The sequence below is a fragment of the Orbicella faveolata genome, unplaced genomic scaffold, assembly GCF_042242905.1.
Source record: "Orbicella faveolata isolate gen_17 unplaced genomic scaffold, um_ofav_v1 contig_24, whole genome shotgun sequence".
In the NCBI taxonomy this organism is placed as follows: Eukaryota; Metazoa; Cnidaria; class Anthozoa; order Scleractinia; family Merulinidae; genus Orbicella; species Orbicella faveolata.
Genome location: NW_028301552.1, coordinates 6,386,696 through 6,456,375, shown reverse-complemented (window position 1 = coordinate 6,456,375; position 69,680 = coordinate 6,386,696). Strand labels below are relative to the sequence as shown.

At 39.8% G+C, this 69,680-nt stretch overlaps 5 protein-coding genes and 3 pseudogenes across 8 annotated transcripts in view; 1 reads left to right on the top strand and 7 right to left on the bottom strand.

The window, feature by feature from the left end:
• The window catches only part of LOC110050569 (TNF receptor-associated factor 6-like), a 13,920-nt pseudogene extending 6,605 nt beyond the window's left edge, over window positions 1–7,315 (bottom strand). The window contains exons 1-4 of the transcript XR_016207706.1: window positions 7,076–7,315; window positions 2,725–2,776; window positions 1,068–1,166; window positions 1–8 (exon numbers count right to left, since the gene is read on the bottom strand). The exon at window positions 1–8 is cut by the window's left edge and continues 143 nt beyond it. The product of XR_016207706.1 is annotated as a TNF receptor-associated factor 6-like (transcript). The remainder of the gene's footprint in view (window positions 9–1,067; window positions 1,167–2,724; window positions 2,777–7,075) is intronic.
• A 3,274-nt stretch (window positions 7,316–10,589) lies between these two features.
• LOC110050571 (TNF receptor-associated factor 4-like) lies at window positions 10,590–20,538 on the bottom strand. The gene is made up of 9 exons (XM_089290973.1): window positions 20,209–20,538; window positions 19,348–19,399; window positions 18,724–18,822; window positions 17,673–17,837; window positions 16,857–16,934; window positions 16,424–16,501; window positions 15,296–15,874; window positions 12,300–12,377; window positions 10,590–11,375 (listed from the first exon to the last, which is right to left on the bottom strand). The coding sequence occupies exons 1-9, from the start codon at window positions 20,376–20,378 to the stop codon at window positions 10,635–10,637; spliced, it is 2,040 nt and encodes a 679-aa protein (XP_089147099.1). The 5' UTR covers window positions 20,379–20,538; the 3' UTR covers window positions 10,590–10,634.
• A 572-nt stretch (window positions 20,539–21,110) lies between these two features.
• Window positions 21,111–32,449, top strand: LOC110050551 (TNF receptor-associated factor 6-like). 2 transcript variants are annotated; one of them, XM_089290968.1, is made up of 8 exons: window positions 21,501–21,633; window positions 22,374–23,204; window positions 23,457–23,508; window positions 27,219–27,326; window positions 28,202–28,366; window positions 28,938–29,012; window positions 30,697–30,774; window positions 31,828–32,449. In XM_089290968.1, exons 2-8 carry the CDS (start codon window positions 23,137–23,139, stop codon window positions 32,011–32,013), a joined length of 732 nt encoding a protein of 243 aa, XP_089147094.1. In that variant the 5' UTR covers window positions 21,501–21,633; window positions 22,374–23,136; the 3' UTR covers window positions 32,014–32,449. The 2 variants fall into 2 exon arrangements, with proteins under 2 accessions (XP_089147093.1, XP_089147094.1); XM_089290967.1 differs by lacking the exon at window positions 22,374–23,204 and having other exon boundaries at window positions 21,111–21,633.
• Window positions 24,701–26,180, bottom strand: LOC149110120 (ATP-dependent helicase wrn-1-like; annotated as a pseudogene).
• On the bottom strand, window positions 32,385–38,196 carry LOC110050572 (TNF receptor-associated factor 4-like). Its single transcript, XM_089290964.1, has 7 exons — window positions 37,996–38,196; window positions 37,319–37,370; window positions 36,337–36,435; window positions 35,735–35,899; window positions 35,091–35,168; window positions 33,963–34,040; window positions 32,385–33,397 (listed from the first exon to the last, which is right to left on the bottom strand). Exons 1-7 carry the CDS (start codon window positions 38,160–38,162, stop codon window positions 32,735–32,737), a joined length of 1,302 nt encoding a protein of 433 aa, XP_089147090.1. The 5' UTR covers window positions 38,163–38,196; the 3' UTR covers window positions 32,385–32,734.
• A 1,302-nt stretch (window positions 38,197–39,498) lies between these two features.
• Window positions 39,499–45,018, bottom strand: LOC149110119 (TNF receptor-associated factor 4-like). The gene is made up of 7 exons (XM_089290969.1): window positions 44,820–45,018; window positions 44,046–44,097; window positions 43,359–43,460; window positions 42,358–42,522; window positions 41,631–41,705; window positions 41,189–41,266; window positions 39,499–40,881 (listed from the first exon to the last, which is right to left on the bottom strand). Exons 1-7 carry the CDS (start codon window positions 44,990–44,992, stop codon window positions 40,195–40,197), a joined length of 1,332 nt encoding a protein of 443 aa, XP_089147095.1. The 5' UTR covers window positions 44,993–45,018; the 3' UTR covers window positions 39,499–40,194.
• Window positions 45,019–48,141: 3,123 nt separating this feature from the next.
• Window positions 48,142–55,477, bottom strand: LOC110050612 (TNF receptor-associated factor 6-like). Its single transcript, XM_020756532.2, has 7 exons — window positions 55,272–55,477; window positions 52,722–52,785; window positions 52,198–52,299; window positions 51,958–52,122; window positions 50,241–50,315; window positions 49,597–49,674; window positions 48,142–49,361 (listed from the first exon to the last, which is right to left on the bottom strand). The coding sequence occupies exons 1-7, from the start codon at window positions 55,439–55,441 to the stop codon at window positions 48,606–48,608; spliced, it is 1,410 nt and encodes a 469-aa protein (XP_020612191.2). The 5' UTR covers window positions 55,442–55,477; the 3' UTR covers window positions 48,142–48,605.
• Window positions 55,478–62,466: 6,989 nt separating this feature from the next.
• On the bottom strand, window positions 62,467–69,182 carry LOC110050540 (TNF receptor-associated factor 6-like; annotated as a pseudogene). Its single transcript, XR_016207705.1, has 8 exons — window positions 68,971–69,182; window positions 67,777–67,844; window positions 67,116–67,127; window positions 66,576–66,658; window positions 65,796–65,959; window positions 65,282–65,356; window positions 64,022–64,099; window positions 62,467–63,661 (listed from the first exon to the last, which is right to left on the bottom strand). The product of XR_016207705.1 is annotated as a TNF receptor-associated factor 6-like (transcript).
• Window positions 69,183–69,680: the final 498 nt, after the last annotated feature.

Below are 69,680 nucleotides of genomic sequence, written 5' to 3'. Positions count from 1 at the left end.
TGGTGTTCCTTGAAATATAAATATACATGAAGATACGACAGGCAGTTAGCAGTGCGAGCATGCAGTCGATTAACTGTTATTCAGCGAGGCTGAGCAGAATATTGTGATTCGGTCAGTGGCGAGCAGATCAATTTTTTTTGCCGAAGAAGAAGTCAAATTTGTTTTTATATATATTTAAATCTCTCTTTAATAGCTTGTTTTTCAACTGAGACCGTGGTTACAATTATGCTTGAGCAGAATGTTATTTGCAGCGAAACACTTTCAGGCGGTATTACGTTTCAGCAGACCACCATTTGAAGGCAGTTAATTGCGAGTCACGTGGGCCTCGGCCAATGAAATGAGAGAAAAAATGAATCCACTGATGTTGCAAAATGTCCACCTTTGGCCCCCTCGATGCTCTATATCACAATATATGTTTTTGTTTCTTTTTTCTTTCTTTCTTTCTTTTTTTTTTTTTGGTGTTTATGACGCTACAAAAAGCTTAAAGTATTAGGAAGGAATCCACCAGAAGTTCGAGTAACACGTGGACAAAAACTTTGTATCAAGACTATTTACATCGTATTGCAAACTTATGTGTCAATGCATGAAATATATTCTCAAAACAAATCATTTCTAACAATGCCAAATGTGGAAACAAAGTTTGAACTTCGTTTGAAAGTACTGGTGAAATGAAACTTTTGATGAAATTTTGGCCTGTGTTTGCACAATTTCTCTGAACTTTGAGATTTATTTTCTCGAGTTCTCATGGAAAATTGTTCTGGTGTTATTTCAGGTAACTATTTATATCTTTAGCTTTTAGAAAATGTAAAAAGTACAGTAAAATACTTGGTTTGTTTTTGCTCGATTTCCTTTCGGATGTCGTGTAACAGTTTTCTGATCCATTTACGTATACATACACACACACAAAAATAGTTGTAGAGATAGGAAAATGGTTTAAACTGAACCGGATTGAGACGGGTCGAGAAAATTGCAGTGAAAAGCTAAGGTCAGAATCGGCCAAAATAAACTTACACAATAAATGGTTTGAGATTCTCCGCAGGAGTTGAGAAAAAGGCAGAATAATATACCTCCACAGCACGCAGCTCTCCAGTCCATGAACATCCAGAATGAGAACACTTCAAGGTAAGACCCAGAATTTTGCGATGACAAGCGGCATCTGGAAATATCTTCCATCAACCAAGTATGTTGCGGAAAATAAGAGATCATTAGAAAAATTACCAAGTGAGATTCTTATTTCAGCCAACTTCTAACCCGCTGGGTTACTGCATTTAGACCGGAAATCCGTTATAATTTATCAATTATTGTGGACGACAGAGCACCTACTCATCCCATCACTACCCCTCCCTACCAAAAATAAACTTTTCTAACTCCTTTTAGAAAACATCCTGTACAACTGAAGCGCAGGCACATGCACTTACCCGAGCTGTTATCTAATCAGTGGCGCCAGCAAAATTTAAATTGAGATGATCGAAATAATCGAGTTATTTTCCTTTCTTTTTCCCACCATGTTTTCTAAATGAAATGGAACACTTTTTTTCTGCATTTCTGAAAGTTTGGGAGAAAGCTTTAGAAACATATAGTGTAACAGCCGTAAAATCCATCGTTCATTCGTCTAGGTCAACGAGGGAAACACCCGATACTGTTCTGTTTACAATACGAAAATCCATGTTACCGTAACCTTAAGGTGATTCCTTAGTATTGCATTGCGCATCCCTACTGCGCACAATTTTTGCGTCATAAGCGCGCACACAAGAGCGGCTGCGCGTACAAAACAGAAGAGATTTCCTTCAAACTAAGCTCGATAGCGAAATAAATGTTTGTTTTCTCTTAAACAAGCACGGTGACCCCCACGTTTTATTTCATAATTTTAATGAGAACAACTCCTCAATAACTGAGAAAAAAAAATTAGCAGGAATCTATGGCTACTATTTTGGCAAATGAAATAAATACTACAGAGGGAGACATAACGGGCACAACAGCGCATGTCCAAGTTATGTTTCCTCTAGAGGAAAAAAAATGCAGGGTATTTGAAGACATTTTTTCTGGGACGTAGATGAATTAAGCATCAAAGAAAGTCAAACTCTGTGTGATGTAACGCGCGCATTGAAAAATAATCGGGCTCATTTGCTGCACACGGAGATTATCAAAAGTCACCTAAATAACCGTATTTGTCAGCATTGTGGGGGAAACAAGCACGATGACCCCCACTTTTTACTACGTTTTTAATATCTCCTTGTCCTGTAACAACAGCATACCAAGTTTCATCGCAAATCTATGGCGGGTTCTTTTACTAGGGAATCACCTTAATTCACGAGTGTTCTTACTGTTCGATCCTTTTCTTTCTCCGTAAGTTCCTTTACATAATGGCAGTCCGGTTAGTGCTCCTTTGACAATACACAAGCGAAATAACAACGTAATCAAAGAAAACGTACAGGGTCAAGGTTTGACCTAAACTGGAATGAACCTCGGTAAAATCAAGTGACTTAAACGCTCGGACGGATTGGTCCGATTACACAGGACAACCAACAAATCAAACTAGCATTTACATGTAGCATTTTACGTTCTCTCAAACTTCCTCGCGCGTTTCTATTCAACAGTCGCGTCATGATCTTGTGTTGATCACGGCTCTGATAGTTTTAGCAGAATTCTAACTAAATCTCCTCCAAGTAACGATTTTATTATCATTTCTTTATTTAGTATATAAAGCTTTACTCTTTGATTCACCTTCTCACGTGACATTGGTTGTCTGTCTGCTGGACATGTCGGTGAAGGGTTCCTGGACAAATAAAAGAATGCGAGGAAATGTTGTTGCGTCATTAATATTGTACCCTGATGTACTGGACGTAAGTGGAACTGATAGATAACAAGAAGCCTAAAGGCTTTCAGGTAGGATGCTTTGGCCGATGTGCTAACTCCATCAATTTTGAATCGGCTCTCCACGTAGAAATAAATCCAAACGGAAACGCTAACATTCAGTTTGCAGTTGTATTTTCTTCAACAAAAAGATAAAAGAATGTGGTTCGCGTTCGAATTTGTATACATTTGATAGAAAGAGTATAAGCATCGTCAACGTTGTTTACTGTTGTGTCCAAGTGGCACAATAATGCCTCACTCGGTTCAAATTTCAAATTTTCATGCAGCTTCAAATTTTTCACTGTGGAAAAGAACTACACTAAAAACGCCTTCCATGGCCTCGTTTGTGTAACTTTTTTCTATGTCGGTGTAGATGTTTAGGTCACGTTAATAGTTCATCACATAAAGGGCAAAATTACTGAATACTGATTGGCTGAGACAGAGGGCATTTTTTCTTAATCACGAGGGCACTTTTGGTAATCAACAGGGCATGACTACCTGATGCTGATTGGCTAAGCACGCCTGCATTAAGTTGGTTTTCTGCTTCAAACGGATTTTGAAAAGGAATTTCAGAAACGCATCGCTTCTGATTTTGATCTAAACGCCGTTACTTTATCTTAACGTGAAAGAAAATTGACATGCAGCAAACTCTTTTGGTGGAAAAGCAAAAGGATTTTTCCAACCAAAAATGTATTGATTCGAAGCCTGAAAAAAGTTTGAGTTGGGACAGCTCAGTGGTGTTGCACGAAGCCTAGAGTTACAAGACTTCATGGCTGGCAAACTGAAACTGATTTATTTCTTCGGTTTGCTTTGGGTCGCCTTATTACTAATATATAGATCTAGCCAAGCCAAATAGCGGACCTCCTGATTGCAAGAACTGACGATAAAGGGAAAAGAGAATTATTTTTTCTTGGATCAGAAATTCAAAAATGATCAATTGTGAGCATGAAATTGTTCAGCGTGTGGTTTTGCTATTTTTTCCAGTTAAATTTTAACAAACTATACCCAACAAGCCTAACCAGCCTATCACATCATTGATTCCCGTTATACTCACGGGAAGATTGGGAACTAAAACACCTGCTGTAAACACAAAATGGCCGTGGCATTTATCAATCCTTCCTTGGCTCCCCGGATCACCGTTTACTGTTCATACATGTATGTGTGCCGAGAATTCTCCAAAAGAGTGCTTCTACAAACCTTTCAAGAGGACTCTAAATGGTTAAACCGGCTTCGAGGAAAACAATGGCCAGTAATACAAAGAACATCGAAGTATGTGACCACCAAGCTCGACACAGATGAGGAACGTATAAATGTACTTTATATACAAACCTACAGCTGGAAGGAAGAGCTGGCAGTTTTAATGCTACCTAGGTTTCAAGGATCGCTACAAAGGACCAAAACTTTAATCTTGAAGCCAGGTAAGAGATTTATGTGAATTTATCGGAGCACTTAACGAAGGCGAGTATGTTAGTTACTCGCTGGAATATTTTCAAAATTCCTGAACTTTAAGCGGTCGTTAGTTTTGAAAACTTAATGAGCAGACAAATTTTATTATTGTTTTAAATTACGGGACATTTATACTTTCTATTCATGTAGTTCAGCAGTTTCAAACAGGCGCCACATTTTTGAAACGTGCCTTCAAAGTAGAGCTATTTTCGCGTTTGGTTAAAAACTCGATTTAACGGTTAGAATATCTTCTTTTAACTGTGGAAGGAACAACATTGAATTATAATCACAACATGGCTAAACAAACTGCTATGATATATCTATAGTTGAAGAAAAGAATTGGGACTTTTGAGCGAATATTAGTTTTTTTAGAGCGCCGGCAATATGTGCTATTTTTCCAGTTTCGGCAGGTATGCCGAACTTCCATCGATCCTAGAAAACTTCAATTAGAATTTTTCATCAAATAAAACTCATTTTAGTGATTGACTAAGTAAGGGCTTCGAAATCCCAGCTTATGAGAAAAATCGAATTTTCGAAGTAAAATCAGTGGTCGGTTTTTACAGAGACAGCCTGTTAAGGACTAATTTCATTTGTATTTTCAAAGTTTTCCAATTTCAATTTTGTGAAAACTTTGAAATACGCGTAAAATTAATCCTTAATTGCCCTCGGGCCCGCGAGATTACATAAACAAAGTGAAAGTAAAGGGATTTCAGGGAGTTTTGGCTTGATTGTCTCCAGTGTTTTTGTCCCGAGTTTTGACGGGCCGCGATGAGAAACATTTGTTTTCCGGCTATCAAACATGTTCTGTATAAAGGTGAAACATGTATATTTGAACTGTATAAAGGCGATTGTCTTTTCAAGCAAATTTAAGTTTTTTTTTCTGCTTTTGGTAAAATCGTTGGGCTTCGCGATGGGCTGTGAGAAAAATCTGTGCGATTTGAGAGCTTTAATTCCCACTCAGTCGGCGATGTAGGAAAGCGATGGTTAGGGCAACTACTGAGCATGCTCTTGGTAAAATCTCGAGGCCACGGGAGCTTTTGACGCAAATTATAGTTGAAGTAATATGTTCCTTGGGCGTGACATGATTTCAACTTTGCATACTTCCACGCCAAACAAACAACGAAGACCGCGTGGTCCCGCTGCATACGAGTTTAAAATTTGTATATGTGACCAAGACGAAGAATAAGAAGAAGAAGGAAGAAAAAAAAGAAACTCGACCAAAACTTTGACGCGGCCAGCTTCACGCAACCAGCGCAAAAATACGAAATTAAATTATAAATTCAAATAAACAGAATCACCTGAGTTATGAACTAAAAGAAAAGTATTTCAAGGCCTGCACTAAAACGCGAAGCATCGAACTGATCGAAGTGAAAACACCGAAGTGACCAAAATGAAAAGAAAACCTCGGAACAACCGAAACGAGCGATACAAAACAAAATCAGCTAAATAAGGGAAACTCGTTACCATTGTTGAGAGCTAACTGTAAACAAGCTGAACTGAGGCTAAACTAAGCGCTTTTCAGGAAAACATTTGCGTTAAGAAAAGTCCTTGTTTATTTGCTTCCCCCGCTTAGCTATTCTACCCTGGAACTCATGACGTCGACTTCAGGCAAGCGCAGTGAAGGCTAACCCCTGGGAACGGTCTTTAACTGACTAAATACCAGGCAGTCACAGATTTTGGACTGAAAGATTTATTCAAACCTCTTGAGAGTATCCTATATCAGTTTGGAAATTCCAAGGGATTCAAACGATCGTGGTGGCTCTTTAGTCGACGAATTTCCCAATCTGCAGAATTGGCTTGAGCGCATATAATGAAATCGCCATGGAAAATTTACGGGCAGATTCACTGTCAGATCGAAATCGATACTGAATTTCTACGGAAGACTTCTAGCCAAACGTCTTAAGAGTATTCTATGTGTATTGAGAAATGTCAAGTGTTTCGAATCAGTTTACGAATCTAAATTAGCTTGCGCCGTCTCTATACGTTCTTTTATTTTCAGTGGTGTGAATTTTTCGGCAGTTGAAAATTGTTAGATCGAGAAGTGTCGAAAACATGCAATTTTGAACTGCTAAGCCAAAATAGTCCTTGGAAGCCCTTAGCATTTGTAAACAACGATATATATATAAAAAAAAACTTTCAAGTGGTTTTAAGCAGTCGTTACGTCAAAATGCTGTAACAATTTCCTACTGCCCGCAATTTGGACCTTTAGAAACCGTAACCGTGAGTCTGGTCAAGAAATACATCACGTGTGGTGACTTTTTAGCATGCCCAAGCTCAGACAATTTGTAAAATAAAATAGTTTTTCGATACGACTGCCGGGCATAAAGTCACTGCGCGGAACGCACAGTAAATGTGTCCACAGTCTGCTTGCACTCTTGTTAAATGGCATGAATAACACTCAGGTTAGTCTGTTTACGGTTAGCTCTCAACAATGATAACGGATTTACTTATTTCGGTGATTTCGTGTTTTTTTTTCCGTTTTAGTTGTTTCTGCGGTTTCGTTTCGGTCGCTTCGGGCGTTGTTTCGTTTTCAGACAAGACTCGATGTTCTTAATTAATTAAACATTCAAATTAAAATTAAACTTTCTCTTGAACGACTCTGTGTATTGGTGGAAACGTAAAGCACACTGAATGTAAAATAAATCGATCCTCAGCTTAAGCGATATATTTGTTAAGTTTTCAATCATATAAATGAAGTCACTTGAAGCATGGCATACACCGGATAGATATGCCCTGTTTCAAACGATGCTTGGATTATGCAAAACTAATCGTTTACCTCAACAGGGATTCCATAGAGATGCTACAAAGTCTGTGTCCACATCCCACAATCTGCACAGGATCTTTCAATGTTAACTGGCAAACAAGGCATTGCCAATCCTCGGGAACTTTACTTGTAAACTCGTAATCATACCCGCCTAGCCCGGGTGCATCTCTGCTCGTCGCCATTTTAATTATTTTCGCTTTATGGGTAAAACGGGAGGTCATGTTCGGTCTTGCGTGAACAATTACTTCTGTCACTTTTTGTCCAATCAACATGTGAAGCCGCGATTGCCGGGTTCTCCTAGACCGCTCACACTCCTTTGCAGTCCCCAAATGATTTTTACTGTGAACAATAAACCTATCACTCCGTGTTACGCTCCATTCATAGCGCAATGAGATAACTTAACAAATGGTAAGTGCCATAGCGTACACTATTGATTTATGGATGCACGTGGGAGGCTGCTAAGCAGGAAAGAAGCGTAAGAGTTGCACGGAGGAAGCGATAGCCAAGTGCGAATCTGACTTCTTGAGTGCTTAGCAAACCTCCAAGGTGCATCCATAACTCAATAGTGACTGTACGCTGTGGCGTTTACCATTTGTTTTATAACATAACCTTGACACATTGGAGGAAAAGAAGTCCTTTTATTGAGCTACATCACATTAGCGCACGCGGCGTCAGCAGCGTATACCCATGGGTAAATAGTAGACGATGGATTAACCAATCAGAGTGCACCCGGCCCAAAATTACCGACGATCATCGGTCTTTCACCAAAGAATTCTGGCCCGTTTGACCAATATCGAAAATAAGTTAATTTTTTCCAAGGATTTTACCAGGTGTTAAAATTTTAACTGTTATCTGAGGATCCAGATAAGGGACCGCTAACGGCAATTACACTTGAAGGTAGTGAACGCTTGTGATCTCGCGAGCGCAGTACTTGCAGTAGTAACTTGTTCAGAAATTGGGTTTTATTGAGGCTACATCTTTTGCTAGAACGTGGTTTGTTTAGGAAAGAAAATTGCTCTATTTTACCTTTTTCTAATCCAAGCAAGTTAGAATGTTTTTCTAAACCTAGGAAGACGAATGGACTTATATGCATCGCTCATTCAGCATTCCTTAGATAAAGCACTGGGCTTCATTTGCTGAAGTGTAGAAGTTTTACCCAACAGTACGTTACGCCAAGTTACCGTTTGATCATGAAGATGTTTGATTTTCAATGAAAAAATACTTCACTGAATTCAGCGACGCTACACTGTGTCAGTTAGAGTTTAAGGATAACTAACGTTTTTGACAAACAGCAATCTTGAGTTTTTCTTTTCCTACTCTAATCCTTAAGAAAAAATCCATCAAGAAAGCTAATAGGACTACGAGTAGTCCCTTTTTCGCTTGCTCCGTCGTGCGTGACGCGAAAGAAAACGGCGAGAAAAAAATGGCCGCGCGAAAACCTGGAGGCGAGAAGCGCGCGAAAGGAGGGACTACCGCCTAAGCCCAAGAGTTTGAATTATGCGTTGCTCTCACAACGCAAAAATATGATTGGCTTATGTTAAGCGCGTTGCCCACGTGTTGTCAACATTCGAGATACGTGTGACGTCTTGCAGGAATGTTTTGGAACCGGAACAAATCGAAGCGTTGGAATCGCGCTTCACAAGCCGTGATGTTCTTTCGAATCTGCCAACAGGCTTTGGAAAGATTTAAATTTATCCAGTGTTTTGTTTGGCAAAGCTTCCCGCCTCCAACCCGACTGCGAGCCTCTTTGTGATTTCGCCGCTCAACAGCATCGTCCAAGTCAGCGAATATATATTCACTGAGTTTGGCCTTTTTGCCGTCCATTTGAAAGATTGAACCGGACTTTCACTTGAAACCGGACATTCACCTGAAACTTTCCGCTGCTATCGGCAAACATTTCACCGCAGTTGGATGATCTCCTATGTCAAACACATAATGCCGGTAAATTCTCGGTTGAAACTCTGCATTTGAAATTTTCACAATAACGTTTAGATTTACACCTACAGACGCAGCGAAAATCGTTACAAGATACCCTATTCGCCGTCTTCTTTTTGAAACTCCTTGGACAGTGTCGCTGAACGAACACTGAACGAAGATATACTTCTCACGGCATATGTTTTTGCCTCGCTACTTGAAGAGTAGAGTAGAGCAATTTTATTCAGGATATCTCCTGGGGTTATTGAAGCTTATTGACAACAGGCGATAATAAGAGGACGTCAAGATGAGAAATCCTACACCGAAAAATCACTCGGCCGTGAAAGGGCAAACTCTTGGGCTTAGGCGGTAGTCCCTCCTTTCGCGCGCTCCTCGCCCCCAGTATTTCGCGCGGCCATTTTTTTTCTCGCCGTTTTCTTTCGCGTCACGCGCGACGGACTAAACGAAAGAGGGACTACTCGTAGTCTAGAAAGCTAACGTAAGATAAGATAAGATAAGAACTTTGTTAACGTGTCGAAGTCGCTACAATGTATACTAATTGGGGACACCTGACTACGATTACATATCTAATAATTAATAAAATGTGAAATACAAGTACCTATGTAAGTGTTTTAAAATATATATATAAAACAAACAATGAGTCATGCAGTAAGATCAAGTGTTAGTTATTACATAAAGAACAGTCTCTACAAGTACTGTCCAGCAGGCACTTTTTAAAAGTGTGCAATGATTCAGAGGATCGAATAGATTTGTCGAGTTTGGACCAAATGATAGGGCCTAAATAAGTCAGGCTATGTTTGTCGGGAGCAACAGTCCGAAATCTGGGTATGGTGAAATCAGAATTTCTAAGGTGGTACTGAGAATTGGTAACAACAAATAATTCCGCAATGTAAGGAGGCGCCAGACCATTTTTGACTGCAATGGCTTGCAATCGTCGCGTATGAAGTGTTGGTAGTTTCGCTCTTTTCAAGAGTTCCTCGTACGTCGATTTATTGTCACAATAAACAGCTCGTAGTGCTCGTTCCTGAATTTGTTCTAGTTTTCTGGCATCAGAAGAACGACAAAAATGCCAGACAGTCTGACAGTATGTGAGATGAGGTAGTATAGCAAATTTGACAATGTGTAATTTAGCTGATGTGGGAATGAGATTACGTAATCTCAGAAGAACACCAGTTTGACAGGAGGCTTTTCTACAAACATTGCTTACATGACTCGAAAATGATAGTTGATCGTCTAAGGTAACCCCTAAGAGCGTTATCTCTGGTTTCTGATCAATTACAGTGTCATAAATAACAATGTGTAAATCCTTATGACAGTTCCTCGGGCCCAGACTCATCACCCGATACTTTGAATTATTTTCCTTCTAAAAAGTTGTTGTTGTACCACTCAGAGATGTTGTTTCCTTCCTCAGTTAAAATGCTTTCTGCTTCGTTAGTTGTCTTCGCCACTGAAAACAGTTGGTGGTCATCCGCATACACAAATAACCTGTTCTCATCAGTGGAGAGGTGTAGATCGTTTTGGAAAACATTCCAAAGAAGAGGCCCGAAGGCCGATCCCTGGGGACATCCTCTCGCGGTAGCGTACCAATCACTTGTTGCCAACATGGAAATTGTGCTGTTTGCATGGACAATTCTCCTTATTCTTTATTGACCATTATAAATATGGAGTCATTCTTAATATATGGTCGAGTTTGTAGAGTATCTTTCTCTAAGAAAAGAATAACGCGATACTCCTGGTCGTCATGTTTAAAAGGCCTAAAGAAGGGATTCTCGTCCTTTCCAAATTCAACAACGCGCGGTATGTTTTGTCTACTGTCCTGGCAGGGGTCTTGATCAATCACCATTACACGTACCTTTTCCGTGCAAGGCCATGATAACAACTTATCAAATTCTCCAGGTACAGCTTTAATAGAAAGTAATAAACCATTTGCTCTGACAAATGAGGCGTACGTAGAGCTATTACCTCTGTTACTAAACACCACTTTGATTTTCAATAAATACCTGTAACCACACTTAAACAAATAAAATGGTTCATTAGATATACTTTGCTCTATTGCCTTTGCTCTTTCACTAATAGCTGGAAAGTTAGGTATTTTCCATTCGAAGGGAGCCGAATACATCTTCATAATTGGTTCTTGTCCGTCTATCTGTTGTGACTGCTCTTTTACCTTGGACATCAATGGCTTAATGCGCTGTGATTGATCCTTTACTGTGGACATCAATCCCTCAATCTGTTCTGACATGTGCTGTGACTGATCCTTGACCACGACGACAAACTCTTGAAATTGATGCTGTGTGGCTTCGAGGCCGCGAAGGGCTAAGTTCAAATGGCCTTCAACTTGAGTTTGTGAGTGCGATTTGGCGTCTGATCTTGGAAACTGTAAACGGAAAAATTAGTCCATTCAAAAGTCTCATAATGACTTAGAAATTTATTTTAGATAATAATCTAAAAACAGGGTCAATCGATATGTTGCTACAAACGTCATTCCTAACCAGTTCGGTCAGTTTTTGCCAGTTTCCCGTAATAAAAATTACAAGTAACATTGCGTATTATTTTCTTTGTGGAGAGCGCTCTCCACACATCAATGTGGTTTAAGTTAGATTCCGGCCTGGTGCGATATGTGGGTTGTGTTACATAATTCTGTGGTAATTCCTGCTTGAATGTCTTGTAATGTATTTTTGTTGTGTGTATATATATATTTTTTAAAATAAAATTCCGCCCCCACCCCCCAAAAAAAGATAAAATAAAGCAAAAACTAAAATAAGTTGTGTGGGTTGACTTTCCCTCTGGTCATGATCCAAGGTTTTTTTCTCCGGGTACTACGATTTTACTCCTCCCTGAAAAGCCAAGATATCTCCAATTGCAATTTTACGAGGATAGAGGATCAACATGAAATCCAGCTAGTACTCATACAGCTTTCTCTCTAAATATTGCAATTTACTTTGCTTTATTCATTTTAATTTGTTACAAAAGACATTAACAGACATTCGAACTTGTTATTCAGCTCAGTGCACATCTCAGGGTTGAGTTCAGGATTTCCTTTGCGCCGTTGAGCTGTTCTCCTTTACCCTGTTAGAACCAGTCGTCTATGTTTTGTTGTCGCCCACTCTGGGCATGTGTACTTCTTTACACCAAACGTTTACTCGCACCATTCATACACAAATCCTATTGTATACTAAGACGTGGACAGAAAAGGAGCGAATGATCTCCATGATGACCACTCGTCACATCCTAAACCCTTGTAAGTGTATTCATAGAAGCTCGTTTTAAGAATATTTTTGAGTGTATAAAAAGTTCATACCACTTCTTCACAGCCCAAGTTCTTGTGTTCACTCTGAACTTCGGTTGCAGGACAGTCATCGCGAACATGAACCTCAAGCTGGAAACAAAAACAACCACTAAAAAATTTTGACAATGAAATCAAATGTGGCCATCGTATCTCGTCCATAGAAGTTCTCCTGGTATATTGTTTCATATCCTTTGGACACCACCCTCCTTCTATGTAAGCAGCACCATTTGCCCAGTTGCTTACTCTAAGTAATAGACTCATAACTAGCTAGCTGGAACAGTTATGCGTATCCTTCCGTCTTCCAAAGCAAATTGTCCCCCACAATAAAACTAATTTACTTGTTGTGGTCTATTAATCCCAAGAGGACTTTACAGTTACATGGACAATGAAACCAAGCAAACACTAATGAACCAAAATTGCTGTGTTTGGTTATGTCCACAGCAGGATGCTTTTATTTCCAGATACTACTGTTTTACTGGTTGTCCTTTTTACTCTAGTGGACTCGATGATCTACATCAATTTAAAACTTCTGTCTTGGTTTCGTTCCAGTCGATCTGCACCTCTTTTGTTTTTAAGGTTAGGGACATGGTTCATAATCTTTATCTTACGTTTCGTTTGGTCAATAATAAAGAAAAAAAAAAATAGAAAAAAAGAACCTGGTAAATGGTGTAGCTCTCCCCAGTAGACTAGCTAATCACATGAGGTGCTTAAGTCTGCTTTAACTTAAAGGGGCACAGTCAGCTTTGGGGCAGTACTGATCTGGACACTAGTTTTCTCACATTGAAAAAAGTTCACGTCAACCTGAAATCAAAGTACATCTAGAAATTCGGTCCAATCTTCACGGTGTTTTCCTTGATTTTCAATCGTTTACTGAACTAGTGAGATAATCTCAGATAGTGTAGAGTGCAATTGATATCTCTGGCACGGTAGTCACACAGGTACTGAACCCGGCTCGATTCACTTCTGGTTTGTATTTACCTTAGTACTCTGCTAGGGCGTTTCCCCTTACAGAGTATGAACGGACACAAACCTCGATAAGACATAATCTTAGTAGAGTGTATGTTTCATGGTTGAACTTTCATTCAAGGTCCAAAAGTTACTTACAATTACTGTTTGTCATGATAGCCTTTAAATTTTACTCTGGTGTTTTACGTGGATTTTTTTTCCCCAAGGTAAATCTAAGAGAAATGTAGGGGTGTTTTTCAAGGTAACATTTTCGACTTCTTTCGGCTGTCCAATTCAAGCTGGCAATACCTGCTCTTCTTCCTTTGGCAGAAAAATTGAGATGCAAAGGCAGGAAATTTGTTCACAGATGTAGTCTTTGCTACGTTAGTGAAGTTTAGGGGGATCTTAGCCTGCAGTGCAGTTGTATTTTGGCCACGCGAGTGCTCATTTTTGGATTAGATTCAGTAACTGTGGAGGACTGGGGCTAGAGAAAATGTGCCGAGGGAGTAGGCCTGAAGTGGAAAAAACGGTGGTCAAGCATCCAATTATAATGCATGACGGCGGCATCGAAAACCTAGTTTATCGATCGTTCCGTTCCAAAATAACGCCTGCACTGCAGGCTAGAGGGTAAAGTTTCATATGGTTTATTATTTTGTAAAACGCTTTAATAAAATCTGGGAAAAAGAAGTTGTGGGAAACTATCAAACGTTTTCGACTTGCCTCATGGAAAAGAAAAAAGTCTCTTTAAACTCCTTCCATTTATTGTTACCATTTCTCTATTACAAAGAAATAAAAGTGAGGATAACGGATTTTCCTCAAAAAATAAAACAGAATTTTTAATCACCAGCTTAAAGGCCCATTAACCGATTTATGCGCGCGCTCGCGCGCATTGCTAAGGAGGTGAAATTTCACTTCCGGTTACTTACGTCAGCCTGAGCGCGGAAAATAAAAACAACTCCATAACTTCCAAATTCGCTTACATTTTAGGTGTTTTTCTTTGTGTTTCACAAAATGCAAAGTAAAAAAAGTGCAAGCAGAGACAAAATAAGAAAAAGACAGAAAAACAAGAGCAATAGAAAGAGAAAAACTAACTCCGTGTGGCTTTGTTTGATCTTACCGAAGTGCGCTGGTGGTGTAAATTGCGTACGCACTGATAGGGTAACTTCCAATATATATCGGGCGCACTTCCGGTTTCTTTAAATGCTAAAGGAAACGCGGTTTTTCATTAAATCCAGCCTTTTTCGACGGATTTCGATCAAAGCCGACGTTGGAAAGATAGCTATGCATTCCTTTTTCAAAATCATGCTTTTTTCAGAAAATTACGAATTTTTTAATATTTTGAAATTCTCTCAAAATCTGACCTTTTAGAAATGAAACTAAATCTATGCATAGCGTATTAGTCACATGACCATGGGCGTGGCCTGATGACGTCATCACTAGTGTTACTAATCGTGAAAAAGTTAAAACACATGAAATAACTCTGAAGTAACAAAAAATGATGAGGTTATATGGGAATAAATTTTCCTTAGCAACGGCTCGAAAAGATCGGTTAATGGGCCCTTAATGCGAGATAGCTATCTCAATTAAATCGAGAACAAAATTTCATACCTATAGTACCCACCCCTCCTCCCCCGGGTTCGAACCCACATTAATTAATTGATATTTACTGATATGTTAATTGGTGAGGAGAAACGACATACATGCAGGAGCCATAATCGGGGATCCGTCCCCGATTATAACTCCTGACGCATGCATTGAATTTTAGTATTTAATCCCATTCCTTCTATGAAATTCCATCGATCCTTTTATAAAATCTCTCTCAGTTGAGATAAATTATATTTTGTCTATGTTCGATATTCTCTACTGGCCATTATAAAAATTGTATTCGTTTTAACATACGATCGTGATCGCAAAATATCTTGGCTGACGAAATCCGGAAAGCCATATTCAGCATCTTTTTCAACAACAGGACGAAAATACGCGTGATCGCCAAGGTCAATAACAAGCGATATGTTTTCTCTCATGTCCTTGCGCACATATTGATCAATCAATGTAACTCGTACCTTTTCTGTGAAAGGCCACGGTAATATCGAATCATATTCTCCAGGAATAACTTTGATATAGAGCGACAGAAATCTTCCTTTATATTCTTTATGTGCGACAGGGTCGAGTGTATTACCTCCATTAGGCATCATTTTTATTTTCAGCTTGTATCCGTTTTTAAACAAATAAAACGGCTCGCTCAGCACAACCTCTTGTTCTCCTGTCACTGCTCTCTCATAAACGGCTTGAAAGTGAGGAATTTTCCATACAAACGGGGCATAGTTCTCGGTAATCTTCTCCAGCTTCTCCTCTTGTCGTGTGTGTGCTTTTACTTGAGATATATCCTTCTTCAGTCTTTCTATCTCTTGCGAGTGCTCTCTAATCTTTGACACATCTTCCTCTAGCTTTTCTATCTGATGGGGTTGCTCATTAACCTTGGACATTTCCTTCTCTAGTTTCTGTATCTTTTGCGACTGTTCCTTCACCAGGCTGGCAAGAGCGCGAACTTGGTCGTGGGTAGTTTCAAGGCCGCGGAGGGCTAGGTCCAAATGACGTTCAACATGAGTTTCCGCGTGAGAATGGGCGTTTGATCTCGGAAACTGTAAACAGAAAATATATCTTTTAAATGTCACAATAAAAGAGGAATTAAGGCTAGACGCGTATTTTTCTACAGTGCGAAGAGTTTCGAAAACAAGTCCCTTTCTACATATATATAGCTTATGATTCCATGTTAGTTTAATGTTGGTGCGGTGGTCGTATGTAGTCTAATTGGGACAGTTGAAAGAATAGGTAAAGCGGTCAAGTCTGCGTCAGGCCAGTGGCCCACACACCCGGAGCTTATCCCGGTTAGAAAGAATATTCTAACAAAATTTAAGGTCAAGGAAACTCTTCACGTAAGGTCGATCATAACATGTTAGATGTTTCCCCAGAATTGTTATTTTCGATAACTGACAGTATTCTAACCGTGGCCGCCTATCGGTCGCGGTCGAGAGCTATGGTCGATGGCGGAACGTATGGACCACGAAAATGACGTAAGCTGTGACGCAACGCGACGCAACTTCAGTAGAACTCGAGAAATTGTTGTTGTATGACTGGACTAGCATATGGTAAATCAAATTTGTGTCAAAAATGTGTAAAAAAGTTCGTACCACTTCTTCACATCCCAAGTTCTTGTATTCACACTGAACTTCCGTTGCAGGACATTCATCGCGAACATGAACCTCAAGCTGGAAGCAAAAACAACCGTAAATTAAAGAATCATGCAGGTCGAGCACTTCCAAGGTAATTTCAACACCGAATTTTATCACCCATGACACAGTAGAGGCAAACTTGCGGGAGCGTACGAGGAAAGCAGACCCGCTCTTTGGTTGAAAAAAGTAACACATAAAGAACATGAAATTGGCCCGTCCCACTGGAACAAGAAAGAACACCTCCAGCTAAGAGAAGAAAGAACCCATCTTTACTTCGCGGCCCTCCCTTTCAGTACTTCTGGATTTGCTACTGGATACTCTAACTAGTTCTGGCTTAACGAATGCCATTCAAAGAGCGAGTATTTTCTAGGGTAGTTTTAGAACAACTAACCCTTTTTCGTGGAATATCTCTTAAACCGCACTTGTTAGTACAGTGAACTGGAAACTCTTGACACACCCTAACATGTTTCTGAGAAAAACAAAAAAAAAACAAAAAAAAAAAGAAAGCAGAGAGGAATCACTTTTACAAGGTAAAAAAGTTCACGGGCGTTTTAATTCAAGTATAGCTTAATAAACCCTCGGACGTACGAGCTAACTCATACCCCAACCGCGGTACAATCAGTTCACTTTCACATTTCATTGTCTTTATTCATTTATCACGCTCACGTAGACTTCGATAGTGCTGATCCTAGCAGTATGCAGGACACCTGTCACATATGAACTCAGTTAAAAGGCCTTGCTTTCCATGAGTTCTCGTAGCTCAGTGGATAGAGCGCCCGCCCGGTGTTCGGGAGGTCATGGGTTCGATTCCTGTCTGGGACTCAGATTACTTCTTTGTCCTACGCTCGTGTCATGTTGATCAGTTCACTTTGCACATCTCATTACCGAGCTTAAAATTTACCATCTTTATTCATTTATCATAACGGAAATTAATACAAAATCAAGCCAGAATGACAGACACAAATTTCCGCAGGAGATGAATGAACAGCTACTGAAAGTTTCAGCCCCTTAGCGTAAATCGTGTTTTCAAAAATGTGAAAAAACCTTATGGAGGGGGAAATCGACCCCCCCCCCCCTCCCCTTGTACGTCCGAGGGTTAAGGCAAGAAATATCTCAAATCATCGTTAAGTTGTCGTCTGTAATACCACTTACTTATTATTAAAGTGCGTGTTTTTTTTTTTTTTCGGTCATGTAAAAGTCTACAAACCTGTTTCTGGTTCTTGACGAAAGATTCTTGACAATATTCACAGTTCACTGTTCTCCAAGAGCATTCAAATGTCACGTGACTCTTCAGGTCCTGTTTAGTGAGCTTTTCTGTACAGCCTGAGTTTGGACACTTGACCACTTTAAAAGGGCATTCTGATTGGTGTTTCTTGAAATATTTAAATAAATAAATTAAAAAAAAAAAAAAAGAAACATAAAAGAAAACGTCATAGTTAAAACCAAGAGAAAATGAAGGGTTAGAAAGGTATATCTCGGGTGACAAACAAGAGAATATGATCTCTTGGTGACACATTAATCCTTAATTTTGGCGCGAAATTTCAGCGTTATAATTTGACATGTGAGGTTACAAAATTGCCATGGCAACTTTGGCGCGATATTTCTCGATAAATAAGCAAGTCGAAAACCCACGATTTGAAGTGTTATTTGTCATCCATGTTATTAAAAGGCAATCAAAAGAGAAAACTCCTAACTGTTAAGAAATAATTTCGCTTGCGTTTTGCCAAAATTCAAATAATTCGTTATTCAAGTACTTCTTTCTATTAAATTATTATAATTTTGACAAAACGCGCGTGAAATTATTTCGTAGTAGTTTCATTTGTCATCAATTTGATTACCCACCCTAATCCGCCATAAAGACCTCATTCCCAGTGCGATCCCTCTCGAGTTATTCAGTTCGCCTTCATAGCGCCTTGACTCAGTTTAAACCTACAGTGTAGCTGACATTCAAACAACGTTCAACTTTCCTTTCATCATGCGATCAATCAGTTATCCGACAGACTTCTTTCTCGAACATGACACAAAGCTAGAACATGTTTATACTTGTTCAAACTGAAAACGTTACGCCTCAAGTCATAGTGTTCGGTAGGAACCGTGAGACAAGCAGTTTTTGATCAGGTCCAATTAGAAATTCGACAATTTACTCAAATTCGCAGCAAAATTAGCCACTAGACGGACGAGGGTTTTTGTTGTTGTTGTTGTTTTCTTTGATGGGTGCGCTACTTTTTAATTTCGAAAAAAACTCAGATATTACATACCTTCACGGACCGCAGTTCTCCGGTCCATGAACATCCAAAATAAGGACATTTCACGGTAAGATCCAGAATTATGCGATGACAAGCGGCATCTGGAAATATCTGCCATTATGAAAATATGGTGGGTATCTCCATTGTTAAATTGTGAATTGAACTAAAAAAAGTTAGGGAAACAAGTACACTCGCTCGGAATGCGAGAAATTGAAGCATTGAAGACGTGAATTGATCAAGTGCTGCATATACCTATATTGCTAATATGTAAGGTAGTGCACAGCTTTGCTCCCCTTCCCACCCCCTCCCCTCACGGGAGAAATGCATAAGAGGGGAAATTTGTTTCAATATAAATGAACATGTGTTTCTTTGTCACTTGCTCCCGTTTCTCCAGGCTTGCCTGTGTTCTGGGGGCGATTACAACCCGAAGAGAGGAGTGTGCCCGTTTCACTTCGTTAGGCTCCCGTAAAACCCAGACAGTGCAACCATTTCGCTTTTAGTCAGATCTCTCTACATTTTACCCTTAGCGTAGCCTGTTTAACAACATATATTCTGGTCTTTTTGCCGTAAAAAATTGCAGTACAAAGTAATAAGTGATTGCGTGACCGCGTGGCTTAAGCAATGTGAATGAAATACCTTCTCACGTGACAAACGTTGTCTGTCTGCTGGACATGTCGGTGATGTGCGCCTGAACAAAGAAAAATTCACATTAGAAAATAAAATGAAATATCCGCCCATCATCTTTCATAGAATACATATGGCTGGAGGATTCCCGGTTTTACAAATCAAGAAAAGCCTTGTAGCATCAAACGTCATGTAAGATCTGTACTAAACTGGAGTAAAACCGGCAAATAAATACCTTTTCGACCTGTTGATCGTCGACAATCAAACCTGAAACATGCTTTCATTCTTAGCTATTCTTATTCTAATTAATACACTGTGCATGTATGATTTATGCTTACACAACACACGCGTGCGGTCAATATAAATTCACTCGACTGCATCTGTTCTGTAGCGATGTGTTTGTGAACGTTTCAAGGGCATAGCATCAATCAGGGGCACCCAACGGATCGTTTCGGTAAATTATCTGTTCGGAAGGCCTTTAATCCCCTCTGATTTTCTTGAGAGAATTGGCACCTCGAACTTTCGTGATATGAGAAATTTAAAGTCTGTTGTTTTCGGACTGTTGAAAATGTCGTTTTGAGTACCGAAAAAAGGTCAGCTATCATTTTCGGAAAGGCGATAAGACCTAAGGTTTTCGGGAAATGGACAAAAAAGCCCTAATAAATTCGAGAATACTCAAGTTCCCCTAGAATATCCGAACAGATAAAATATTTTTAGTGCAACCTAAAATTAACCTACAGAGCTTTAAAAGTACTCCAGATAGCCTAAAACAGCATCTAACAGCATTAGAGAGAAAACGGTCGTTGGGTGCCCCTGATCAATATCATGATCACTGGTTAGTACTTATGTTCAAGCATAATAGATATCGCTCACCTCAACAGGGATTCCATACAGATGCTACAGAGTCTATGTCCACATCCCATAATCTGCACAGGATCTTTCATTGTTAAATGACACACAAGACATTCCCAATCCTCGGGAACTTTACGTATAAACTCGTAATCATACCCGCCTAGCTCGGGTACATTTCCGCCCGTCGCCATTTTTTTTGCATTCTTTCGTAAATACAGCGGAGACCGAAAGCGTTTCTAGCTTGCGTGATCAAAGGCTTCATTTGCTACAACTGGCTGTCAGTTGTCATCCAATCAAAGTATACGAATAATAAGTTCTCGCGTGACCTGTTTATCCTTTCTGATTTAAGATTTGAAGTGTAGTACTTTATTTCTGATGATGAAGCGTTCATACAATTTAATTCGGACTCTTGCCACTATTTACAATTCTTTTTTTTCTCTGAAAAATGCCCAAAATCTACCACCCCGTCAAATGAGAAACTGATATACCACACGTGCAATCTGATCTGCATGGTACGGTTTCTACGGTTTCTTACGAAAGCAGGGCCCTCAAAACTCTCACCTGTGGAACATGAATACCTTAGCTATTCATTTATCACTTACTGTAGAAGATTTTAATCGGGGATGTGTCGAAGTAAACCCAAAAATGTCGAAAAAGCGCGTTTTCAATTTCTACTATTTTCTCTTCGATGCCGTACATGTCACAAGAGTGTTGGGTCACGCTGTCACGAAGTGATCTTTCTCTCGTGGATGGAGATGACAGAGATCGCAGAAAGCTTTCCCACTCACTTGGAGAGTTTGTTCAGACCGTATGATTTATAAATCCTAGAAACAGTAATTTATGTCTTGTTGTTGCAGATACATTTTAAAATGCCATGCCTGGCTTGGACTACAAATTAGCCGGTTTGTTTGTTCACAAAGTCCGACGAGAATACTAAGTTTAGCCTGCGTAAACAGCCGTCCAGAAGGACGGCTATTTTCGCAGGCTAAGAATACCCATCCCTGTCCGGGACCTGCCAGAAGAAATGCCATGTTAAGTTGTAAATGTAAGCTGAGAGACTTCGGGTTAAAATGATAAAACCATTGAGATAATTTATGCATTATGAGAGCTAACCCTGGGACTCCTGAGTCATGAACATTTGAGGTCTAGTGACCAAGCGTGACTTGTTGGTAACGAATGCAAAAACAAAACAGAAGAAAACAAACAAAAGGGAAGAACAAAAAAAAAATTAAAAAAAAAAAAAAAAAAAAAAAAAAAACATCAACGGAGGAACTCGCGATCATTTACCTCGTCACGGGTAGCAATGTCTGGTTTTGAATACGCGTTCATTTCAGACGTTCCACCGGAATATTGCTGTCCGATATGTGAATGTGTTATGCGCGAACCGGTGCAGACGAAATGTGGTCACCGCTTCTGCAAACACTGCTTGGAAAAGTCCATGAAAAGGTAACGTAAAGCTATGAGATCGAGACAGACAGAATATCGCTATTGTTACACGCAGCCAGGGTAAAACTGAATGCCACGATCATTAAAATATCTAACGGCGTCGTCGTTTATGCAAACGTTTTTCGTTAGAGGCATATTTGTCGCTCAGTAGATGAAGAGTGGCTTCTCAAACCTAATTTTTCAGATACCTACAGCATCAAGCACACTCAAATATTTCCACATACGTTTAGTATTTTGGTTATCGCGATCGCACTACAAAATTAAACGCGCCAGAACTTGCAATTTGTAAACTATATTAAATTGTGACAAAGAGCAAACGCTGATCAACTTCTCCTCGTTTTTGCGGTATATGTTTCGCCAGTAAAGTTTTAAAGTTTCGCCAAGAAATATTATTGTACTGATTGCGGTAATTATCTTGCAATGCATGTGGAAACAATTGTTCTTCTCAATAGCATTTGTTCTTTTTGCCAGGGTCTTTTTGTTGCATCTTAGATGTGACGAATACATTGTAAACTGCGCGCGATGATTAACACGCTTAATAATGAATCGTCCTGCTGATTCGAGATATAGATTCATTTTAATAGTTTTTGGACGATGCCAGGGGATATCGATACTTACCGGGGTTTATTCTCTTTCAGAATAAAACGTGCGTGTATCAGTTCGAATTCATAAACACAAATTCTGTGATAATAAGGAAATAAGTGGACACCGCGGTGTAATTGTATTAAGGCTTTTTTCAGCCACGGAGAAAGACGCAATATACCCAGGAATACAACTTGCATCATGTTATGTGATGATCTCGTAATTGTGCAATTTACGGTAAAACATTTAGCATTAATTTTGTCAGTGACACAGTGGTGCATGTATCTGTTTTATTGCTTATATTTAACCCCTGTGAAACAGACCTGTGCTACGATAAAAGCCTTACTAGGGCAGACGGCCGATTTACCCGGTTCGACGTTATAGCACGCGACAAGCTTACAACCTAGAACATGACTTCCACGCGCACGACATTTTCACTTACGAACTGATCAAATATACAAAACTTTGCACCGGGATTTTCGGAGCAAAATCTAACAAACGGGAATCAAAACAAATATTTTAGCAGTGGGCTTTGAAAAACCTTTTAAACAAGGCAAGTTTTTCGCTTTAATCCGTTCAGTACATTTCGAGAAACGACTTTCGAACGTGTTGGAATGCAGTTATTAGGTCAGCAGCCATGGCGCCGCATGCGAATCAGTCAACAACAACTCCATTGTGAAGCTAAAGAACTTCACCTTCCTGCCCTCACTAAGTCGAGATATGGCACAAAATGCGTCATTTTCTATCGATTTAGCCTACGGTTCTCGTAACGTTTTAAGACATGTTTTAAAATCCTACGACATTTTCTGCGAAGTATCCGAAGTCGTGAGCGAGTTATAGATTTGATTTTCACAAAGCAATTACCGGTAATGTCGTAGGATCTCGCATGTGACAAAGTTGTACCGGGTAAATCGGCCCTAAATGACGCATCAAGGAACAGTTCCCGACTTGGAAAAACGGACTGCGCAAAAAAAAAATTCCCTTCGCAGGTAGGATAATTATGGAAAATCTATAAACCTTCAAAGTCAATCAAGTTTACTATCCCAAAACAATGAAAGGCGGCCAAGTTGGTGCATGGCTCAAACCAATCGTGTAGGAGTCTTTTGTTCCAATAAATTTCCATGGTTGCTGGCCACGCCGGACGATAACGCTCCATGATATCCGGTGGCAGGCCATTTCTAAAATTTAGGTGAACTAACTTTGACTTAGAGCGTGATTTATAGTTATTTGCATTTTTTTAGGAAGAGGAAATGTCCCATTGACCGTCGATCCCTTGATGAGCGTTCCGCCAAAGTAAGTACTTTACTTCTCCACTTTGATTCAGAGAAGTTACATTAGTTATATATATTCAAGTGAGCAGACAAAATTAGTTATACGCGACCGATATAAATGTTTTATTTAATTTTATCTCGCAAATCTCATTGCAGTGCGTTTACTGAAACCGGGGCCACTCAGACAATGAAAACCAATCAGGTGGCAGGACTGAAACAATCGATTCTAACATTTTCAAATCCAGCCAATCAAATATCCGGTACAAAACAATGAAATCTCAACTTGTTTGTTGTGATGTTGACGCGACTACGGTGTCTGTTTAACAAATTGTTAAGCTCAAAGCCTCAGTACTTTCCCGTTAGAAACTATTGCGTTACTATACTTTATCATTTACAAGCGTGATAACCTCATTAGATTTACTGTTTTCCACTGTGAACGTACGGCCACATAAAATATTATCTTTACGGTTGTTGTTAAAAAATCGTAGAATAATAGATTTTGACACTTTTTTTACAAAATGAATTTCCCTCCTGCTGTCTGTGCGTGTTTCTACTTTTGCCCAGCTTTCGATTTTCAAACTAGTCATTAATGCAGCCCGATCCAGGAGCCAACCCTAAAACTCGGAAAAACTATCGCGTTCACTATCTCAATAGTCTCCCTCGCAGCCAGTATTTAGCGTCGTCACGCAACGCTTCTCCCCACAAACGGCTGCTCACATTCGAACAACATTCCTGTCTCTTTGTTGTCTAACTAACATTGACTAACATTGTTTTTGATGTGACCAATCATAGCAAAGGAGAATGTAGTCAACATCGTTTTTCCCCCAAACTCGCAAGTGTTTTTCTACAATGGAGGAAACACCGAAAAAGGTTTTGCAAATTGATCTTTGTGTTATTTGTTCCGCTGCAATTGAGAGAAAAAGAAAACTGGCTACATATTTGGGAAAAGTTCTTTCGATTTCTCAGCGATTATTAGATCCTGTCTCGATGTTAATGCCAGCAGTTATTCAGATACCAGCGAGTTGTCAATTTGCAAATCCTGCTATAGACTCCTTATCAAGTTCAAAAGGCATCTGATCACCTTGAAGAGCTTAAACAGGAATTGAAGGGAATCTACACATGAGGAATGCAAAATTCCGAGAACGAAGCGCTTATTAGGCGAAGATAACGATGGGAAAACCGTAGAAGCGTGCCCTGGGAAAGCCGCGAAGTGTTTATAGTTCTCGAGTAATAGCGCGCTTCACACTTGCACTTCTTTTGATACGGTAGCCAATTCTACTGTGATTAGCCAACAGGGAAGTTCTTATATTCCGATAATGCTGCCCATTGGCCTGTCTCCTATTCGAAGTTATACTCACGGACTTGTGCTTATCTGACGGTGTCCTACCATATTTGCATCGAGTGGTCCAATTGTCACAGCAAAGGTGGGGTTGTTTTGGATACACAGACTCAGACTCAATGTGATTCAGAAGAGTTTTTCTCCAGCACTCTTCAATCTTAATGAAAGACTTCATACGGGCATCAATATGGCTCAGCATAACTCCATGATACAGAACATATGCAACACTTTAGTGGCCATCCCTTCCTGCCCTGCCAGATTCTTGACTATAAGACTCCACGTTTTTGGAAGGACTACCTGAATGTATGACTATGAACACCTCGGCAGTCAACGCCCATTCTGAGGGCTATTGTTACTGTTGTCAGACTGAAAGGACTCGAAAATGTTTTGCTTATTGGCTGCAGGAGTGCACGAATGTATCATTTCAATGAGGACATTTCCGTGGTCATCTCCAACAAACATATGTTTCCCTATAAGAGCTTTAATAGTAGCATAAAATATACCACGACTGTCTTAAGGTTTGGCAATAAATAACGTTCTCTCTGTTTTCTCTCGATTCTGTTTTAGTTCATCGGCAAGCCAGCCAAAATAATATTCCAGTTCCATGTCTGTCCACATATTGCACAACATAGGCAACATTTCATTTGTGTGGACTTTCCTTGATTTCTACTGTATTTTCCATGCTCAGAAGATTTAAAATCGTGTCTCTGGTCAGTTTCGTTGCAGTTGCAGTCAGGGCTACCATTAGAACATTTAGGTGCGACTGACCTTAATTGGTACAGCTTCTAGTAAGAATCGCGGAATGTTGCCATTGTCTCGTCTTGTGATGTTCCCTCCATTAAAAACCGCATTGATCTATTTTATCCAAATTTCCGTTGTTTCATACGCGTGTTTATATAAAGACTTACCACTGCCTTAAGACATGCGCTTTGTCGACTGCCATGGCATACAGTTTTTTAGAATACACAGGGTTCGTCAGCATTGACCTCCATCGTTCGCTCTTAAGCCATGCTTCGGGTGATCCATAAACCGAATATTCGCCTTAAGTGAACTAACGTTGGCTGCATTTAGCCCTGGCCTAGCTCCTTCAAATGAGACACCTGATCCTCCGCAAGCACTAGGCTTATCAATGTTGACACAACAATGACAATGTGACCAGGCTCTTCTGAGGTAAGATCAAACACGAGTGGTAGTGCTTGATACAATAGAGATTTTCCGAAACCAGTCGGAAGATTGATAAATACATCCTTTCCTTCCTCGACTATTTCCCTAATTCCTGTTTCTTGATGCGCATTTAAGCTAGAAATTAGAAATGTCTGACTTACAACATTAAACGCTTCTTCAAGGGTCGCCATACTTCAACATGAGACACGCAATATGATTGGCTAGATTGCTTTGGCGCACACAGATCTCAGAATATGTAACCCGAATGGTGATTGGTTGAAATGGTGTAAAGGAATGTTGTTCAAATGTGAGCAGTCGTTTGTTGGGAGGAGCGCTGTATGACGACATGAAAAACGGCTGCGAGGGAGACTTCTGTCTCAACAGCTGTACATTTCGGAGTTTGAGCTCCTTTAAAGAACTACCTCTCCTAGTGCGTCGTTCAAGACGAATTTCAAGGGATAGTTCGTCTAGACGTGTAATAAACAATTATTGGATGAGGTTTTTGTGGCTGATAACCCTTACCGAGACCTTGATGATTCTGGATGTCACAAAACCCGAATCTAATAATTGTTTTATTATACATTGAACGAAAAAAAATGGTAGTCATGTTTTTGCTTCTTAACTGACGGCAAGCAACACAAAGCACGCGAACTTGACATGATTACCCGTGACCTTGAGTGTCCTTGACAAGATTATTGTATAATCTGCAGAGATGACGTCACAGGGTGCTGATTTCGAAAATTCACTGTACGCTTTCGACCCATCAGAACTGAGATAGTGAGTTCAATGTATAATAATGCGTCTTATCGGCCCGTCTTTATGCTAGAGACGCATAACCAGACGAACTACAAATGTTTGCCCAAGTTCGTCCAGCCGGATAAGGCGTCTTTAATATAAAAACGGCGAGGATGTACTGTCCTTCTGGACGGATAATGCGTCCTCTAGTATAAAAGGGCCTATGGCTGGTTTCGAAAATATTGTAATCTATTGTTTCAGTTTTGCCCATCTGATTGGTTTTCGTTGTCTGGGTGACCCCGATTTCACTAAACGCACTGTAATACCTTGAATTGACAAATGAAATCAAATAGACCAAAATTTATGAACGATGACGACGACAATGAGGAGGAGGAGGAGGAGGAGAAGGAGGAGGAGGAGAAGGAGGAGGAGAATTATTGTGGTTTATTGTTCTTGGTGTATGAGTAATAGTATACTTGCTATGTTTTCCATAGGACATATATCCTGATGTGGCGATTGAAAGGACAATTTTGGATTTTATGGTGAAATGCCCCAATGAACGTTATGGTTGCCAGTGGACTGGAGAACTTAGAACTATAGAGGTGACTTTTATGACTACAAATTTCCTCATATTTGTTAACTGTTTACCTGATTTTCAACTTCTGTAATTGAAACTAAACCTGATCATGATCGGTCATGCGGTAGTTTATTCTGGAATTATCTCGGGAATAATATCAAGAAAAAATTGGAAAGAAGGAGCAGTTTTAGGCTACTGCCTTAATTAGCTTCTTCCGTTGAACTTAAGTTGCAAAGATGGAGTATACTTTACTTTACATAAATGTTTTTACAGCTGTTTTCCCGTATTTATGGTTTGTTTCAACATTTATAGCTCAACGACTTGTTGTTCAAAGGAAAATAATTTCTAGCTATATGATTTCAGCTTCTTATACGTAATCGATTATAGGTGTCTTTTTTTTTTTCGTTTGTTTGTTTTTTTTCCCCTTAATTTCTTTAGCTCTAATCTAACCCTACCAGTAAGAGTTAAATAAGCATGTATGTCGGTGAAATCCTTTCAGAAAAGAGAGGCAATCATAGTTACGTTACATTCATTTAATTGACGTCCTACTTTAATGCTAAAGGAGGCGCGGTGGCCTCATGGTTAGTGCGCTCGTCTCCGGATCGAGCGGTCGGGGTTCGAGCCCCTGCCGGGGAAATTGTGTTGTGTCCTTGGGCAAAACACTTTGCTTTCACAGTGCCTCTCTCCACCCAGGTTTACAAATGGGTACCGGCGAACTTAATGCTGGGGGTAACCCTGCGATGGACTAGCATCCCATCTAGGGCGAGTAGAAATACTCCTAGTCGCTTCATGCTACAGAAACCGGGATAAGCTCCGGCCTGATGGGCCACTTGGCTCGTATACAGACTTAACATTACCTTAATGCTAATGAAAGCACTTGATGACGATTTTGTATTTCAGACACATCAGACCAGTTGCAATTTTGTGGGTGTGAAGTGCACTAACAAGGATTGTGAAGAGACTTTTTTGAAGAAAGATCTGAACAATCATGTGAATAATAAATGCCCAAAAAGGAAAGTGGAGTGTCACCACTGTAAAAAACTCTTTGTGTGGTGCATGAGACAGGTACTTGTTTCATTGTGATATGATTAAACAATAACGCTGATTCGAATTAAGATAGCATTTGCGCTTCTCCATGTCAGTCTACCAACAATATTTGACAAAGTTAGTTGAGACACTTTTAGAATCGGTGTTCTGCTTCCGACTCTGTCGGTTTAATTTTCACTAGATCGTATTGCTCTACCCTTCTGATTACGACTCCGACTACGACTCTGTCGCTATTGAAACCAGCCTTTAGGAAGAGAAAATTTTTGACGTGGTTTGGGAGGGGGAAGGTGGACGGGGGGGGGGGGGGGGGAGGCTGAAATGTTCCAAGACGCTCGAAAATCAAATTTTACTGCGAACTATCTGAACTCTTTGTAGGTTGTAGGTCTTGAACTATTGCGCTTATTGGGAGGGTAATTTGATCACTGTCTGGGGTAGCAAATAGGCAATGGTGCTGCTTGAGCAAGAAGTGATAGTAGTTTCGTTTCATTTCTGCACATTTCAACTCTTAAACTTCTCTTCAAATCTCAAACGGCTGCTAAACTGTTCCTAAAATGTCATTCTCTGAAAAATATATCACTTATTTTTAAAGGATCATTTTGACGCGTGCACGAAATATCCAGTGGACTGCCTCCAAGGATGTGGTGAAAAAATTGCGCGAGATAAGGTAGGCCTAAAATTTTGATCAAATATTTCATGATCTGTACAATTTACCGAGCGATATCGATGGAGACGTCTTACTTAAGTGTCGAAGCTAACTTGCATCAGCGATTGGTCTCGCGCCGCATTGTCATCTGAATCAGAGGAAAACAAAGAAAAAAACAAAACAAAAACAAAACAAAAAAAAAAAAAAAAGAAAGAAAGAAAACAAAAGAAAACAAAGGAAGACAATCGGAGTTAGCACGCGTTTTCCCGCGCTACGCGTCAGCTTCATTTAATTGCCTTGATTGATAACTACGGTTTCGATTTTGCAATATGAAAAAAAAAAAAAAAAAAAAAAAAAAACTCTAGTGCAAACGAAAAACACCCTTCTTTTTTATCAGATAGTCAGCAGGCGGAAATGAAGAACAGAGAACACGTTCTGCGGGAATTCTAACTTATCATATATGTTGCATATTATACTGCTTCAGCCATGATTAAATTGCTTTCAATCTGGGTTGATCTGTTTCAACTCGATGATAACACTCTTATGTATAATCAGTGAGAAAGAATTTGCATTCATTCATTAGCAATCCCTGTTAATGGTTCAGATTGATTATCAGTAATATATGATGATAACAGTGTTATCTCCAGGTTAATTGAAACAGATTAATCTACACCGTAGGTTAAAATCAAATTAGCTTGAAAATCAAATATACCATTCTCGTATTCTCGGTATTGGACTGTAACTAGCTTGCAACTGAGGCTAATGCGAGGAGCAGTTTCAATTGCAAATGATATTAGTCTCTTTTTAATGATATTTCCCCGCGTGAGTCTCAATTGCAAACGAGTTCCAGTCCAACACAGAGAACTGATACGAATATGGCCTATTGGCGTTCTTGCAAGAAATGTTCGCGTGCGCACAGTACCTAAGAAACAGCAGAAACTTGTCTTGAAAAGCACAACATAATCTTGTGGCCAGAGAGAGGTGTATCGAATGGTCCCATTCATTTTAAAAGTGCTCGCAAAATTAATAGTTGGCCTTTGCTCAAATTGTCCCCAAATATAGATGAGTTCTCGCTTGCTCGCGCTCGCAAGAGTTTTGCAACTGCTCGCATATACTCGGGTTCGAATGTCTGGTAGCTTTTAGCTTCTTCTCGTGATATATTCACAACGTCGGGTTGGATTGCTTTAGATCTCCTTGAGCGTCCAACCACTCACTGACTCACGTGAAGCTACGTGACGTAATTTAGCAATCAAACAAAGCATTATTGGCTGTAAGCTGTTGGGAACCACAATAAGAACGAGTGTCTAGCTTTGGGGCTATTGTCCCGTTTTGGAGGTGTCAGCCAATTTACTTGCCGCAAAATAACGTTTGCTTTCAGTAAAAGACACAAAAGAGTGATTCTGATTAGCAAAAATTTATGAAGTGCTCGCTGCTCCCCATCTGTATTTTCTAAAGCGCTCGCTGCTTGCAAGACAAATTTGATCACTGCTCGTGCTCGCAAAAATAAACGCAAGGCTCGAATGCTCGTAAACACCATTCGATACCCCTAGAGAGGCTACAAGCGACATTGCCTAGAGCAACAGTGCGGTGAAACCACAATATTGATTCATTCTTTATGAACTCTAAATGGGTTAGTGGGTATTCTTGACACAGAACTTGATTTATAATTTTTAATGAAAACCTTTCTGGTCACTTCAAAATTCAGATGAATGATCACATTGAAGAGAGCTGCCTTTATACTAAAGTACAGTGTACATTTGCCCATGTTGGTTGCCAAGTAAAGGTACGCCTTGTAATTGCTGTAAGTGAGAAATAGAAATCATTTTATGCGTTTCTATCGAGCCATTCTCTATTTTCCAATTTCCCTTACTTTACTCTTTTTGCCTCCAAACTTTTATATGAACTATTGTTGTGAAATGCTCTTGGGAGGTCTGCATATTCCAAAGAACAGTTCACAACAATGGTTTATGCACAATCTGGGGGGCAAACAGAGTGAATTATGGGCAATTGGAAAACAGGGAATAACTGAAAAGCACGAATCAGAAATTCAATTCAGGAGAATTGAGAAATTTCCTGGGAACACTAGCCCCGTAGGCGAGTTCTCACATATTTAAACGAGTTAAAATATGAGGAAAAGAGAACGGAAAATCACGTGTTTATCAGTTCGATCAAAAAATATAAATCTTTGTTTATTATTTGCTCATAAACTGGTGGTATTTAAGAACTAAAAAGAAACGTTTTTCGAGTTATCAGCAAACATGAGTGGGAGTCTGGGCCTTGAACGAAAAATGTTGTGGAAACTCGAGCTTTCACAGTTATTTCGAGTCTTTCCAAACTCTGAAATTGCGTCAAAAGCTCGCGCTAATTCTAGCCTGCCTGTAGAGAGTTAACGAAGTAACAGCTTCCATGGCGCGCTTTTATACTGTAATAATAAGGCACGGGTATCTTGTAAAACTGACTATGCTGTTTTTCGGTTACGTTCTTGGCCTGAAAGAATGGTACTTTGTCATGTTTAGGTTTATTAGCATATCCCTTTTTCGTTTCGTTTCGTTGAACTCTCCCTCGATTGTAAGCAGTCTCATTCATTTGCGATCTACCTGATCGGTTTAAGTGAAATAGAATAGACCATTTATTTGTTGTATTCTCGGTATTGGACTGAAACCAGCTTGTGACTGAGGCTGATGCGGGAAGTCTTTTGAAATCCAAATGGAATAAATCTCTTTTTTAATAACATTCCCCGATATAATTAATCCTCCATTGCAGGCTAGTTCTAGATCAAAACCGAAAATACGAATATGGCCTACATTTGCTTATTTAGCTGTGATTATTTATTCAGGTCCAACGAAAAGCCATTCAAGATCATTTGAAAAGAAACACCGAATCCCACTGGAAGCTAGTTTGTGATAGACTTCAAGAACTTCAGGTTTCGTCGACCTCCGCCTTTGCAAATATGGAAGAATTGCAAAATGACATTTCAACTGTCATGAACAATATAATATTATATAAGCATAATTTACAGTGACGACTTATTAATCTTGCGTGCCATCCTCGATGTCCCGAAAACTTCACGGCGCTATTTTCTGGCGCATTTCTCGAGTTTGACGTTTGGGTTCTTGATGACGGACCAAAAAAATTCCAAACTTTCACTGACAAACTTTTGTGATTTTCACAGAACAATTTTAAATGTTGTACATTAAGGTCTGTCTCAACATCAACAAAAAAGTAGTGACCGTTGTGATTGTCTGCGTCCAGAATTTGGAGCGATCGTTGCAGAATGCAGTGCTTTGTCGTTTGTACCACTGAAGGTCCTCCTCGGATTTCGTTTTGTTCTCTAGCAATCATAAGGTTTAGTTGCGTGTTTTACTATTAAGTGCAACAGCTGCATTATGCGTATCAGTTCACATTACTTTAATTCACAAATATGTTAAAAGTACGAATTAGAGGTACTTTTAGACTTACGTAATTTGTCTTCAATAATTCACTATACCCATAACTTGATGTAAGATCTGCATTACCATACTTTACCTAAGCTTCGGTAATCTTAATATTTTCATAATTAGTACAAAATTGTTACTTGTAATATAGCGGCTGAAAGCATTTGAGAAGTAAAACGTCGTCTAATCTTGCATACTTAATCCGAACATTGCGGAATGGAATGAGAGATAAAAATAGCTTATGTCCAATGCCAGCATCCATCAATACGCTGTTTCCTAAACATAGGAAAGAAAACACACTTTTGAATTTTATATATCATAATCACCATGGAAAATCCTCGAAAACTTTCTTTCCCGATGTTCTACAAAAGCGACCTTGACAAATATCGTATCGTCTTTGATATAGGAGCGAGAATACAAGTTCTTGTGATATACGAACTCCCAAACACCGCAAGCTGGTTCTGAGACTTCGGTTGGTCTTGCTAATCCCTCGGGCGGCTGTTGCAGTTCTTTTCTTAGATGCCTTCTTTTTTCCACTAACTCATTTTGGTCCAACAAGGTAAATACCACTGAGTCTTGAAAAGGCCATATCAGAAGTCCATCATATTCGCCCACCAGAATTCTGAGATAAACTGACATAAATTCACCCTTCTCGTTAGCGTTATCATCGGTGTAGTAGCCGTCGGGGTAAAGCTCGACCGCGAACTTGTAGCCATTATGGGTGGAGTAGAACGGATCGCTAACTATAACTCTATTTTCGTTTGTTTTGGCAGCCTCCATGACCGATGCAAAGTTCGATATTTTCCAGATGAAGGGGGAATTCTGTAAGCGTTCTAACTTTTCTTCAAGGCGAGTGATGGTCTGAGCTTGTTCCTGGATTGTCTTTGACATATTTACCAGACTCTTGCAAGCCAAGTGCAGATGGGTGTCCTTCAATACATCAAAATGAGCTTGGGAATCTCGCCTCTGAAACTAAGAGCAACGTGAACTAATAAGAAGGGTGGGGATGGAGTTCAATAACTGATAGCTGAGAATTGGTGACAAGTTAAACCATTGATCGACAGAATAAGCCACGTTCGATATATCACTACTGTAACATGGCTCCGACGCTTTCAGGACAATCGTCTACCGTTATTTGGAAGTGTTTTTTTGTATCCCAGTCTCTTTTGGGAATTGAGTGGTAAAGGAAACTTACAATAATAAATTGCAATTTTTTCCTGAAAGCCTCGGAGCCATGTTAGAATATTGATACAACGAACGTGCCGTATGAACCTTTTCGGCGATATGGTGGCCATTTTGAATTCTGCTGTTTCAAATAGCTATTATGGGATGCTAGTATGTATTTGCTGCCTAAGCATCCCATAATAGCTATTCGAAACTATAGAATTCAAGATGACTGCCGTATCGCCGAAAAAGTCCATTGATGACAACTTTCTGTGAAGAAATGACACTGATCGCGGGCTCAGTCGTTTATCGGAGACACCCGTCTGAAACTACATCGCTGTACTTTTGTTTTGAATACTTCTTCACACCTTACCTTAATTGTACATCCTATTGCACTGTATTCACAATCTATTACAGTCAGCGGACAGTACTTTTCAGTGTGATGAGCGACCTGCACACAAGACAAAAAAGTCACGTTTAGGCCGTATTGTTTCCTTCAGTCATAAGAACCACTAAGTAGAGGTTGAAAACGCGTTTCTGGTAATTAATAGCATCCATATACTGCCTTGTATACGGTGACTACGTCTGTAGTACGAGAGGTGGTCAAAAACGAGCTGTCCTTCCGAAACGAAACGATCGATAATGACACGATAATAGTCTTTTACCGGTCACAGCTAACAAAGACAATGCTAAAGTTGCATTGGCCTCTTTCAACACTTAAATCGAAAATTCCGGGTTTAATTTACCGAGAAACAACATATTTTATTCAGAATAATACAACTACTAACTTATCTGGCAACACTCGACAAACGACGAGCGAGTTACCGAGCAAGGGCGACCAAATTTTGGCGCCAAATTAAAAGCTTGGAGAATGTTGCATATTTTTCACTTTTTACAATCTGATATAGTGTTTTGAAATATAAATCCCTTTTTCGTGAATATCAATGCCATCGTCTCCAGTGAGAAAAGTTGGCCAACTTCAACGCCTTCGCGGTTAACATACAACGACGTCAGGACAGAACAGTTGTTTCCGCCTGCTGAATCCTGATTGGTCAATTCAAATTTCGAACGCATGAGCCGCATGCAAGATGGTGCACAGCTGGGTTTTGCTATGGGAGGTGGCCCTTAGAATTGCGACACGTCGACGTTTCGGTTTCCCTGTAACGAAATTAAACTGAGCACAATCCCCCTTTTAAAATATTATCTTAATGTACAACCAAATCCTCTGAACTAACATAAAGGACATGAAGGACAATCGGTGCTAGATAAATGTTAACAAATTACAGGCTGCTTTCGACAAGCGTCTCTGAAATGAAAGAAAAACTTCGTGCCTGGAGCAGAATTCGAAACCGCGTCTTCCCCGGCCCGCATGCTAGGCGGGCGTGATATCCACTACACCATCGGGGCAACCACGCTGGATACGAAGCAACTTGCTGTGGCGGAACGACAATCGGTTGAGGATAATTTACATTACAAACTTTGGATTGGTAGATAACAGCACCTCTTCTCTTGGTATGTTCTTCACTCCACACTTGTTACTGCACTCGACTGGAAACTTCGGACACACCTCATTGTGAGCCTAATCCAGGGCAAAGAATATCAAAACAAAATGTGTCATAACGGACAAAGGTTATCGATGTTTCAGTCAAAGAAAAGGAAAGATGATTGTGTATGATTATCTTCAGTTTTGAGAACTACAAGTGTTAAAAAGGTAAAGTCTGCATACAAGCCAAGTGGCCCACCAGGCCGTCATATATCTCCGGTTTCAGTAGCATGAAGTGACTAGCAGTATTTCTACTGCTTCCACTGGATGGGATGCTAGTCCATCGCAGGGTTACCCTCCTCCCCCCATCCAGTTTTTATAAGTTCGCCAGGACCAATTTATACACCTGGGTGGAGGGAGGCACGATGAGATTTGTGTCTTGCCCAAGAACACAACAAAATGTCCTCAACCCGAAAAAATAACATGGACAATGACATGAAAATCTAGTGAGAACCCTCACTTTGACACAGTATGACCCCCCTCCCCACCCCTCCTTGAAAAATCCTAGCTATGCCCCTGTTAAACCCGGACCGTTCGATCCGGAGTTGAGCGCACTAACCATGGGGCCACCGCGCCTACCACGAAAAACTACAATAACTGACCTTTTTCTCCAGTTTGGGGAAGCGTTCTGAACAGAAGGCGCATTCAATCACAGACCAGAGACACGTGGTCTCCACGTGAGTAATGACATCCTTGCGAAGGACTTCTTCATTGCACCCCGCGTTAATACAACATACAGGCTCATAACTGCATTCATCTCCGTGTTTCTAATAATGGAACAAACAAACAACAATTCAAATGCGTGTAGCTGCTTTTGATTAAAGAACCACGCTTCCTACACTTTAACAAAATCCCAGTTTAGCTAAAGGTCCTCGTATTGACATATTTTATTGACGTGGAATTCAGTGATTGTGATTAGCTAAATGTCGATTAATCATGATAATGACTGTGATGAAATTTTCACCTTGCCGCAAACTATGATTTTGTTCCTGTAAGACATGTGGAATTGTGTGAAGGATTGAGTGCCAATCAAGAGAGGATAAAAGGACTACGAGCTAATCCCTCATATACCTCTTCAGCAATAACAAATATGTCTGGTAATCTCGTCACGCAACGCTGAACAAAAGCGTTACGTGATGGGTTTTAACTAATCCCAACTAGACAACCTTCTTACAGGTGACTTTCAGTGCAGTAAACAATTTACCTGGACATCTCTAAGTTCTCCAATCCATGAGCAACTGGCATTGGGGCATTTGACCTGCGCATCAAGAATTTTACGATGGCACGCAACGTCAGAGAAAATCTGAAAAAGACCAACATGAAAGAATACTAACTAAGATAGAAAACTGAGGTATGTAAATGTCATCGAAGAAGCTCCCTAAACAATATGGTCAGTTTTGTTCCTCACATTGTTCCTTCCTTCCTGAAATTCACCCAAATGTAGAAATTGGAATTTTGTTGGATTACAATACGAATTCAACCTGGAACATTTCAATCTGGTCTGATTAACCTATTCTCCCCACAGCTGTCCTCTTGTTTGATTGAACGTACAAAAATCATACATGCCCAAGTTCTCTCTTCAGCCTGAGCTGAGATTCGATTCCCGTTACATAAAGTTTTACGTCCATATGCCCGGCCAAAATTTCAGTAAACATAAAAGAGCATTCCTTTCAAACTCCGTCGGAAACACTCAGTCCCCGACCCCATCCCTCAACCCCCCTCAATTGGGCTGAAATTCTTCATGTTATCACCCCCTTAATCATCCGCAGAAGGCCCCGAGAGAAGTTATTGTATACGAGTGGTACGTATCGCTCCATTGAGTTTTCACCAAGTTACGCTTTAAAAAGCTAACTACAACGCTCCAGTAAAGTCCTGACCTCAACATATTACATATATTGCCTCGTGTGAAAACAAAGCAAAACAAAACAAAACGACTCAAATTAGCACAAAATGTCAGTGATGACAAAACTTCCGGTCAATTTTCCGTGTACTCTGTTACATCACGCATATTTCTAAAAAGGTGAATGTTACTTTTCCTTGGGTAGGCTTTTATCAGCTGTTGTTTGTTTCGGTCATCCCATCCCAGACTCCGAAACAATAAACACTAAACTACATGCTAGTTGTTTCGCTGGGTGTCCAGGGTCAATCCGACCCAGCAAAAACAAAAACATATATATTATATATACCCTTTCTCTTGATATGGGTTCTCTGTCGGCAGGACACTGCGGTGTTGGAGATCTAACAGGAATAACAAAATAAGTTAACTCGCTAACTGTTCTTCTCGTTGCAGGCTAACCTCGATTACTACATGACTAAATATTTATTTAAAATAAGAGTTTAGTTGACTCGCTTTAGTGTAATGATAAAGAATTGTAAGTCTTCTCTGGGGATACGATGTGACAAGCTTACCCAAGCTGATGTGTTGATTCGGTTCACTTGTTCCGCCGTCGGATCAAGTTAAAACTGAATCATAACTAAACCTCAAACCGTTTATAATTACCACATGGCCAGTTAAGCTAGCTCTCTCACGGCCGGCGAAACCGGTCGTAAACAGTAACATTCTGTGCTCTTGAGGTATTTCTTATGCCTTGAATCAGTAGTTACGGCGTTTATGTTTACATTTAACATTTCGCGTTCTTTCGCAACATCGAAGAACAAAATTTTAAAAATACTCCGGCTCAACGAAGTTCATTACGTCAGCTAAACAGTAAACTGCTTTGCCTTTTCAAGCTGAGCGATTTGTTAAGTCTCGGTTCCTGATCGTAATACGTTTATAATGCTGAGTAATACAGTAATATTTATGCTTTGAACTCTATTTATAACTTCACGTACACAGATTACTGTGTAGTAGCTACTGCTTTACCTCAATATTGTCCCAACACAGATCTCACAAAGCCTGTGACCACACTTTTCGATTTGAACTGGATCTTTAAGCGGTAGCTGACACACAAGGCATTCCCAGTCGTCGGGAATTTCACCGACAAACTCGTATTCATAGCCTCCGAGTTGGGGCACTCTGCCTTCCGCCATTTTGCTCAAAACAAAACGGAAGCAATAAAATACGAGCGTGACGATAAGTCACGCACCGTCGCAGACCCGTGGAGTGTGGGGTGCGTTGGGACAGCGGTCCAGCCTGACCGGTGTAGCGTAGGTGTCAGTTCATGTTCAGTTGTCGTCGCGGCCTAAAGATTACTCGGGTGCATTTCTTCGCGCCATGTGTACGTGTGGTTTTCCACAGTAGTGTAGCAGCTCTCACAGACTTGTTTTCTCTATGTCGTTATAGTTTTCTAGGCGTTTACAGCCATCGTCGAAATTTTAAGAATCGTTTAGACGTTCAGACATCATGGACCTAGGATTTTTCAGGAGGGGTTGGCTGGTTCATTGGAGTTGCAGAATCAATGTATAAAAAAATGTATGTATACACTTCAATGGGGTATGTTCCCAAAAGGTTGCAAGTTGAGAATTGGAACCTAACCGAAAACAGTTTCAATGAAAATACTAGGAATGCCACAAAGCGGAAACGAGGTACCTGTTCAGAGAGTTTGCCTTATTTCCGCCATAATTTTTATGATTTGCTTTTCCAAAAGGGGGGGGGGGGGGGGGGAGGGGGATGGCCAGCAAGCCCAGTCCAACCCGCCCCTAAATTCCCCCCTGAGACGTTGCTCAGAGAGACGAGAGAGTTTTTCTTGGCGCCTCTTTACCAGACTCCTTCCCGCCGGATCGCTTTGCTCTTCTTCGCTCGCGCGTGTGACTCAAAGGTGAGCCTACTCGCAGGCCGTGTCTCATCAGTCTTGCACCTTTTTAAAGTTTGTTTATTTTTTCTCAAATTTGTAAATTTAGACTAACATGAATTGCTGGTTTTCATGGAAAATAAAGATTTTCGCAGCCTATCCATAATGAACTCAAGAATCTGGGATATGATAGATAAGTGATGTACAAACAACATCGCCAAGATTAAGGTTACCGTGAACAGTTTAGAGGTATCTCGCATCCAAGGGATGTAGCACGACTGGTTTAAACTGTAGATACCTAAACCCCTATATCAAATTAAAGCTTATAGAGCTGGCTGTTACACTATACCAAGAATTCTGAAATAAAATGAATTGTTGAATTTTCTTCGACTTGAAATGCGAGCGTCCGAATCACCATTTGAAAGCTACACGTCTGAGCGAATTTTGTTTTTCGCTTATTTAATTTTTCGGACCCAAAGCGTTAAGAAAAGTCTGCGATTTGCCGTATTCAATTTTAAGTTAAAATTGTTTGGCCTAAGTTCGAGAGTCTAAATGGAGGTAACAATAACTGGGCTTGTGTAGCAAAGGGTCAAGATTTATACTTACGAATGACACGCCGAGGAAACGAGCATATCAGTAGAGAAAAGTGAAATTTAATTGCACTTAGCCGCATGGCATTTGCTTAATACACAGATATAATCGATTATAAAAAGTTCCCGGCGAAAAAAATAAAATAAAATAAAAAAGAAAGTAATAATAATAATAATAATAATAATAACAATAATAATAATAATAATAATAATAATAATAATAATAATAATAAATTGGGTACTAGAGTGTACACGTATATGTACTTGCGCTATTTTCAAGACGGACTGGACAGCAAGGACACTTTGATCCAGATCTAAAACATACCCTTGTTTTTTAGACAACGCAAGTGATCCAAAGTACCACTTTTCTACCTCTCATTAACCACTACCTGTAGTGGCAAATCTAGAGATTCTCGAAAGTGTTTCAGAATTCAAGACAGGTTTTTTCTTGCAATTGCTTGGAAAAGAGAGGAGGCCGAGGTGCTTGTATACTCTTTATTATGTGCCTGCAATAGACAAGGGAGGGTGGGGCGAAACACTTCGGTCTTCAGCCCCTGTAGTGTTTTGACATGAGGGGTGAGGGGAGGGGGGGAGAAGGGGGGGAAGCACCCGCATTTTCTCCTCTGAATTTGCCACTGCCCCCGTGACAGCCTTCAATGATCAGTTTAGGAAGCTTCAAAGGTAATTGCTGTAGGTTACAATGTACAATACAGGTCTGAACACCACATTTGATAGTCTCTATCAAACTGGTTTGTCCACTGGACCTACTTCAAGCTTAATGAATAAAGTATCATCTACAACATATGAGCCTGTTATGAGTTTTGCATGAGAGAAGAACCTTCCAAACCCGCGTCTCTCATTTTCCTCGCTATTTGGTCGTTGCATGCTCTTCCACGAGGACTCTGGGATAAAGGACTTGACAAAATTATTCCTCTGCATCAGGTCTGGGTTTTGGTCAATAATAGTCAATGTCACTCTGTATAGAAAAGGCCAGGGCAAAATAGCGTCGTATTTCCCCCTCATCAGTGCAATATAAAGCGATATATGAGCGTTTCTAGCCTCTTTTGTGCCATTAGGGTACATAGCTAATTTCATTTTATACCCTTGAGGTCCCACGTAAAACGCATCGCTTTCGACTCGAACGTCCTTGTCCCTTTTGGCTTTGCTGACTCGTTCCCAGAAGTCGGACACTTTCCATACATAGGGTGCAAACGTTTCCATTTGCTTATGTTTCATTTTCATTTCAGTTACGTCCTTCTCAAGACCAGCGACTCTGAAGTTCACTGTGCGGTAATCAAACTTCATTTGTTCCAATTCCCGCCTCAGGATTTTAGTCTCGTCTTGCATCTCACCAAGTTTTTCTACAGAGAGCTCAAAATGCCGTCGTAGGTTTTGTTCCAGATGATCGTTTACTTCAGAGCGTTTAATCTGAAAGGAGAATTTAAATCCAGAATAAATCTAGTGACCGTAAGAGCTCTTTAGAACGTCAGTTCGAAATGCTGATTTTATACCCCGTGTTATAGTCTGTGTTGAAGCTGCCCTCCCCGAAAGAGAGGACGATGGAAAACGAAACATTTTCTGGGGATCGTCTTGCTATCCATCATTTAGATCATAGTTTTAAATAATTCCCAAATGAAACTTCACGAGCGATTGGATCTCTAGGATCCTGTACACTTACTGAGAATGATCAGCTTATTTTTGTCAGAATTGTTAGCTGTAGTTATCATTACGTTACCTTAATGTCGCAACCCAGATAATCATACTGGCAGTTCACAACCGTGTGAGTACAAACCACGTCCTGATGAGCCGTCATCTAAAAAAGACAATCACTTCAAATAATTATAATCTTTAGTCGTTTGTACTTCCGATTATAAACTCAGTTTCAGTTTGACAGTTTCATGTTGTTGGTACGGGAGTGGAACTTGGTTTAGACGAGTCATGCAATTAAATTCTAGGCTTTTTCTTCTACCCCCGTTGCTAAGTAGCAGGCAACAGACTGCTTGCTCTGTGAATAAAAGGAAAAGTTGAAAATTCTGCAGATTCCTTGAGGAACAGAAAGTTGGAATCAAACATTGGACACCCACTGTACTTTATTTCCTTGACATCTGAGGCAAACGTGAGTAGCGAGTCTTTTGAATGCATTGGGAACTAATTTTGCTACTTAGCTTAGTCGTTACCTCCTCTCTAGCAATGACCTCACCACACCCATTTGAGCATTCAGTGGGTCGTCTTCGACACTCCGACGCGTGTTTCTGTTGACAAAGGTAATTTGCATTTGTTAACCAGTGTTACTGTAGAGCCGGTTAACAATACAGCGCAATTTTAATTGCTTCAAACAGAGACAAAACATGCATGGAGTACAGGGTAAGCAGGTGCCAAAATTTGCATTTCGTATGAGCCTGGAGCTAAGCTAAATGAACTGTGAAGCTTTCCGTGTCAGGCTTTCGCGTAACAAATGTTTATGCACTTTTTCGCAGCTATCCTTACATGCTGGTATAAAAGATTTGAGACAGCAGAAAGCTAAGCGTTTTACGCATGATCCACACATCATTGTGTCAAACAAGAAAATATCAAGGTAAGTGCCTTTATCTCCTGTTGTGTCAAATCATTAGAATGATAAATTTTAGCCTGCGAGCAGGCTAACCTTTGAGTCACGGGAAGTCACGTGAAGTCACGCGAAGCGATCCGGTGGGGTGGAGTCACTATTTCGTCTCAATTCCGCGCACGTGGCCCGCTCACGCTTGTGCTCCATCGTGAGGCTAGATAAATTATTGCAATAACAGATGCCTTCCTAGACTGACATAGCGATAATGTCTGGAGCATTTTTCAGTTACCATCAACTTCTCCGGCAAACATTTGCGCGATCTTTTTTACTTATTTTTACAACTGACATGAGCCACTTACCTCTTTGTCGCATTTGGCATGCTCCTCGTGACAATACACACAATGCACTGTCCTCCACTGACAGGTGTTTCTCGCGTGATCATCCACTAGTCTTCTTTCCATGGTAATGTGACAATGAGGATTGCAACAAAGAATTATTTTGCAGCCACAGCTCTGCAGATGGGTCTGTTGGATTAGGATCAAGAAAAGTGCAAGTCTGTTTTGGAATTCAAACATTGTTCAATCAATCAATCAATCAATCAAATAATCAATCAATCAATCAATCAATCAATCAACACTTTATTTTAACACATTCTACTTAAGAGCTAGGTAAACTCGATCAAATACGAAATTGCGTGCAACAGAAAAAAAAAAAAAAAAATAACAACCTAAATTATATTAAAGTGAAGAATGATCATCGCAGTAAATTTGCCAATTTAAGCAATCGGAAAGAGGAAGCCTGAAAAAAATTCAGGGCTTGAACGGGATTCGAACCCGTGACCTCCGCGATACCGGTGCGATGCTCTACCAACTGAGCTATAAAGCCACTCATTGGGAGCGAGGTCAAATTATATTGTCACAAAAACAATACAGCCAGTTAAATAGCCATACTATAAAATATGCCTAATGATATATTTATATGTATACTATTAACACTTAAAAATCAACTATGTACACAGTAGAAATTTGAATAAAATAACGATAGGCCTGTAAGTTTACTGCTAAAATTAGCAACATTGCTGGCCAGTTTCACTGTTGTAGGCAATGCGTTGACTGAGAAGTACAGTCAGAACAGGAAATTTCAGCTTGCTTCACAAGCTTAATGAACCATTGGGAATAGGTTACATCTATAATTGACTTCCAGCCATGACATTTTCCACGTCATTTGCATAAAACTAGAAAACTTAGCACAATCCTCTAAAAGGTACTTTGATCGCCTTCATCTTGAGAGATCCTTTTTTTGTCAGAAATAGACAATTTAGAAATTAACAGCAAACGATTGGTACTCAAACGTTCTTAACCTCTACGTCTCTAGTCTCCCCAGTCCACTCGCATCCAACGCTTGGGCATCTCACGTGACAAGACAGGATGTTTCTCTCGGTGGCTTTGTCGGGAAATATGTCCTGTGCAGAAAGTAACAGTTGATTAAAACCAAGCTATTTACATATATAAAATATTTGAATATTTCGATTTTAGCAATTTACTCGTCTTCTAGTTCTAAATAAAATTTTTGGCTAGCTGCGGCCAGTCGATTTTTTCTTCTACTGGAATATTAATGAGGACATTAATTAAAAGCTGATCGATATTTTGTCAATATGGGCCCCTTTATTTTGACAGTTACGAGCGTAAAGGCGGACACACGCTGGTTCCGGCTAATACCTACTCGATCTCGTTAAGACAGACACCTCGCTAAAGTGGACAGATAGTCCGAAAATGTCCTTCCTAAAAAAGACAGCTCTGAGTAGAAGGCGAAGAAACATTGCTTTTAAACTCGTGAACTTTCGGTCAGTATCTTATGAGATTTTGCGTACCCTAAGAAGAAATTGCGTGACTACATATCTAAACAGACCGCGCGCTGTTTTATTTATTAAAACCGTCTAGAATGTGATAAGAATGGGCTTATCGAGACGTCATGCTGGTATCTTAGCGTCTGTATGTGGTAAATATATTCCTTTTTTTGTCATATGTTAAATGGTTAAAGTGATCACCTTTTCTCGATCCAAAGGTTCTCTGTCGACAGGACATTCAGGAACTGGCTGCCTGTAATGAAATATCTGAGATATTCAAATATAGATCTGCTTTTCAGATTGCCTTACCAAAAAAACAACAACACCTTGAACGTTTCAAAGCGTTCAACAGTTCGGATGGATAATCCGATTTGCAAAAATATCTCACGCTAAGCTAAGTGAAACTATGCTAAAGAAACAAATGTGTTCAAATGTTTAAAAAAAATTATGTTCAAATGTTGTTGTTTATAGTGGTCAATGCGCTTAGCTACACCTATAATGGCTAGCTCACAGGTATGACTCTTTAACTAAAGAAAGAAATATATCAAACATAATAGGCTTAAAAATTACAACTGGCGGGTTTCAGACTAGTTGGCAATTTACATGCATGACCGAGGAGTTGAACTATAACGAGAAACAACTCCAGCTGTATAGAATAACTTTCGTTTCATGTTTTACCGAACCTCGACTTTCGTTTATTTGGAAAGAGCATGAAGAGTAATCCATCTTCTTCCGATTGGTCATGCGATCATTGCCAGCAGACAGAATATCAATATTTCTCCGTCCTGTCTGGCAAAAACTGGCTGTACATTAAATTAAATCGAACATCTCTTGCAAAAGGTTCTAAGAGCGATTGATAAAAAAAAAAGGATTATAAAACAATGAAATGCAAAGTTGTTTTATCTGATTTAAACGAACACGTACGCGGCTACGACATTCTCCACATATCAAAACGTCTGATAAAATGCTCTTTACCTCTTTAGCGCTTCATTCAGACATCTTTTGCAATATCTGTGTCCACATCTCGTAAGAACTGGTTCCCTCAAAGGCAGTTGACAAATTAAGCAGTGATATTCATCAAACACAGTCGATAAAAAGTCGTATTCATATCCAGACGGTAACCCAACGTGCTGCTGAACTTCCGCCATTTTACCTCGTCTCGCCTTCTTCCCTGCTCGGCCATACCACCCTAATCCTGCCTTCTTCCCTACACGGCTATAGCCATACCGCACTTTTGTAATTTGCGTTCGCTATAAGTAAACACTCGTCTAAATGACCCTTGGAGAAAAATACAGGATGCTAGCAGACTACCATCTGGTTTTCTTTACAAGATCTTATCAACTTCAGTGCAACACAAATTGGAATACAGACACGCGTTTTTCGCGCTGCGCCCCAACTAAGTGAACGCCTGGAAGAGGCTAGCCTGGAAGAGACTACAGAGACAGCTAACAACATCTCACTCAAACCGTGACAAACGTGACACTTTTTCACATATTTTATCACATTTTAGCGTTCGCCACATTTTTATCTATTATAACTTGTTTTGAACATATTTATGCTAATTTGGAAATTTTACTCAATTGAAAATGACTTCGGAGAGGTCGAAACGTCCTGACTTTTTAGTGCTAGTCTTTATTTCAAAATCGATTTCTAAGAAACTAGTTATCATAACAATATCATCTGATAATTTTCAGGTCAAATGCATATCATTCTTTGTAAGACTCCATCTTTTCCTGCAACTGTTTAATCAATGAATATCCCCTCGCTCTTATCTCACGCTCTCATGGGTAAAACAGGTAATACCGTAAATCATCGGATTAGTGCCCGGAGCGCTTATTTCAAATTTAGGAGAAGACTTGGGGGGGGGGGGGGCGCTTAATCGAGGGGAGGGGGTCTTATTTAATTGTTCCCAAATCGTGGCCTGACATGATCATTTTTCAATACATCATCTGCGCATTAACAACAACATAAGCTGTTTATCGACATAAATAGTTAAACCTTAAGTTTAAATCGCGGCACCGTTAGTACTTGTAATCTTTTTTCCAGACTTAACGTGTTGACAAACTGAAACTATACATTCTTTGTTGTCTCATTACTCGTCCAAAAAATGGGGGGAGGGGAGCTGAGGGGGGTGCTTATTCGAGGAGGGGTGCTTATTCTAAATATTGGCCGATAGGAGGGGCGCTTATACGAAGGGGGCGCTTATTCGAGGTGGGGCGCTAATTCGAGGATTTACGGTAAATATGAATTGTGGGTTCACCCTTCCCTTCACAACGTCTCCTAATTTATAGCACATTAATATTTACTACATGCTGTTTTTAGAACTACTCAAATCGGTACCCAGGAATTTTATGTAGCACGATACTTTTATTTCGTATATAAGCTCCCTTTCTCTAAAAGTCTTTCACAACTGAGAATGTTTCTCGTCAAAAACAAAGAAACAAAAAAAAAAAACAACAACAACAACAACAACAAAAAACCGGCGCAACACTGGGACAACGGTCCAGAGTGACGTAACAGCGGCCCTAACGGACTCGGGTAAGCAGACTACCTATTGTCTAAACGGCTAACAAATATAGCCTACCTTGCAACGCAAACGGGGAAGGGGTAGGGATCAGGTGTGCAAAAAACGCGAGGAAGAAGGAAAAGGGACAGCATCCTATCCCGATAAAGAAGCCCGTTTCCAATAATCAGCCCAGTTTAATTTCCTCAACCTGTAAAATTAAAAAAAGTAAAAAAAGACGCTACGCACACTCAAGAAGGCAGTGCGAACCTATTTTAAATGTTTGTTCTTAGCTAATGAACTGAATATTGATAAGAATGCGTCTATTCTGCTCTGGTTATTTCGCCTTTGAAAAGTATCTTTTAATAGCAGCTGCAGAGGATGGAATTACTGGACTATCCTGCCGCCTGTTGATTCAGTTTGCAGGTGATATTCGCAGATGCGAATTCAAATTACTGGGTATCTATCTCGGCCTCACAGTTCTTAGCCAAAGCAGTTATGGCACAACCATTGAAGTCTTTATACTAAGGGTCTACTAAGACTTGCCGGCACTAAAGCTGCCCCTACTGTTAATGATTTGCCTGTATGCTTCCTGTGATTGATATCATACTTCCTTTTCCACTGCTTTGTTTGTGCTACTATGATGAAATTCGTTTTTTTCCTATCTAAGCCATTTTAAAACATAAATAAGTAGTCTGTACGAGAAGAAAATCCTGTTAACTAATTTGAAATATCTCTTTTAATTCCAGCGGTATTCAAGTTTTTAAAATTTGTAAATTAGCCAAGTGAGGACCTCATTAACTGAACTAAATTTTAATCAAATATGACGAAAAATGATATCTCAGCCAATTTTGTATCAAAAATGTTTAGTTCTTTGCAGTAGGATTCTACTAGATGTGGTCCACAATTTGAGCTTAACAGTTTTGTTACCATGGCAACATGCTGCGTTCGGTTCCAGACCTGCCCAATATTAAGAGATTTTCTGGCCACCTTTGGCACTTCATTTTGATATTTGCGAAGAGTGCCCCTTCTGCATGATCCAGCAAACATATAAATATGTTAGGTAAAGTTTGTGGCCTCAGTGGACTCTCATGACTCAGCTAGAAGATTTAGACTTTGCTGACAATGTCACTTTGCTCTCACACAATCATCAGAGCATGCAATCCAAGCTAACACGGATGTTAAAGGCGGGCCTTCGGATCAACAAATCGAAGACAAAGGGGATGAGGATTAACACCACAAATGCAGACAGGCTAGAACTAGATGGGGAAGAAATCGATGAAGTGGAAGACTTTTGTCTACCTTGACAGCAACATCAGTAAGGATGGCGGGTCTGATCGGGACATCCAACTGAGGATCGGGAAAGCGAGAACTACTTTCACAAATCTGAGTCCTGTGTGGAAATCTAAAACGATATCCAGAAAGACAAAACCATGGATATTTAACACCAACGTCAAATACGTCCTCTAGTATGGGTCAGAGACTCAGATGGAGAGTAACAAAAGCAACCTCCAACAAATTGCAGTCTTTTGTTAACAAACGCTTACGGTCCATTACGGGCATACACTGGCCTCAGGTTATAAGGAATGAAGATTTGTGGGGAAGAACTGAACAGGAACGAATCAGCATCCAGATTAGAAGGCGCAAGAGATTTCGACAAACTATTCTTATTTGTGAGGGAAGAAAAAAGCACGAAAAATATGATTAACGCCGTTTGTGGGTGGGTTCAGTAGTGATATTTCGAACGACGATCATTTAGTAGGAAACAAGGTTTAAGCGGATGCCACTAGAAAGTAACTTTTCGTCGTATTTATTGTTATTCATTCTTCGTAAGTGTTACATAGTTTAAAATTACATACAAGCTCTTACATTGACCTGAAATCAATTTATAGCGTTTGCAGGTCTAGCAGAAATGCTCTCGCATATTGGAGGCGCTTCTGAGATTTGACCCATTCAATCAGCACTTGGCAGGTGGGAGAAACTGTCTTGACGTCACATATATGTGGGAAGGCATTGAAGTCGGGCCACTTTCCTCACCGGAGATCCCATTGAATACCGGCTATTCACGAAAAGGAAACGGACACATGATTGTAACAGATTGCAAACAACGTTTTCGAAAACAATTTTCGAAGATGTTTCCGACCAATAAGATCATCATGGGAGCGATTAGAGTAAAAAATAGTTTTAACGGCCTTTTACCTAATTTTTTATAAAATATATGTTAACTCGGCGAAATCTCCAAAAGTCAATTGGATTAATTAAGGTCCAACTTCAACCTGAAGAAACAGAGTGCCATCCAGCAGACAACGCCTTGAATGAAGTTTCTCGTGAGAAATAAATTGGGCAAAACCCCGAGTTTTGTTATCTTCATTAATAGGCCTTGCAAAGCAGTGTGGGTGATTGCCTGGAAGTAACCTCATGGCGGCATTTTGCCGTTCGGTTGGGTCTTCCTGTTGATCAATTATTGTGAATATGATTTTCTTTTTGAAAGGCCACGGTAATATAGCGTCATATTCACCTTTCATTATAATGATGTACACCGACAGGTGAGTATTTTTGCCAGACTTAATGCCATTAGGATATACCCTTACTTTTAACTTGTAGCCATGGCGGTCTGTGTAGAATGGAACACTTTCTATCATTTCCTTTTCTTCGGCCTTCGCTTGTCTTAAGATTTCACTAAAATCGGTAATCTTCCAAACAAACTCTGATGGGCAATTAGCTCTTTCCGTTTTTACCATAACTACTTTCTCTTCAGTTCCATTCCCTTGACCCTCACCTAATTTATTTTCAAATTGTCTCTGGAGTGCATCCAGTTTCTCTAACAGTTTCTTTGTTGTCTCTTCCGTGTTGTATAGCTTAACTTGGGTTTCATATAACTTAGCTTCTGTGTCATTTAACTTAGCTTCTGTGCTAGTTAACCTAACTTCTGTTCTTTCGAACTTTACACACGCTAATTCAAGATGAAGGCTTGTGGCGGATTGAAGATGAGATTCCACTTGTTTCCGCTGAAGCTGAAAGAGAAGTTGAACTTCCTTAATAATTTCATCGTGTTTACAAAGAAAGCTTTATATTTATTTCAACTTAACTGGAAAAGAATGTTCCTTACAAATTCCTTATAAAAGGCTTGTCTTGCTGAGCTCGAACGGGATTGTAAAGTGAGCCCGCAATTAAATCCGATAAAATGGAGTAAACAAAAGACGCTCTGGGTCCCTAGGGAATTACCCAGAAATACCCTAATTTACACACCTTTATTTCGCAGCCAGTTTTTACATAAGGACAGGAGATTATCGTCAGAGGACAATCGCTTTCGGTGTGATTTGGAATCTGGAAAAAAAATGAATACTTTGCATAGAAGGAAGGAAGAAAGGAAGGATGGATAAGGAAGGAGGCATCGAACGAAGGATCAAAAGAAGGAAGGAAGGAAGCTAAGGAAGGAAGAAAATAAGAAAGAAAGGAAAGCCTCTTGCGGGCGCTCAGTTAGGTAGGGCTCACGAAGAAACAGGTGAGAAGCATGGCACGAGAAGCTGTTCGCTCCTCGCACCAAGCCCCTCTCTCCTTCTTTCGTTCCGCCTTTTTTTTTTTCCTGCGCCCCAACTAGCTGAACACTTGGAAGAGGCTTAAGGAAGGAAGGAAGGAAGAAAGGAAGGAAGGAAGGAAGGAAAGGGAAGGAGGGAAGGAGAAAGAGACGAAGGGAGAGAAAGGAAAAGAGCGACAGCTACCAAAGCCATTTAAATCTTCTGGAAAACATTTCACATTGCGATAGGCCGACTTTGAATATTCTTTAATGTATTGGCTTTATTATATTCAATGCCAGACATGAACTCAAGAACCGCACGATTACCTATAAGAAAACTGGGAATAAACTTTGAGTACAAAGTTGAAATTATTACCATTTCCCTGGGAATTGAACGCCCACAAATATTGGGACAAGTTACTGGAAACTTGCTGCACTGTACAATGTGATCCTGCAAGAAAGATTTCAAGTACATTGCCTTAAACACGTGGGTATATCGTAGTTTTCATGTTGTCAAGATAGCGTTTTACTGTTGTCATTTCCAATTTTTTTCTAATCCTATGCCCTTTTCGAATTTTGATAGTTCTCACAAACTTCAGTGACTGCATGCAGTGTTAGGTATAATTTTCGTAATCACTTGCTTCCATCTCACGGTTTGAAGGCCCAGAGAACAGGTGCGATGATGTAAATGCATGTGTCACTAAAGAGAGGCTAAACAAAATAAGACAAATGAAGTGACTGGTAGAGAAATAGGAAGACAGAATATCAAGGAAGTTTTGGACGCAGTTGAGCTCTAAACCATAATGTCTCACTGAGTAAACAGCATTGTCTGGGGACGAAGAATGTTGGTGTAAGTGATTGTTTTACCGGGTTATTTATTTATTTATTTATTTTTCTGATTTGACCAATGAGCTAGAGCTTGCTATTTTAAAGCTTTTAAATACACCCTGCGGAGAGAAAGCTGCCATTGTTTTGTTCAAAGTTTAATGAATTACAGAGTGTAATGCGTTGGATCTGATTATTTAAAGCAATTCCACGGAGCATGGCGATGCGCATGGTCTCTCAGATCAATCAAAAGAAAGGGAATCGATCGGATATTTCATCAAGTCTAAAGAGCGGTTGCTTAGCTATAGGGATAATGTGGATGCAGAAAGTATAAAAGAATCCACAAATGTAGCCGAAGAAGTATTAAATGCAAATCTAAAGACAAAAATGATCAAAAAGTGAGGGAAAGACAAATGTTTTATCAACGAATAAAGTCTCCACTCAGAGTTCAGACTAAATTGGTTTCATTCACAACTGACTGCAAGTAACGTTCATATTTTTTGCAACAATGTATAATAAAACCAATGCTGCATGGAATTGGTTTGTCGTGATATCTAGAATAATCAAGGCCTCGCATGGGTAATTGTTATCAGCCTCAGCCTCCCGCCATAGTAGTAACTGTTACCATCCCGTTGTCGACCCTTAATTATTCTGGACATAAAGAAAAACCTTGTGAAGGTGAATTAATCAACATGACGCGAGCGTGGGACAAAGAAAAATTCTGAGTCCCCGACAGGAATCGAACCCATGACCTCCCGAACAGCGGGCGGGCGTTCTATCCACTGAGCTACGAGAACTCATGGAGAGCAAGGTCATTTAACTGAGTTCATATACGATAGGCGTCATGTTGATTAATTCACCTTCACATTTCATTACCGAGCTTAAAATTCACCATCTTTATTAACTTATCACTACTCACGATGAATTCGATAGCGTTGATCCTAGCAGTATGCAGGACACCTATCATATATGAACTCAGTTAAATGACCTTGCTCTCCATGAGTTCTCGTAGCTCAGTGGATAGAGCGCCCGCCCGCTGTTCGGGAGGTCATGGGTTCGATTCCTGTCGGGGACTCAAAATTTTTCTTTGTCCCACGCTCGCGTCTTGTTGATTAATTCACCTTCACATTTCATTACCGAGGTTAAAATTCACTATCTTTATTAACTTATCAAGAAAAACCTTATCCAATAAATGTTTTTATTTGCAAGTTCGAAGATAGCAGAATGCACCTTTTTTCTTTCTGTCAAGGATGCTGATTTAAAGTTACCTGCATCTTATACTCTGGGTGTGGCTCGTTGCAGTGATCACATTCAAGGATTCTCCACTGACATATCATAGTCACGTGTTCCTCCAGATCCTTCTTTTGCATCGTCACGTGACAGTTTTCGTTGGTACAAAAGACAAGTTTGAAAACACAAGATACCAAGTGTTCCTGTTGCAAAAACAAATTAGAATACGCACTTCAGTTATGGTTTTATTCCATGTGTTTTGTAAACATGGGGAATACCTCTTTGTTCCTCAGTTCACCATTCCAGTCGCAACCTTCATTTGGGCATTTGATGGCGAAAGAAAGAATCTTCCTTTCTGTTGCTTTATCAGGGAAGACATCCTAGAACAGAAAAAAAAAAAAAGAGAAAATAATTGCAGCGTAACATCAAGGTAGTTCGAAGAGGAAATTTGCTCCATATACTTCAATAATGACGATACACAGGAACTTATCCCGGATTGTAGCAAAGGTACACAACTACGGTGGTAATGAGTTTGGTATTTCAGAATCGTTCTAGATGGGCAAAAATTAAGAATAGAAGAGAACTATATCTTAGTTAGGATGTGTCAGTCTACAATTCCCAAACCTGAACGAGAAGTCCGTTTTAATTCCACGGTTTTACTTCTAATAACCTATGCTCTCTGTGATTCTAAGTTCTCTTGTGCAGGTGACATGGGCTGTATCTCAATACATACCACACCAATCCAAAAAACTCTTCTATCCTTTATCCTCTCTTGTATGAACTTATGTCAACAAATATTTACCCGGTCTCGGTCCAGACCCTCCCTGTCTGCAGGACAAGTTAATGGTTGGTCTTGAACTCCCTGCCTGTTAAAAAGTGTCAATAAAAATAAAATGAAATTGAGTTAAAGGCTTTCCGAACATGCACCTTTATGTTTCTAAGACTTCATCACATTGGTCATCCATTCTGTCTCTTAAACTCGGTAGAAATGTTGATTGTTTCAAAATAGCAATGGATTACTCATGCTGAAGATTCTTGTTGGGATGTGTTTGCTACAGAGAACAAAATATCAGGAAACAGCTAGAATTTATTGTGCGATTACATTCCTAGTTACAAAAAAGTGAGAAAACCTGTTGCACTCCATTATCTCTTAGTTCAGCACCTTTTTCTTTGTCGGTGCTCGTCTAACTAACAGTCACTTTCATTCCCTTGCATGCTGTGGATGCGCCCGCAGTACGAGCGGCAGTCAAATCCGAGCTGTCCCACCGATGGACCGTCTTTTTCTTCGCAGCTAACAAAAATGCTAAAGTTACTTCTCCCTCTTCTAAGGCTTAATCCTAGGGTTCTGGGTTTAATTTGACGAGGAATAACATATTTTATTCGAAATGACACAACTATAGTCCTATCCTGCTTGGCGACAGCGATCGAAGAGCGAGTTGCCGATCGTGAATGACTCACTTAAAGCTTGGAGACACAAAATGTTTCATACTCTTCACTTTTTACAATCTGGTATGGTTTTTGGAATTATAAATCTCTTTTAGTTAGTGAATATTCAATGCCGTCTGAGGTAAAAAAGTTTCCCGATATTAATGTCTCCAGTAAACTTTTTCCCGCCTGCTGAATCCTGATTGGTCAATTCAAATTTCAAGCCCACCAGCCGTATGCAAGGCCAACATTGATCTAGATCTTTCATTACAAAGTGGAATCCTGATTTTTCGAAGCTCCAAGGGAAACGAAAATTGGTTCGAAAATCGGAGACTTCGAGAAATCGGGGCTAAAATTACAGCGTTTGACTGAGGAGGGGAAACGACTTTTGGTTCGAGTTATCGGGAGGTTCGAAAAACTGAGGGTTCGAGAAATCGAGATTCCCCTGTAGCTTGTAAACGATGGCGCCTTTTATACAATAATATGTTGAAAATGTATTTATAAATGGCTAAAAAATAAAGTAAACAAACAAACAAACAAACAAACAAACAAACAAATCCCGCTTACAAGTTGGTTCTCCGATATAATAGTGACCATAGATTTAAGCTGGCTCAAGTGAAAAATTTTCCCTCTTCCGATCCTTTCCTGTCACAAAGGCTCTTGTATAATCTTGATAATCATAAAAATTATAATTTCCTCGATTGTGATTGGTTTAAAAAAAAGTTCCCATTTCCCACTAATTCACTGGTCAAGTTGTCATCAGACAGTTTGTTGTCGGAAAGTTTGTTATCGGACGGTTTGTTATTGGACAGTTCAATCACATTCAAAGTTGTAGTTTAAATCAACCAATCACAACCATCATAACGACATTTAACAATTTAATGCAAATTTTCCCTTTCTCTCATAACTTTAGACTTGGCTATTCTTCTTCACTCGGAAATTGTATTTTTCATGATTAATTGATAATAAGACTTCGTGTCGTGCAAGACGGTCTGTAATCATTCTGGTGATTAAAAAATCGGACTCTCGCTGCACGGTCATCCGATTTTGTTATTATTCGTATGATTACAGACTGAAATGTACTCCACTCAGTCCTATTACAATTACTTATCATTATGTATGTCATGGAATGTCTAAGGATGAGATGCAAAATATACAGCTTTTATCAGCAATAATTTAAAAGAGGTAAGTTACATAATCAGAGGGGGGAGTCCAAATATAAATTCAAGGGAAAATTTAAACAACATCAAAGCCCCCCATCTACATAATTAATGAACCCTCCCAGAGTTTTTACAATACGATAAGCTCAGTATAACCGCTTAGGAAAATGTTGATAGTCAGCAAAGTGTGTCGCTTTCTATTTGTTAAGAAAATATTTCAGGCTAAAACAGTTCCATAAACCTAAAAAAGAAGCTAAATTAAATGTAGGTAATGCGTTGTACAAAGGTGCAATCTAAATATTTATTAAGTGCTTCTCCTGATGTCCTTGATCCAGCGAGCTTCAATAAAACACTTGCATGATGCGTAACCACAAAATTGACCATTACTAATCTGAAATATTTATGTCCGCATCAAATCATTCAATCCAAATCAATGTCTTTTATCCCAGAAGCCAGCAACTAACTGTTGATGAAAATCGGTGGACAAGGCTTCAGAAAGTTTAATCAATTGCCGTAATAATTAAGAAAAGTAAGCCTGGATTAATGACTCGTAACGAAAGCCGGTCGAGTAAGCGCATGCATACTGATGCAAGCAAAAGGACAGGAATAAAAACATTCCGATTTTTGGGTTTTCGCTTGTGTTTCCCAGGTTTTGTTACGACTCATGTGATTCAGTCCGCTTGGTACGCTTGTGCCACTTGCGAAAACAAGGCCTAACATGATGAACTGTAAGGAATTTCATCCTTGCGATATTACCAACAACGTACCTTCTCAAATGTTCCTCGAGGCATTCTTTACAAAATCTGTGGCCACATCTCGTTTGAACAGGTTCCTTAAGCGGCAAATGACATATTGAACACTGAAAATCTTCCTCAACAACGTTCACAAAGTCCTCGTCATAACCTGAAGGTAACTGAATTTTGGCAGCTTCCGCCATTTTGGACAAGCAAATCTGAAGTGAAAGCTTCGTGAGGTCAGAAGAAACTGACGCAAATCATGACCTCAGATGATCTGTTATAGTGTAGGTGATTTGTGTGACCGTTACACAAAAGATAACGAAAGCAAAAAGATTTATCCGTTTGTACTGTGTCAGTAAATTATATGAAAAAGAATCTTCCTGGTTTTTGAAAATACTGACACTTTATTGATAAATTAAATTAGAACCTGAGCATAACGTTTCTACATCTCCGATTAGCTTGATAGTCCCAAGTTAGCCAGTACATTTCGTTAATGTAGTGTTGGCACCGGTGTCGAGTAAGTAAAATATTTAATGAAACCCGGAGTATCTGAACTGAAATTAATTGTTGCCAATGGCCATGCTAAATACTCCCTCACCTGAACTTGTCTTGCCGCAAGAAAAATAGTCTCTTGCTTGCCGCTGATATGATGCAGCACCGGTATAATTTAGTTGACAGTTACACTACTCACAACAACCGATGGCGTTTCATACACTGTCACTGTCACTGTCACTGTCACTGTCACTGTCACTGTCACTGTCACTGTCACTGTCACTGTCACTGTCACTGTCACTGTCACTGTCACTGTCACTGTCACTGTCACTGTCACTGTCACTGTCACTGTTTCATACACACTGTCAGGTGTAATCAGAGTTCGAGTCAGCCAGATAAAACCCCCAGAACTCAAACATGGCTGACCAACATGGCAAGACGGGTCGCCCTAGTACCGTGCATGCTTCATGAATCGCTGACAATGCATGACACTTCTCCCCTTCTAATGTGTTCGACACATAGCAGCACAAAGATACACGCAGATAAACAAACGTAAGGACGTTCGCGCGAAAATTTTCTAGTCGATAGATTTTCTTTAAATTTTTACTGCGGTCAGATAATGAGTTACTTGTGTCAGAAATGCGAAAAAAAAAAAAAAAAAAAAAAAAAAATGGGGGTCACCGACTTTGCTTCAGAGATAAAAAGTGTGGAAAACCACCCTGATTTTGAAAAACTGGCGCACGTAATTCAGCATGGTCTACAAGCCAGGTGACCGTAAATAATTAACCAATCATCTTCAAGGAGAAATTATTTTCAAAACCGCGTGCGCCTAATAGAGCTTGTTCTGACCTTCGGCATGTAGTCCATCGACACATCGATAGCGCCGTGAGGATAAACATGGCAGTTTTCAGTCGAACGGCTTTTTTCTCATCATGCTTTGGTTGTGAGTGGAGTTATAACTTTACTACCTAGTATTCTTAAAGATTTTTATACTAAGAAAAGTTCAGTACACGATTATCTAGATCAACGAAGTCAGTGAGTTGGCTTCTGGGCCTTCTGCATGGGCACATGACATGTTCTCTCCCGCAAGATGTGGTTGAAACTTCTTTCCATTGATCCATACATTTTGATGGCGTATTCAGCTTTGTTGGTTGAAGGAAGCGTGTGCAGAAGACGCAAGGAAGCCATCTATGCTGCTCAAACTAAAGATGGATCTTGTACAATCGGATATCTTTCCTCCGGATTCTCATTGGTGTCCTCGCAGAGATCGTAAACAATGGCAAGTCCTCCATCAGTTGCGGGACTTTGTTCAACATTTCTCGCAGCTTCGTTGTTCCAGGCTCTCTTCCACAGGCCAACAATAGTTTTATTCTATGAGGTTTTTTGTGTCCTACTACTTGTAAAGTTTGCTCCACCCATTTTCCGCCGCTTGCTGAGAAAAGCAGTTTTTCTTCTTAAAATCGTGCGCTCGAAAAGTGCAGGTAATCATAGTGCGTTTGCGGGACAAATCTAAAAACTTCCAAGGTCTTGTTTTCACTCCTAACAGGGATAAATTACTGCTTTGGGCTTTAAAATAGAAAAGAAAAATACAAATCAATGTTTAGGTGGCCTCAGTATGGAGGATCAAGTAGTACAGAGTCCGTAGAACTTTCTGGTGAAGGTTTTCTTCCTACAACCGCCGCGAAAACATGAAGATCAGAGCGCTTTCAGATCACAGATTTAAAACAGCTTTTCGGACTTGAGAAACAAAAATGGTAATGTACATTATTACTTCGAAGTTGAATTCAACTTTTGGAACGATTGGTAAAGCCACAGGCGTTAAAATGTCTGGAAAAGCGGTCTGCAAAAACTCACGCTTTTGCGTTAGCGTAAAGAATAATTTGAACATGTGGTCATGCAGTGAAGCACGTATGCAAAATTTTGAACAATTTTTTGCTTTTAAATAGGTTTCTTCGCCTCAACTTGAATGAAAATCTATTGTTATTGACTTTCCTTTCGCATTTCTTTCATTTGGTTCCCTGTATTTGGGAATTTTAGGATTTAACGTGAACAGTAACTTGCACGCTGGATTTCTGCATATTTAATTTACGGCGACCTCCAGGCGCTTTGTTTATTTTGTTTATTCGTTTCGTTCAAATATTTCCGCGTCTTATTAAGCTACTACAGAACCGCTGGGAAAAGAACCAAAATGGCCACCAATTTAACACAGCTGAAATACGACTGATCTCAAAATAATTGGCTTGTTTTTGTCGTCTTTTTGATTTACGACTTTCATCTTTCTTTCGCAGCGCCGTCGTATTTCGTCGCGCGGCGAAGAAATCACTCGATTTCTTGTTTTCAGATTGATTTTATAAGAGTTCTTCGCTTTTATTTTTCGTTGTTTTCTCAAATGTTAGCCGTTACAAGAATGAAATTCGGTTGTATTTGGTTTCGTTTTGTCCTAATAATGTCAGTAATTAACTCACTTTCGCAAAGTCAATTTTCTCTGCTTCTGTGGGACATTTTGTCGTGCGGTAAAGAAATAATATAATTTCTCGTTTTCTCATCAGTTTCGTACATCAGGTTGAGTTCTTTTTGTTAATATTTTTTAATATTTCGACCCTTCATTTATTGAACTTTAAATAAACGATGTCTTGAAACCTGATCTTGTGTCTGTGGTTACTGGGCATATGGTTTATTTTTGTGCTTTCGCTTGCGAAATACTTCCAAAAAACGTCAGGGAATCAGGGGCGGGTCGTGGGCAATTTCATTCAGGCGTCAATAGGTTAGTGCATGTTTGATTGTTTGAAGTTGTGTAAGCTGTTTATAAACTGCCCCTGCAAATTTTTGGACAGTGTCATAGTCATCATTTCCCAACCAAAGAGCAACTGTTACACTGTGCTCAGTAAATTATAAGGCTCAATGATTTTCACTCTGACACTTTTCTCCCCTGTGAAATGGCGTGACCATTTCAGCCATGGGAACCCATCATGATGCTGTTGGTTGGTGTTGTAACTGCACTCTGTACACCTGACTGACTTAGAAATAGTGTAACGTAATTCTCAATGTCAACATAGCCCACAACTAACTCTCCAAATTCATTAAAGGTCAGGCCAATGTTTTCTAGCAATTCTTGGCGTGTGCCATTCAGATTATTAATTTTTTTTCTTTACTGAGTTTGAGAGCGTTTGATCTAATGGTCGACCGAAGTAGTGCTGTGGCCGACATACGATAATAATAAAATGAATGACTAAACAAAAGCAAACTAGAGATCGATGGAATACAGTACCTTTAATACTGTATACAAAGTACACTATTAAAAGCAAATTGAAGTAAAACACCGAGTGATTTTCAAGCTCACAATGCGATGTCGCCAGCGCTGCATGTTGTGCGATTCAAGTACTCAATCGCTTCCATCCAAGTGTAGAATCGAAAAGATTCACCGTCGAAAGAGACTTCCCAACTGTCCAAATCAACACTTCTCATATTTACAGCACAATTCCGAGTTCCAAGCGCGGTATAAGACAAGACAAAATAATTCTGAAAAGCAACACTCGCCCTGGCAGTGACCGCCATCATTCAAATGCAAACTCACGACTACGCGCACGCACGGGCTGCCTTATGGGATACGGCAATAAAATTTTCTCTCCAGTCTCGCGCAATGACGTCACCAGATCACCTGGAGGTTTTATAGTTAAAAATATCGAAGGTGAGTCAACGGAGGCAAACGTGCTTAGTCATATTTGTAGAAGTGGGTCTGTTGCGTAATTAATTCCAAATTTTACCGACGTTTCCACAAAAATTAACCCTTCAAGAGGCATTTAAAACCGTCGCACAGATAAACGAAGAGCAAAGAAGAACGGAATTCGATGGCGCATTTTGCAAAAAATTCAAACTCTTAGTCGATAGATTTTCTTCATTTTTTCGCTAAACGTAGAAAATCGGTAGAGAAAATGATCCTTCAAAAGAAAAATAGGGGTCACGGAACGTCCAAGATCGTTGAATCCAGGAAAAGCTATAGCAATGGCCATCTGCCCTATCATTGTTCATTTTATTACTTTGCGCGCGCGCTCATGCATGACGCGGCATGTGAATTTGCGTGCGTAGTAAGGATGCGCAGAAACAATTAGCGCGATCATCCTTAAAACTACTGGTTCTGCGTCGGGGATGCACGCCGGAAGCTTGGGGGTCTGGGCGGGTTGTTTTAGAGTTGACTCTGGAACACTGGTACTCGGAATTGGTGGTGGAGTGCTCGATACTTATACTGGAGCTGACGCCTAATGAGAAAACTCTGCAGGAGTTGATCAATGTCAACATAGCACATGAGTAGTTGCTGCCCTTCTCTGCAAAATCAATGTGTACGCCTTTCCAGCTGCCACACCCGATTGGGCCACCCACATGACTACAACAATCTACTGGGCCGTGGTTGCTTTTCGCACTGCTTGATATTCGTCTTGTCATATGCGAAAAATTAATACTCTTCCGGCCATGAGTTGAGATTTGCTAAGCTGAGAAAGCTTCTTCGCACTGTTTCCATTCCATCCCCCTCCCATCACCGACCCGGAACAATTGAATTAATGGCTGAGACAAGGTGGAAAGATTGGCAATAAAATAGCCTGGGTGGCTGGTGGGATTTTGAGCGAGTGATTTTCGGTGGCGGAGCAGCCAGTGTTTTTTCTAGCGGGCGAAGACCAGGGGGGAATTCGCGAGCAACGAAGGCACGAGTGAAGTTCCCTCCTACCTCATTTCTTATGGCTTTTGGTCGCTGTCCACTTTTGCCATCATTTCATCATTGCCAACGAGCCAGCCGAGCGAAGACGCTCGGTTGAAGTAAAACGTAAATAACGTAAAATCCCACGTTAAAACCGTGGGCTTATATAACTTTATAAGGGTTTTTGGGTGGGCTCATAAACGGAGCTTGGGGGGTGGGGGTGGAGGCTTATATCGGGGGGGGGGGCATATAAGCGGAATAAAAAAAAATGTGTCGGAACGACGAGATAAAACGTATCTGAGAAACATTTAGAGCTATTACTCTATAACTCTATTAGCTTGTAACATTCGATTAAAAATTTTGATGTTTGTAAAGAAATGCGAAAGGAACGCACTTATACATTAGATATATCCGAGGGGCTTATATCCGGGGGGGGGGGGCTTATATCAGGAACAATATCTTTGTTAGCGAATAGAAGGGCTTGTATCCGGGGAGGCTTATTACCGGGGTGGATGTTACGGTATATATAAAACAAGCAGTTCACATTAAGGCCTGGCCTTCAGACATTTAGGGGTAAATATTGTTTATTAGTTATATTTCTGAAGACATGCATGACAATGAAACCAAATTTAAGATGCATACGGTTCGGTTTTAACGTCCTTAACATTTTAAAGAAGAATTGGTGCTTCTGACGGTTATGTGGCGCGTCAATTAAGGGACGTTTAGCGGAAAATGACCAATATTTAGGGGATTGGGGATGTTGTTTTAGGGACGGACCATTAGAAAAGTGATGAAGGGGGGGGGGGGGGTGGGTGGGGAAAATGCCAAGAAAAAAATTTGTGCAAAGAAGAAGGTAAAGAAAAAAAATTTATGCAGAAGGAAGGTCCAATTGTGACTTTCAATTTATTTAATATATAAAATTTACCAGTGTCTGTTTAAAATAATTCTTATTCAAAATATTCTTGGGGCCTTACCCCAGGCCCTGCTATGTTATTATTAATAAATAAAGACGTCTAACAGCATACTAAAGTGTTTTCCTCACACTGCATGAAATGACAAATATAAGGTGACATAAATTAATTCATACTACAATAGCCAGAAATGTCATTCAGAGATCAACAATATTACCAGGCATAATATGAATAAACAAAACATTTCAGGGAGGTGCAAAATGTATCCCACCATTCCTTTTAATGTCAGGGGACATCTTCGCCTGTCAGGGCATTTTGACAGAATACAGCCAGCTACCAGACTATGTGGAACTCTCACACGAAAGGTGAGCCTTACATTTATTTTCTTTCTTTTTTTTTTTTTAGTAAAATGAAGTCTAAGTTCATTTAAGTTATTACAGAGCACCATAAAAATTAAATAACTTTTGAGAATCATTTGAATATTTCACTTTTACTAAGCAGGTACCTTCTTTTTGGATTGACATTTTGGAGTGGAGGGCACTACAGAGGGGCTGTTTTGGTGAATGGAGTATGGCATCATTATGATGGGCTGTGGGAGAGGAATTCCAGAGGGCAGGGACTGAAAAAATGCACAGGGAAGCCGTCCACTCCGAGTGACTGCCTCCTCGCTCACTGTGTGTACATTTCCGAAAAGATTTTGCATTGAAAAGTGGCCTGTATCCTTTGATCTGTTGTGAGTGTAGATTAATTTATAAAGCACAAAATCATAGATAATAAATCAAGATTTCACTGTTCCAAAAATAGCACTATTTGTCTGAAAAAAAAAAAAATTCGTGCAGAGGGTTTCACCTGAAAAAAAAAAAAAAAATCGTGCAAGCTGAAAATTCCCCACCCCCTACCACCCCCATCACTTTTCTAATGGTTCGTCCCTTAATAAGATAATCCAGGAAAACGCGCTTAACATGCAGGTCAATTAATTCCGTCGTCTCGCGTTTAGAATGACGGTCACTCTTTGCGCAGAAAGCTCACAGTCAGGTCAAAGGTCAATTTTTCAAAAACGTTCGAATTCTGATCATTTATATCTTCTAAAATCGGAAACAAGGAAGCTCATTTCAAACGTACATGTAGCAAGGTAGATAATTTGCATTTGCATCGAAACGCTCATTTATTGAGTTGACCAATACAAGTGAAAAACGCCACCAATTCGCCGATTTACCTGATCAGACAGATAAAATAGTCCCGGGAAAATAGTATGTCACGGCAAGAGAGGACGCTGAGTTTTACAATCAGGGAAAATTTCAGCTCAGGAAGACAAAAATAACCAGACATATAGCTGCCCAACCATGATTCCCCTTAACATTTTAATTCCTGACCCAGACCCTAAACTGCCTCAGAAAGCAAACGACAAACAAAAGTGACTTAAAAAAACCAGCATACATGTAGTTTTGACAAAACTTTCGGCCAATTCGATTCGCCGAAAGCCTATATATAGTGTACAGCGACGTTCTTTTACGTTCTTTCCTTCTTTTCGTGTGGAAAGGCTATCCGTTGGGCGCTTCAAAGAAAACTGTATCACGAGTCAACCTCAACCTGAGGAAAAGGGTGTCGTCCAAAAGGTAGCGCCGTGAATAAAGTTTCCCATGAGATATAAAACTAACAATCCCGGCCCACCGTGGGTTCTCTTCATGTTGTATTGGTCTTACGAAGCAATCTGGTCTGATGTCTGCATCAATTTGCCCAATGACGTTTTCCCGTTGGACTAAATCTTCCTGTTGATCGATCAATGTCAACGTCACTTTCTTTTTGAAAGGCCAGGGTGATACAGCGTCATATTCACCTTTCATTACAACAATGAACACCGTGAGGTGAGTATTCATACAATCACCATAACCACTGGAATATATTCCTATTTTTAACTTATAGCCATATCTTTCCGTGTAGAAGGAAGTAGTTTCTATTTTTAGGATCTGTTCGCCGGTCTTTGCTTGTCTCAAAATTTCACTAAAATTAATAAATTTCCAAACAAACACCCGTGGGAAATTGGAAGGTTTGTGTTTCGCCTTCATTATTTTTTGGGTTTCAGTTGTGTTCCCTTTGTCCCCCCTCGTTTTCTTTTCGAGTTTGTCGACTTTTTCCATCAGTTTCCTTGTTGTATCTTGCATGTCATTTAACTTTAATTCTGTGTTATGTAACCTAACTTCCGTGCTATTTAACTTAACCCGAGTTTCGTTTAATGTTTCTTCAGTGGTACTTATTTTCACACAAGCTAAGTCAAGATGCAGTCTCATGGCAGATTGCAGATGGGATCCCACTTCACGTCGTTGAATCTACAAGAAAATACAAACTTCTTTACCTTGTAATCTAACTGAAAGGTTATATATCCTTAATTAATTATTAAAATAATTCAAAAGACTAATAGCTGGTAATGAATGGTTCATACTCATTGCATCGGCAAAGTTTCATGTCACGTCTGTTATGAAAGCCCTGCCTGCAAACTTAGCTTAACAACAGGTTCCATAAAAATTATCGAAATAAAGTAGCTTTAACTTCATTAAACTAAAAAAAAAAATATTATATTTGGAAGGCCTAGAGTTCGGCGCTTTGCGGAGCCTCGGATTTCCGGAAATATTTAAAGAAATCACGCCTGAAGAAAGCCAGGAAGTGCTTTAACTTATCCCTGTACACACCTTTGTTTTGCAGCCCATCTGTTCATAAGGACAAGGCATCATGGTTAAAGGACAATCGTCTTCCGTGTGATTTGCAATCTGAAAGAAACAGGCGTGATTTTGCTTTATTTTCTACTTTGAATGAACGAGCTACAGCTCGAACGTACGAGAATGTACCACATGCAAAACTTTCCATGCAGCATTGAGCAGTATCATGTCGTTTCATGAATGCTTAAAAAACGAATGACCGTGTTCTCAATCAAAGCACTGGAGTTTAAGTTTTAGTTTAGAGTTTAATAATACTTTGCCACATATGCGAAAACAAAAAGATGGGGGATAGTGACGGGGAAAACCTATTTTCAATTTTAGGGCCACTCTCGTTTCATTAAAATTTATAAAGTAGAAACCTAAATGTACATTATAAAAAACAAGACTTGTAAAGTATGCCTAATGATATGGGCCACGGGAGGCGCGGGGTAGCCTCACGGTTCGTGCGCTCGTCTCCGGATCCAGCGGTCCGGGTTCGAGTTCTGGCTTAGCTGGGGTTCGGGCCCGTGATGTTTTCTTGGGCAATACCCTATACTCTCACAGTACCTCTTTCTACCCAGGTGTATAAATGGGTGCTGGCGAACTTAATCCTGGGGGGGGGGGGGGGGGGGGAACCCTGCGAGTGGACTGGCGTCCCGTCCAGAAGGGAGTGGGAATAGCCCTAGTCGGTTCATGCTACAGAAACCATGATAAGCGACGGCCGCATCGGCCACTTGGCTCGAATGCAGACTTAAAACGGGAATTATGGGATGAAAAAAAAAAAAAAATAGACTTCCACCTCCATTAATACTTTCCTTAGAAATTATCCCTTTCACAGACAGCTACAGACTTGAGAACGGAAACTTTTCAAAGGAGCAGATAGGTGATTAAAAGTTGCTCTTTTCACTCTGTTTCAAAACGAGTTCTGGTGCACAACCTTTCATATGAAAATGAGTTTGATTTGCACAATGAACGTGTAAGAAAATTTCATCAGAACTCGCTTTGAAACAGAGGTAAATGCAACTCGGAAATAATACGAAATAATATATGAGGAAAAACATGCAATTGACGTGACTTCAATTTTTTTGCACACATTCCGAGAGAGTTAACGAGTTTTATAAAATCAATTCAAAATTGCGCCTGTGCGCCTGTTTCAACTACAAACTTCACGCTACTAACCCAAAACTTTAATCACTATTTAGTGAGTTAAATATGTTGAGAAGTCAGCCATAAAAGTACAATTGACAGTCTTACCATTTCCCTGAGAGTAAGAACCTCACAACTGTTGGGACAAGTTACCGGGAACTTGCTGTACTTTTCAATGTGGTCCTGCAAGAGAAAGTTTAAGCACATCACATGTGCAGGAACTGGTTTGTGATGGGGGTAGCCTACTATTGCCCTTATTTATTCAAATTGGATTCCAGAGCATTTTTCTACACTTCTATCTTTCGAGAAATGAAGCGAATGTAACTTTCGAGTCAGGATTGCTATTCATATTAATAATAACTGACAATGTATGTGCCCATAAAACAAGTCGACATATATACTCTTAGTAAAGATTAGCGAGAATCAAACAAACTGTTTCCCCAAACAAGTTGATTTCTTTAGTGAGTGACAAGATAATTTTAAAAACTCAGTTTTATTCATTATACTTATTCAGCTAAGTGGCTGACACTTAGCATTGATATGCTACATACCCTTTTTCGTTAAGACTGTCGTTGTTATGAAAATTGTAATTGATATTTCATAATATTAAATCATATCTTACCTTCATCTTACACTCTGGGTGTGGTTCACTGCAATAACCACATCCAAGGATCCTCCGCGGGCACGTGACAGTCACGTGTTCCTCAAGATGCTTTCTTTGCACTATCACGTAGCAGAATTGTTGGTACAAGGGACGAGTTTAAAAAGACAAGATGCCAAGTGAATCTGTTACACATTAATAAATAGATTCCATGTTGTCGTGCGTCTGTACAGTAATAAATATAGTAAGAACATGAAAGTGGCACACGAGACGTTAGGCGAGTGTGTCACTGATGTTCTTACCACATCTTGACGTCTTCTGCGATCTACTGAACAGATATATGTCAACGTGGAATCTATTTTTTTTATATAGTAAAGAAACAAAAAAAGTGATAATGACATAATCTACACGTCTGTCCTCCTATAGATAATAAGTAAGAACCAATAAAATGCGAGAATAGTTTGACATATTAAATAGGCGATTCGCCTATTTCAGTTAATCTTTCAGTTTTATACTAGGGCTTTTAAGAAATTGTAATATCTGGGATAAGGAACAGCCCTGTTTCGCTAAAGTAACTAAGGCAACTGAATAACAATCCCAGTAACATTCTTAGTCTCAACCTGGAGAAAAACGTTTACAAATAACTGCAGGAAAGTTCTGAGGGCTGAGAAAATGCACAGAGCTGTTGATAGTTCATGTCCTCACTGCTATTCCGAGTATCATGGGCGAGTATTTTACTTCATATTGAGACTGACCGATGCGTCCTTGGTTGATGAGTTGAAACTGTAATATGCTTTTTACCTCTTTGTTTCTGTCACCGGTCAATTCGCAACCTTCACTTGGAAATTTGATGGCTAAAGAAAGTATCTTCCTCTCTGTAGATTCTTAAACAACAAGTTAAAATAACCAAAGAGTAAAAATGAGAGCAGGTGAATTGGAATGCTATACTAATAAGTAAGAGGACAAATAAATCTTTCTTTACTAGAGCTAATGAGCGAGAAGACCAAACGGGGTAGGATACATACTACTTTTACTGAACAATGAAGCTGGGAAAGGCGTGCATTACAATGTAATAGTTTTTCATTTCTACAACTTTTTTTCAAAAGTTTTGGGACGCTTGTTGTTGTTCCCAATATAAGCTAGAAGAAACAGTCGAACCTCCGGTTGCGACCATCTCTCCTCAGCGACCAGTTTTCCAAAATACCAAATGTACAAGTTTCCAAGTCAAATCACTATATTTGATTGTCTTGTAAGCAGCCACCTCTCGTAAGCGACCACGACCACTTTTAGAGCCAAAATTTCGGAATTTTCTTTTGTTGTTAACCTCCCGTAAGCGACCACTTGACGGAAATAGGGCGGAAATCGGGTGTAATGATTATAAACCGGCACTCGTGATAATATGGTAGTTCATTGTAAACAGTTCAAGGCAACGCCTCAAACAAGCTCAAGCCGTTAGGACTTTCGCGTTAGAAAATATTGTTGCTTTACTTCAGGTTTTAACATTGACAAGCGTGATAAACTAATTAGATTGACTGTTTCCATTTGATCATGAAGTGTTTTTTTTTTAAACAGCCGCGACAATATTCAAACCCTACACCCCACACTCTGGCGATATAAATTTACAAGTGATACTCTTACGCTGCTTTTCTTTTCATGTATTTTCTAAACCAACCAACTACCCCATAGAAAGTGCAGCATATAATTCAATTCAAGCACGCGAAAGTACTAACGGTTCGAGTTTGACAATTTATTGCTAAGCGACACCGTAGTCTCGTAAGCACTCACAACGAACAAGTTGAGATTTCATTGTTTTGTGTAGGACATTTGCTTGGGTGGATTTGAAAATAGGACATTTGATTGGCTGGATTTGAAAATGTTGGAATCTATTGTTTCAGTTCTGCCATCTGATCGGTTTTCATTGTCTGAGTGGCCCGGGTTTCAGTAACGCACTGGAAGTGTCACATTCTGACACAAACTAGGCGGTGAACTTTGGAGAAACAAGCTACCCGGTCTCGGTTCAGACTCTCCCTGTCGGTAGGACAAGTTATAGGTTGGAAGTGAGCTCCTTGTCTGTTAAAAAAAGTAAATAAAGCATAAAATGAGTCAAATCCCTTCATGTTCTAGTAAAGAAAAGGCTTGGCCAATTTAACTCATAAAATGTCGATACTAACTGGTACCTTGAGGGAAATGCTGCTGATATATAATAGTTGTGTAGTGCTGTGATTTTAACTAAAATATATATCAATAGTTCATCGGCCTCATGATCTTACCTCCTTTACACTGATTCTTATTGGGAAGCTTCCCGCGGAAATAAACATAATAAGAAATCGAGGAAATAATCCACGATTATGTTCCTAAAACTACTAAATTAGGGCATATGTCCCTAATTTTTATGCACGCAGTCTACCTGTTTAAGGCTTAATGTTATCTTAAATGCGTCTTTTAGGAATCATGTTTAGAACTATAGAAACCATTCTGAGAGAAATAGAGTTAATAAAAGCAACTCAAGCCTTATTCAGCCGCTTAATTCATGCCTGAAAAAATGCTAATCACTGTTATGATAGCTGAGGGATCATTAGTAATCAAACAGCTTTCGCTTTCGGTTACGTCATGTTTAGTAAGTTAATGAAATATTTCAAGCATAAAAAACTTAGTTGATCTAAAGAACTAAAGCTCGAAGCAAGGAAAAAGCGACCTGTAAAAGCTGAAAGTCAGAGAGTAATTACGAACCGATATTGATATCCTTGATCGAGCTCATCAAATTTTCTAAAATTTGCATGAAGGCCGCAAGGCTGAACATAAGTTTTTCACTGACTGAGGGTTGAATATTGAAATCAAATTCTTATCTTCAAAATGAACAGCCTACAACTGTCCGGTTGATCAAAATCGGTCCAGGAAACTTAAAGAAGTTCAATTATAACATTGTAAGCTAAGTTAGGCCGGTTTTAGTTGCACAGAAAAACATATACAAGCGCCCGCATTGGCTAGCTCATAAGTGTTAAGAGTCCAAACAAGCGGTTGAGAGACGTAGGACTGATTCAAAAGCCGTCTCTGTGCTTCCGCCTACATTTCTGGGTCTTTCTAGTTACTCTTTATTGCGCTCAGGATGATGTTCACACCACTATTGAAAACTAGGCCTAACGAAAGCCATTCAGATGGTTATAAAGTACAATCAAATTAAAGCTACAAGTCGTACCTTCTAAAATGTTCCTCGAGGCATTCTTTACAAAACCTGTGACCGCATCTCGTTTGAACAGGTTCCTTAAGCGGCAAAACAGAGATTCTCATCTTCAGCTGCATCCACAAAGCCCTCGACGTAACCCGAAGGTAGCCTATTTCTTGGAGCTTCTGCCATGTTGTAAATTATCACTTGAAAGAGAACGCTTTCTGGGGTCAAACAAAATCCACCTCAAGTCTCATCAATATTTTGATATTTAGTGCCGCTGGGATTATGTGACATTCTCAGCGTGTGTGTGACGTATTGTGTGATGTATTGTATTTTAAAAATATAATATATGTTAGAAAAATAAAATCAGGGGATAAAACAGTCTTTTTCCATTTACCGTAAATCCTCGAATTAGCGCCCGGGGCGCTTATTTCAAATTTAGGAGAAGACGCGGGGCGCTTATTCGAGGGAAGCGCTTAATCGAGAGGGTCGCATATTTATTTTTTCCCAAATCGTGGCTTCACGTAATCATTCTTTTAATACATCATCTGCGGGTAGACAGCAATTTAAGCTGTTTATCGACATAAAAAGCTGATCCTAACGTTTAAATCGCAGCACCGTTAATACCTGGATTTTTTTTCCAAACTTAACGAGTTCACAAACTGAAACAATGTACAAATCTAAGGCCTGGGGCAAACGTCGAATCTTAGTCGAACTTAATTCGTTGAACCTATTTATTT

What these genes read in the sequence shown, in the direction of transcription:
- LOC110050571 (XM_089290973.1), bottom strand. Translation starts at nt 20,378, where the DNA reads ATGGCGACGGGCGGAAATGTACCCGAGCTAGGCGGGTATGATTACGAG. An exon ending in GAGATATTCCACGAAAAAGG is followed by an intron (nt 16,502 to 16,856) that starts GTTAGTTGTTCT and finishes TTTTGCTTCCAG; the next exon opens with CTTGAGGTTCATGTTCGCGA. An exon ending in ACTTGGGATGTGAAGAAGTG is followed by an intron (nt 15,875 to 16,423) that starts GTACGAACTTTT and finishes TTCTGTTTACAG; the next exon opens with TTTCCGAGATCAAACGCCCA.
- LOC110050551 (XM_089290967.1), top strand. Translation starts at nt 21,491, where the DNA reads ATGTCTGGTTTTGAATACGCGTTCATTTCAGACGTTCCACCGGAATAT. An exon ending in GAGAACTTAGAACTATAGAG is followed by an intron (nt 27,327 to 28,201) that starts GTGACTTTTATG and finishes TTTGTATTTCAG; the next exon opens with ACACATCAGACCAGTTGCAA. An exon ending in AAAAAATTGCGCGAGATAAG is followed by an intron (nt 29,013 to 30,696) that starts GTAGGCCTAAAA and finishes TTCAAAATTCAG; the next exon opens with ATGAATGATCACATTGAAGA.
- LOC110050572 (XM_089290964.1), bottom strand. Translation starts at nt 38,162, where the DNA reads ATGGCGGAAGGCAGAGTGCCCCAACTCGGAGGCTATGAATACGAGTTT. An exon ending in GAGAACTTAGAGATGTCCAG is followed by an intron (nt 35,900 to 36,336) that starts GTAAATTGTTTA and finishes TTCCATTATTAG; the next exon opens with AAACACGGAGATGAATGCAG. An exon ending in TCCCCAAACTGGAGAAAAAG is followed by an intron (nt 35,169 to 35,734) that starts GTCAGTTATTGT and finishes GCCCTGGATTAG; the next exon opens with GCTCACAATGAGGTGTGTCC.
- LOC149110119 (XM_089290969.1), bottom strand. Translation starts at nt 44,992, where the DNA reads ATGGCGGAAGTTCAGCAGCACGTTGGGTTACCGTCTGGATATGAATAC. An exon ending in CTGAATGAAGCGCTAAAGAG is followed by an intron (nt 44,098 to 44,819) that starts GTAAAGAGCATT and finishes ATTTCATTACAG; the next exon opens with GCAGCCAGTTCCTGAATGTC. An exon ending in ATGCCAAATGCGACAAAGAG is followed by an intron (nt 41,706 to 42,357) that starts GTAAGTGGCTCA and finishes CTTTGTCAACAG; the next exon opens with AAACACGCGTCGGAGTGTCG.
- LOC110050612 (XM_020756532.2), bottom strand. Translation starts at nt 55,441, where the DNA reads ATGGCGGAAGCTGCCAAAATTCAGTTACCTTCAGGTTATGACGAGGAC. An exon ending in GTGAACTGAGGAACAAAGAG is followed by an intron (nt 52,123 to 52,197) that starts GTATTCCCCATG and finishes TTTTTGCAACAG; the next exon opens with GAACACTTGGTATCTTGTGT. An exon ending in ACCCAGAGTATAAGATGCAG is followed by an intron (nt 50,316 to 51,957) that starts GTAACTTTAAAT and finishes TCTTTCTTGCAG; the next exon opens with GATCACATTGTACAGTGCAG.